The sequence below is a fragment of the Rutidosis leptorrhynchoides genome, chromosome 4 (genome assembly GCF_046630445.1).
Source record: "Rutidosis leptorrhynchoides isolate AG116_Rl617_1_P2 chromosome 4, CSIRO_AGI_Rlap_v1, whole genome shotgun sequence".
Lineage (NCBI taxonomy): Eukaryota > Viridiplantae > Streptophyta > Magnoliopsida > Asterales > Asteraceae > Rutidosis > Rutidosis leptorrhynchoides.
This window is the reverse complement of record NC_092336.1, coordinates 76545626-76617714: the sequence shown is the minus strand read 5'-3', so window position 1 is coordinate 76617714 and position 72089 is coordinate 76545626. Positions and strand designations below refer to the sequence as shown.

Genomic DNA, 72089 nt, shown 5'->3' with positions numbered 1-72089 from the left:
AAAGTGAAAGTAAAATTTCATATGTATTTGTCAAAAAGAAGTAATTATTTACTTTATTTTATATAACGTATACGATTTCAAAAATTTGCACGAATGGCAAATAAAATAAATTTATTTTTATTAAGTTTTGAGAGGATCGCACAGTAAAATAGTGTAAGTAAAATTTTGGCAAACAAAATTTTCATATTTCGGAGGTTACAAGTTGAAAAAAGATTGATGAGAATCGAGTAAAAGACTTTTGAAAATCTCGGGTGATATTTGAGCAAAAATGTTACGAGGTAATGAAAACTGTTGAATTTAAATGTGGTTGATGACTATTAGTAGGGCATAAGTCCTTCGACCAAAAATGCTTAAGTATAAAGTTGTTGCTTATAAGTGAGACACGAAAGGGAGAGTATGAGGACGGGGATTAACTACCCATTGATTTTGGAAATTCCGAACTGGTATGACTAATATCGAAGTAAGAAGGGTGATGGTGTGATTATTATCGATTAAGATATCTCTCAGAATAAGTTAGGACTTAGAGTCGCGTAAGAATGAGTATCAAATAAGATTCTTGGGTAGTATAGAATTTGAATTTCTAAAGTGACGGGATACAATCTCCTTTATGTATCGTTGTCCATTGTATCGGTTTCTTTCATGGCTAGAAAGTGAGCAGATTTGGTGAGGCGATCAACGATAACCCCGATAGTGTCATAACTGCCTACTGTTTTTGGTAGCTTCGGGATGAAATCCATCGTCATCCCTTCCCATTTCCATTGTGGGATCTCGGGTTATTGAAGTAACCCAGATGGCTTTTGGCTCACCATTCTCGCGAGGTATACGAAAAATCTTCTTACTATACATAACTTTTGCTTTCATCCTTGAAAGCTAGTCCATTCCAACTATTTCATCAAAGCTTCCTAACTCGATGAGTATTAGGTTAACCCTAAAGTTCATTCCAACTTTTATATCAAACTTCCTGATTTGATGAGTATTAGGTTAATCTTAAAGTCCATTCCAACTAAACCTTATTATACTATCAAGAAAAATTCTATCAACTTTCTCAAATAACATCTGCTTGTGCGTAGGTAACTAATCCTTTCCAACTGCTACTATAAAACTTCCAAGTTTTATTGACATGAGGTCATCTCCGAATGACCCACTTGTTAATTTTAAGGTACTACCTTAAATTACTCCTCTATCTCTGTCAGCTTACCATTAGCTTGTCCTATAGAATACTTAACCCTCATGGTTGTTAATGGCTTATTAGTCATAACACTAATGTTCTTAGATATAAGGTTTCTATCACTCTAGTATTAAACATCTCCGAGACAATAAAACGTTGTGACAAAACGTACCCTAACTAAAATCAGGATCCATGCGAGTCTCCATAGCTTGAGATAATGATTGCTCTATCGCAAGTAAGTCCAAAGTTTTCCCTATTTGAGAACTTTTTCCTTAAGTGTCTAGGGTGTCTATATTCATAACAGATTATCGGGTTATCAATTTCGCAATCAAGGCCCTTCTTGTACAGTATCTAGGCTTAGTGGTTATTCCTACCTCTAACAGACCATAATGCGTACACTCGAGTGGTTCCTACCAAGATTTCCCTTGAATCGCTTCATATTCCTTATATAGTAACATTGGGACTTTTGCATGATTTACTTCAATATAATTACGCTGGCCTGGCGTCATTATATTGTACTAAATCGTACGTTCATTCCAACATCACTCTATATGGTCAATGTAACGTGTTCACTTCAAGTTCTACTCAATTTCATCTAACAGTGCTTTATCTATGCTATCTCAAAACAAAATCTACATAATTAATCTCAAGGTTTCTCGGTGTGGGTGCGTAGATTCCGTAGGTCATGCCTCAATGTCTAAATGTCCCGAAATTTCTTCAAAATGTTCGGGTTCAAGTAACGTCGTTAGGTTCCTTTCTAGAAATTCAAGCTGGGTCTCGTGTTGAGTTGTACGTGTAGCAAGTAGTAATATGATATGTCTTGAGGTGACTCCCAAGTCTTTGGGTATGGCTAAGCATCAGTGGAAGGCACTCTGACCTTGTGAAAGGAGATGTCCTCCCGAATTCTCCAATGCCTAAGAGTGTTAGGGACCTAAGTCCAGAAGTGTCGTTAGATCGTCGAGTAGTGGTGGAGAATGGAAGAGATAGGTGACGGTCACGAAAGTGTACAGGATACGGGTCATCTTGCAGAAACTGAACATCATTCTAATGTTCATACGTTGTACGTGGCTAATTAGGGTGAGCTCGGGGTGCGGTTACTCCGACAAATCCTCGCATATCTCCTCCTTCGAGGATCAACTTTAGTGGGCGTGTAATCTGAAGGGTACTCCTCCTAGATTGCGTGAAGTAATGCTTCGATCTCTGGAACGGTGGAACAGTAGTAACAGGTGGATTACAATACTAATCCTTAGGGTTAGACGTGTGAGAAATGGGTTCAGAAGAACATCTGAACTAGGAAATGTAAGTTTTTCCAAGTCGGTGCAGCGAATAGCAGGCATGAAGCAAGCACGTAATCAGGCACTACAGCAACCTAGCATGGCAGTAATAATAACAGTGCTAAACAGAAATAACATGTGAAAGCAGATAATAATCATGCAATAGCGGAAATAAGCATACAACAAGTTCGCATGGCAGTGAAGATAAGCAATAGCATGCAGTAAGATCATACAGCTGAAAAAGTAGACAAAAGCATGCAGTAAGTTTCGCAGAAACAAGTAAACCAGCAAGTTGTAGATTAGTACTATTAGTGAATCCTACTTAGGTCCGGTCTAGACTCACTAATGCAACCTAATTCCCTACAACCAATGCTCTGATACCAACTGTGACACCCCGTACAAAACCATCGTGTACGATTCGTCAACAACAGGATCTTTACACGGTTAAGTACTACATGCTGTTTGAAAACCAGTTTGCATTCATAAACGATAGCATTTTACAAAGGATAACGTGACACAGAGGTCATTACAAAGCCATTATTCAAATAACATAAGTTGCGAATGCAAAAGAAAAGTTTCATGCTTGTGACATCTCTAGTAATGCAGCGGATAACTAATACAGTAGGTCCTTAATAGCAATTCAATAACAGCATGACATCAAGTCTAACAGCGAAAGCAATAAACCTCTAGGCACCTGAGAAATACACGCTTAAAAGTCAACACGAATGTTGGTGAGCTATAGTTTAAGTTGTAATAGTAACGTAAGATAGGCCACGAGATTTCAGTGCTGCAAACAGCGTATCAAAACAGTATGAAAAGTATATGTATAACCGTGGGCACCCAGTAACTAGACTTAACGTTTATAACCCCCTGAAAGTACACTTGGCGAGTGCGTATGTTCACGAAGTATTAAACACCCGTTAAATGCTAGCGCGACTAGCCCGAGTGGGGATGTCAAACCCTGTGGATCCATATCTAAGATTCGCGTTCACCGGTTCAAAGACCAATGACTAAACGTTACCGTGCTAAAGGGAATGTTTATGTCGTTGTATAACCCACACACATATAAAGTTTAAGTACTCGTGCCTAGTATGTAAAATGTAAAAAGCGCATGTATTCTCAGTTCCAAAATAGTTAAAGTAAAAAGGGATGCTATAACTCACAGTGAATAAGCAATACAAGTTGATACGAAAGTGTGCAAGTAGAAAGTCGGTCCGAAAGGTCGTCAACCTAAATCAAAGATTACTAGGTCAGTAGGTTGTCTTTACAAGTTCTAATAGTGCATAAGTTTAAGTATCATCATCATCATCATTCATCATCATAAAAGCTAAGTAAGTTAATCAAGTATAGAGGTCAAAACAATAGGCTGAATTGGATCAGCTGATAAGACCTCTACGTAAATCGAAAAGACAAAATCAGTGGCCATGGATCCGTATGGGAGTTCTCTAGTTTCTGACCAATTTCTAGACTCAAACTCGTCTTAGTTTGACCGTGGCGACGGTCTAAGTGCGAGTAGGTCCGAATTTTCAGCACAACGTTACAAAGGAGCATGGACTTTCGGAAGGCCATAGATCCTAAACCGTAACTCGGATTAAGACGAGGTCTAAACGGAAAATCATCTACTCGAAATGAACTAACTGAAAATCAACTTTCCGGTAGCCCAGGTGGTCTGATCAGATACGAAAAACAGTAGGTTAGGTGCTCCGGTGGGGTTCTTAGTACTTGATGCTCATCACGGTTCTCATCCTTGATGCTTGTAGCTTCAAGTGTACAACTCGTTGATGGTTTAGCATCACCTTGACTAAGATTCCACCATCAATACACAATATGTTAAGACCAAGTAAGAATACAACTCAATCAAGAGTCTTAGATGGATGATGAACCAAGGTTACATCATATCCTTAGTCTTAACACAAATTTAAGTCACATTTACAACTAAAGCTACAAACTTTACATCAATCAAATAAGTATGAACACAATCTAAGTCAAATGAGGTGATAGAACCCTAAGCTAGAGAGCTTGGATCCATTTCACACAAGTTACAAGGTTGCAAAGCTAGAAAGCTTGCACCTTTGATGTTCTTGAAGATCTTGGAGCATAAAGCTTGGATCTTGAAGCTACATGAAGATTACAAATACAAGTTTGAATCTTTTCAACAAAATAACAAGATCATAAGTTAGAAAACTTAAATACAACAAAAAGATATGAAGATTCAAGCTAGAAAGCTTGAATCTTGATTGTTCTTGAAGATCTTGAAGCATAAAGCTTGGATCTTGAAGATACATGAAGATTACAAACAAAAGTTTGAATCTTTATCACAAAATAACAAGATTAAAGCATAAAATAAGTAGATCTACAAAGTTGGTGAAGATTCAAAGCTAGAAAGCTTGAATCATCCATGTTCTTGAAGGATTCATACTTGAATCAACAAGATAAAATCAAGATCAAAGTTAAAGGAACTTGATCTCCATATAATGATGATGATGAGCCACGAATTTGAAAAGAAAAAGAGGAAGAAAAGAAAACTTACAAGAATACTAGAAAGGAAGGAAAGAAAAGAGCAAGTGTGTGTGAAAATCAAAATGAGAGCAAGTGTAAAATGGGAGAAGTATGGCTAGTATTTTTAGGCAAAATAAATGACAAGGATTGATGACATGGAGGTCTCCTTGGCTGTGATTTTCATGGAGGGGAAGGGGAGACACCATTTTGCTTTTTGGGTAGTGGTTGTCTAAAGCATCTACTTATGCTAGAATCTCATGTAACCATATGGATAATCCTTATCCAAATACTTGTATGACTCATTAATTAATTTATTTTATTTATTTTATTTATTATGGGTCACTAGTAAATAATACTTGGGCTATTTAATTGGGTCACTAGCTAGAGTAGGGTGGGCTTAAGTCCAACAAGGTAGAAAGTCCAACAAGACTAACTATTGTGCATAATTAAATTACTACGCGTAATTAAGCATCCAAAAACCCAGGTAATTATTATTATAAAATAATAATTAATATTTCGCAGTCATAATATTCCGATTACGACAAAAGTCAAACGTGCGCGCAGTTCGCGGTTTATTCGAAACGTCAAATAACACTAACGGTTATAAAGGCTTCCAATGATCAAGTTATGTATCCTACGTACTCTAAGGCACGTTTTAACATATAAATAGAAGTAAACCATGTATATCAAGTTTCCAGAGTATAAAGTAACACAGTACGCACAAATACGCAGTTTTGCTAAAATACAAAGCATAAAAGCTAGTCGAAAAAGCCGGGTCGTTACATAATTCATAAGTCCAGAAACAAGTCATGCATCCTGGTTTTACTAAGACGACTTCCCATCCTTGGTCTTGTGGAAAATAACCGTTATGACCATTGGCTAGGCAGCATGTTGTAATGTCGTCAAAAGGACGAGGGTTTCGTAATGTCCAACAGCCCCGTAATAATCTAAAAACCTTGTTTCTCACCCCAACTACTGAATCCGTCACTTGTGGGAAAGTTTTATTTAAAAGCTGCAATCCGATGTTCTTTTTCTCAGTTTGGTAAGAAGCGAACATCACTAACCCGTAAGCATAACATGCTTCTTTATGTTGCATGTTAGAAGCTCTTTCTAATTCACAAAATCCTATGTTGGGATATGTTGAGTCAAAATAGGTTCTTAACCCGTAGCGTAAAATTGCATTTGGGTTCCCCGCATTTAATGCTTTAAAGAAAACACGGCGTAACTTACGGTCTCCCCAATGTGATATACCCCACCTATCAAAGGAAAGCCTTTTATAAACTAAGGCATTTCCGGAAAGTCTTTCAAATGTTTGACAAGTTAATTTCGCCATAACTAAATGTGCTGATGAATTCTGACCGACTCTACACAAGATTTCCTCAATCATATCCTCTGGTAGGTCTTCTAAAATATTTGGTCGTCTACCCTTAACGTCCATTTTGTTTTTATACTGTAAAATAGACAAGGATTAGATTCGTAAAAGATAATTAACAAACAATACAAGTAATTTTTACATAGAACATAAAAGTACAAGCACAGTACAATACATATAATACACAATATGATTACAACCCTCTAATCTGAATCACTGGTTTCTTCTTCTTCGGACTTGGTTCGTTTTCCTATTTTTCTAGGAATATATGATGTTCCTCTAATACGAGCCGTCGTTTTCCATAATGGTTTAGAAAAACCTGGTGGTTTAGAGGTTCTCGGGTCATTGTTACATTTTAGGAAATACGGATGTTGTCGATACATATAAAGTTCATCGGGGTTGGAATCGGGTTTCTCTATTTTTATACCTTTTTCCCTTATTATTTTCTTTCGCTTTATTAAATTGGGCCGAGGTAATTTCTATAACATCATCGGAATCCTCATCGGGGTTCAATTCATCAAAAAATTGGTAATCCTCCCAATATTTTACTTCCTCGGCGGAAACACCATTGACCATTATTAACTTTGGTCCGTTGGTTGAAGATTTTATTTTATTTAATCGATTTACTATAGGTATCAATATTTCTTCCTCCGGAACCTCTTCTTCTTCCGATTCCTCCTCTTCTGGTTCCTCTTCTTCCGGTTCCTCCTCTTCCGGTTCCTCTTCGGGAATTTGTGAATCTTCCCAAAATATATTTGATTCTTCATTATTATTAGGTAAATCAATGAGATTTGTACTAGAGGTAGAGATCTATCACACAATATCAAACACGTTAAGAGATTAATATATCACATAATATTTACATGTTAATAATATATAGTTTCCAACAACAAAAATGTTAAGCAATCATTTTTGAAGAAAAATACAGTCGAAGTCCAGACTCACTAATGCATCCTAACAAACTCGGTAAGACACACTAATGCAATTTTCTGGTTCTCTAAGACCAACGCTCGGATACCAACTGAAATGTCCCATTCATATTGATTATAAACGTTCCATATTAATTGATTTCGTCGCGAGGTTTTGACCTCTATATGAGACGTTTTTCAAAGACTGCATTCATTTTTAAAACAACCATAACCTTTATTTTATCTATAAAGGTTTAAAAAGCATTACGTAGATTATCAAATAATGATAATCTAAAATATACCGTTTATACACGACCATTACATAATGGTTTACAATAAGAATATATTACATCAAAATAAGTTTCTTGAATGCAGTTTTTACATAATATCATACAAGCATGGACTCCAAATCTTGTCCTTATTTTAGTATGCAACAGCGGAAGCTCTTAATAATCACCTGAGAATAAACATGCTTACAACGTCAACAAAAATGTTGGTGAGTTATAGGTTTAACCTATATATTATCAAATCATAATAACAGACCACAAGATTTCATATTTCAATATATATCCCATACATAGAGATAAAATTCATTCATATGGTGAACACCTGGTAACCGACATTAACTAGATGCATATAAGAATATCCCCTATCATTCCGGGAAACCCTTCGGACATGATATAAAACAACATCGAAGTACTAAAGCATCCGGTACGTTGGATGGGGTTCGTCGGGCCCATAGATCTATCTTTTGCATTCACGTCAATTAGTAGATCGGTTTACTAATTCTTAGGTTACCAAGCAAAAAGGGGCATATTCGGATTCGATCATTCAACCATATAATGTAGTTTCGATTACTTGTGTCTATTTCGTAAATCATTTATAAAAATTGCGCATGTATTCTCAGCCCAAAAATATAAAGGGTAAAAAGGCAAATGAAACTCACTTTCACAGATTTTTACTTCGTCGGGAAGTAAGACTTGGCCACTGGTCGATTCACGAACCTATAACAAATATGTACATATATATCAAAGTATGTTCAAAATATATTTACAACACTTTTAATACATTTTGATGTTTTAAGTTTATTAAGTCAGCTGTCCTCGTTAGTAACCTACAACTAGTTGTCCAAAGTTAGATGTACAGAAAAAATTGATATATATTATCTTGAATCAATCCACGACCCAGTGTATACACGTCTCAGGCTAGATCACAACTCAAAGTATATATATTTTTGGAATCAACCTCAACCCTGTATAGCTAACTCCCACATTACTGCATATAGAGTGTCTATGGTTGTTCCAAATAATATATACACATGGGTCGATATGATATGTCAAAACATTTGCATACGTGTCTATGGTATCCCAAGATTACATAATATATTAGAATACATGTATAATACAATATAAGTTAGCTAGGATATGATTAATATAGATTTGTTACCAATTTTCACGTAGCTACAACAAGAAAAAATATCCAATCTTGTTTTACCCATAACTTATTCGTTTTAAATCCGTTTTGAGTGAATAAAATTGCTATGGTTTCATATTGAACTCTATTTTATGAATCTATACAGAAAAAGTATAGGTTTATAGCCAGAAATATAAGTTACAAGTCATTTTTGTAAAGGTAGTCATTTCAGTCGAAAGAACGACGTCTAGATGACCATTTTGGAAAACATACTTCCACTTTGAGTTTAACCATAATTTTTGGATATAGTTTCATGTTCATAATAAAAATAATTTTTCCAGAATAACAACTTTTAAATCAAAGTTTATCATAGTTTTTAATTAACTAACCCAAAACAGCCCGCGGTGTTACTACGACGGCGTATATCCGGTTTTACGGTGTTTTTTGTGTTTTCAGGTTTTAAATCATTAAGTTAGCATATCATATAGATATAGAACATGTGTTAAGTTGATTTTAAAAGTCTAGTTAGAAGGATTAACTTTTGTTTACGAACAAGTTTAGAATTAACTAAACTATGTTCTAGTGATTACATGTTCAAATCTTCGAATAAGATAGTTTTATATGTATGAATCGAATGATGTTACGAACATCATTACTACCTCAAGTTTAGTAAAATAGTTGGTAAACCTACTGGAAGTGACAAGAAATGATCTAGCTTCAAAGGATCTTGGATGGCTTGAAAGTTCTTGAAGTAGAATCATGACACGAAAACAAGTTCAAGTAAGATTTCCACTCGAAATAAGATTGTTATAGTTATAGAAATTGAATTAAAGTTTGAATATGAGTATTACCTTGTATTAGAAATATATCTTACTGTAAATAAAAAAGATTTCTTGAGGTTGGATGACCACTCTACAAGATTGGAAGTAAGCTAGCAAACTTGGAAGTATTCTTGATTTTATGAAACTAGAACTTGTAGAGAACACTTAGAACTTGAAGATAGAACTTGAGAGAGATTAATTAGATGAATAAAATTGAAGAATGAAAGTGTTTGTAGGTGTTTTTGGTCGTTGGTATATGGATTAGATATAAAGGATGTGTAATTTTGTTTATATGTAAATAAGTCATGAATGATTACTCATATTTTTGTAATTTTATGAGATATTTCATGCTAGTTGCCAAATGATGGTTCCCATATGTGTTAGGTGACTCACATGGGCTGCTAAGAGCTGATCATTGGAGTGTATATACCAATAGTACATACATCTAAAACCTGGGTATTGTACGAGTACGAATATGGGTGTATACGAGTAGAATTGTTGATGAAACTGAACGAGGATGTAATTGTAAGCATTTTTGTTAAGTAGAAGTATTTTGATAAGTGTCTTGAAGTCTTTCAAAAGTGTATAAATACATATTAAAACACTACATGTATATACATTTTAACTGAGTCGTTAAGTCATCGTTAGTCGTTACATGTAAATGTTGATTTGAAACCTTTAAGTTAACGATCTTGTTAAATGTTGTTAACCCATTGTTTATTAAATCAATTGAGATGTTAAATTATTACATTATCATGATATCATGATGTATTAATATATCTTAATATGATATATATACATTAAATGTCGTTACAACGATAATCGTTACATATATGTCTCGTTTCAAAATCATTAAGTTAGTAGTCTTGTTTTTACATATGTAGTTCATTGTTAATATACTTAATGATATGTTTACTTATCATAATATCATATTAACTATATATATATATATATATATATATATATATATATATATATATATATATATATATATATATATATATATATATATGTCATCATATAGTTTTTACAGGTTTTAACGTTCGTGAATCACCGGTCAACTTGGATGGTCAAATGTCTATATGAAACCTATTTCAATTAATCAAGTCTTAACAAGTTTGATTGCTTAACATGTTGAAAACACTTAATCATGTAAATAACAATTTCATTTAATATATTTAAACATGGAAAAGTTCAGGTCACTACAATACAGATCGCGTTGAATTCACCAGGTACTTATTCGGCTGTCTAAGTACTTATTAATTACACAGTTTGCTTTGAGTGGCTATTTGAACATCGTGCTTAGGCTGTCTGAACATTGAAACCTGTTTGTTACGCTTTGACCACTACTTCGTCATCTAAAACTTTGTTGTGTGCATTTTTTAGGCTCAAGTGTGTCTTATTATAACCACGGACCGCCAACGCATAGATGTCGCAACTGTGATGCTACAATGTGGTATGAAGAATGGAACAACAAACCCAAGAACACAAGAAACCCCTCCTTCTCGATGTGCTACCAAAATGGCAAAGTCTTGCTTCCGAAATTGAAGGAGCCTCCTGCACTGTTAAAAACACTGCTTGACTACAATGAACCCGCGGGCGCAAAATTCCGAGAACAAATACGGATTTATAATAGCATGTTTTCTTTCACGTCATTCGGTGCCAAAATCAACCACTCTGTCAACCGGGGCCGGGGTCCTTATACATTTAGAATCAGTGGTCAGACATACCATAAAATAGGCTCGCTATTACCAGAAGAAGGAGGTCGACCAAAATACGCACAACTTTATTTTCATGACACCCAAAATGAGGTGAAAAACCGCATGTCCGCCTTTGTGGAAGCTGATTCAAGAACCTCGCTTGACGAAGCACTTACGAATAACCTGATTATCATGCTTGATGAATCAAGTGCCGTTGCACAAGCCTTTCGTATGGCACGCGATTAGTCAAGTAACAATGCAATGCCAGATTGTGGTCTCCGTCTACTCGCGAAGGTAACGACCTCACGGAAATATAATACACCTAATGTCGCTAAAGTTTCTGCGTTAATTACCGGGAACTTTGGCCACTGTAACTCAACACGGGATATCATTGTTCAAAAAAAAAAAATTGCGCCCCACATCGCATATCTGAACTTCACCAGTTATATATGGCATTGCAATACCCATTGCTATTTCCATATGGGGAAATCGGTTACCATGAGGAGATACCATATCACACGAATAGTGGCAAAAGGCAAACAACCCGCAGTCACGTCACCATGAGAGAATACTACTGTTACAGAGTTCAGCAACGGGAAAGTGAGGCGACAACGATTCTTAGAGGTGGTCGACTATTCCAGCAATACTTGGTTGACGCTTATACAGCTGTTGAAGAACAAAGGCTGAAGTGGCTCAGACACAACCAAAATGATCTACGCCTATAACTTTACAACAACGTTTGTGACGCTGTTACACGGGGAGATACATCAGCCACTTCAATTGGGAAACGAATTATTCTACCGTCTTCGCACACAGGCAGCCCACGCTACATGGTTCAAAACTACCAGGATGCAATGGCTTTATGCCGGGAATATGATAACCCCGATTTGTTTATCACTTTCACTTCCAACCCTCGATGTGATGGAATTCAATGAGTTCATAAAACATGTCAATAAGTTTAACATAGTTACAAAACCAACTTGTAATTGTTAAGAAAGCGGAAGCAAGATTATCAATAAAACAAGTTTATATGATTAACCATTTATAATGAATTCCATATAGTCATCAAGCCATGAATGTATGCTTACATAAAATAGCAAGGAAGTAAGATTATACCTCCTATATGATGAGTTAAGAGCTGAATTTGGACAGCTAGAAGATGAAGAAGATGATGGAGAATATAGCTTCTAACTTGAAGCCTCAAGTGTGTAATACCCCAAACTTGTGCACCAACACCTTGCCCTTTTGTTAGGATTTAATAGACACTTAATATAAACTTGCAAAAACAAGTGAAGAACCTATTTTGCTCCCTCTATAGTCACGGCATACAGCAGCAGCAGAATAGAGTTTATGCAGTTTTTATTTTTTGTATCTCTTGAAATGTATGTGCATACTTGTCTTGAAAGAGCACTAGATGTATATATCTATGTACATGGGAACTAACCATGCTTTTGACCATCAAAGAGCATGCTTACACCCACTTCCAAGTCCATTAGCAATGTTATAATATAGTTTATAAAAAGAAAAACTAATTTTATAAAATCAGTTTTTATAAAACTTGATTTTATAAAACACATTTTATAAAACACATTTTATAAACTTGTATATTATTAGTTATGTATATTTTATAAAACCAATTTTATAAAATGTAACATAACTTAATCAATTATTTAACCTATAAATAATTAAATCTTTGTTATATAAATTATTCCATAACTTATATTACACATATCAAGTAATATCATTTAAGAAACCTTTTCCTTAAAATTCAAGTGTCGCTTATTTAATCAACGATCCATTCGCTAGGATTAAATACGAATAAGGTATCGGTAAGCTTGTTATTGGGTATGACCCAACTTGGATCATAACATGTTAGCCACATTAATTTAATATGTCTCTCGGGCACACGAAATACTTTCAATCTCCCACTTGCACGAGAAACATAAGAAATTAATGCAAGTGATGGATACCACCTAACGACCGTCCATCACCCCCAATATGTTATGACTTTGTGCCATTCAATAACATCATCCCTTTCGAGGTCCCAACTCGAATATGAATAGGTGAATATTTCATTTATCCTTTTATCCTAGATGTCATGTTAAATCCAAGAGATACAGAGTGATCACTCTCTTTTAGATTTAACTTTATCATGCCTTAGACATCTGACTCTCAACGAATAAGAGGGACAAATTCTATCTTGACTACATACGTCCTAAATATATACCTTGCATTGTACCTGAGCTCTTCCTTATGAGCTACCATATTTCAGAATAGCGAAGGAAAGAATCAAGGCACAGTACTTGGTAAATATCCGAACCCAATATGTATCTCAGGTCGGAGGATACAATGATATTCGCCTTTACTCAAGATTACATGTGATCAACCACAAAGGCTCTATTTAGTAAGTCTTGAGAGCAGGTCTTCCAATATTTGTGTCCCACAAATATCTATGAACCTTGGTTGCAACCTTGCCCCACATTCATACTGTGAATGTATACCAATCCAAGTTCATAATAGTCTAAACCTCACACTTGTTCCCACGAATGTGATCGACTACGGAATTTTAGAATAATTACTTATTCATGGATAAAATATGCAAAATAGGAACATGACTCAAAATAAATTAATACCATAATTATATTAATGAGTTTGAACAATTTCGTTCCGTTACAATACTTAAAACAGATCATGACCAATCACTAGAATATCGAAGCCCTAATGCACAAACATGTCATGTATGTTTTGATCCATGTAAGAGCTTTGTGAGAGGATCCGCTATATTAAGATATGTGTGAACTTTGCGAATACATATCTTTCCCTTTTCAACTTCATCCCTTATATAGTTGAATCTCCGCTCAATGTGACGGGTCTTTTGGTGAGCACGAGGTTCTTTGATTTGAGCAATCGCACCCTCGTTGTCACAAAAGATCTCAAGAGGGTCCTGAATGGAAGGGACTACTCCTAAGTCGTCGATGAATTTCTTTATCCATGCAGCTTCCTGAGCTTCCAATGAGGCGGCAATGTACTCCGACTCTGTAGTGGATAATGCAACAACATCCTGTTTTAAACTCTTCCAAGAGACCGCACCTCCATTTAACGTGAAGACATAACCGGACTGTGATCGAGAATCATCTCGATCAGTTTGGAAACTCGCTTCCACGTAACCCTTTACAGCAAGTTCCTCCTCACCAGATCCATATATTAGAAACATATCCTTAGTCCTCCTAAGGTATTTCAATATACTTTTAACCGCAATCCAATGACTGTTTCCTGGGTTATTCTGGTATCTACTTGTCAAGCTTAGGGCACATGACACATCCGGTCTAGTGCATATCATTGCATACATGATTGACCCAATAGCAGATGCATAAGGGACTCTCTTCATTCTCTCTTGTTCATCTTTCGTGGTAGGGCACTGAGATGAACTGAGAGGTGTTCCTCTTTGAATAGGTACCAAACCACTCTTAGAGTTCTCCATCTTGAACCTTTTCAAGACCTTTTCAATGTATGCACTTTGATTCAAACCTATCAGTTTCTTGGATCTATTCCTGTAGATCCCAATCCCCAAAACGTATTGTGCTTCTCCAAGATCCTTAATGGAGAAGCATTTACTTAGCCAAGTTTTAACTCCTTGCATTACCGGAATATCATTTCCAAATAACAAGATATCATCCACATACAGTACAAGGAACATGATAGTGCTCCCACTAGCTTTCTTATATACACAAGCTTCATCACCATTTTTAATGAAGCTAAATTTCTCGGCTTCCTCATTAAAACGATGATTCCACATTCTAGATGCTTGTTTCAATCCGTAGATTGACTTCTTTAACTTGCATACCTTTTTAGGATATTTCGGATTAACAAAACCTTCAGGCTGAACCATATAGACATCTTCCACAAGATATCCATTTAGGAAAGCGGTCTTGACATCCATTTGCCATATTTCATAATCATAATGAGCAGCAATGGCAAATAATATCCTAATAGACTTTAGCATTGCCACAGGCAAAAAAGTTTCATCATAGTCAACCCCTTGAGTTTGAGTGAAACCTTTTGCTACAAGTCTAGCTTTATATGTATCCAAGTTTCCATGTATGTCGGTTTTCATTTTGAAAAGCCATTTACAATCAACTAGCCTAGAGCCAGCAGGTTGTGCAACAAGTTCCCAAACTTGGTTGTCATACATGGATTGCATCTCAGCGTTCATGGCTTCCTGCCATTTATCCTTATCAATCCTTGATAAAGCATCTTGGTAATTTGCTGGTTCATCCAAATCAACCACATAGCAACCATCCATGAGAAACCCATATCTCTCAGGAGGATTACTAATCCTACCAGATCTGCTAACGTCTTGTGTATTTTGATCATCCATTTGATCATTCTCAACATTTTCATGTTGAGTGCTAGTGTCAACCAATTGTGTATCATCTACTTGATCTTGAACCTCCTCAAGATCTATCTTCCTTTCACTATCACCTTCCATTAGGAACTTAGTTTCAAGGAATTCAGCCTTCCGAGCAACAAATACATTCTGTTCGGAAGGATCATAGAAATAATATCCCATATCATCCTTGGGATATCCTATGAAGATACACTTCGTGGATCGAACATTCAATTTATTAGGGACATAACGCTTAGGGTAAGCTTCACATCCCCATACCTTTAAGTATGATAGAGATGGAAGTTTTCCAAACCACATCTCATGAGGTGTTCGTTCCACTTTCTTGGTTGGGGCCATATTTAAAATACGAGCCGCGGAGCATAGACAATAACCCCAAAATGATAGAGGTAACGAGCTTCTAGCCATCATAGATCAAACCATATCCATTAGGGTTCGGTTCCTCCTTTTGGAAACTCCATTCAGTTGGGGTGTTCCAGGAGGAGTGAGTTGCGAGATAATCCCACAACTTCTAAGATGATCTTGGAAGGCATCGCTTAGGTATTCACCTCCTCTATCGGTACGAAGTACCTTGATTGTCTTATTGAGTTGATTTTGTACTTCTTTTTGATACTCTTTGAATGCTTCAAAAGTTTCGTCCTTATTTCTTAACAAGTAGACATATCCGAAACGACTGAAGTCATCAATGAAAGTAACGAAGTATCTTTCACCATTCCTAGTTATGGGCTTAAAGGGTCCACATACATCCGAATGTATTAATCCCAAAAAGTCTTTAGCCCTTTCATAGGTCCCTTTGAAAGGCGCTTTAGTCATTTTGCCTTGTAAACAAGACTCACATACATCAAACGAGTCTAGTTCATTTGATTTCAAAAGTCCATTCTTTTGAAGTGTATGCATTCGGTTCTTGTTTATGTGACCAAGGCGACAATGCCATAAGTAGGAATCACTCAAATCCCTTTTGAGTTTCTTGGTGTTTGCATGGTATATTGAGCTATTGTATGCTGTGTCATCATGAACCAATTCATAAATACCATTCGAAGGCGAAGCCTTAAAATAGAACACATTGTTTAAAGAAACATGGATATCATCATTAATGAAATTAAGATTAAAACCACATTGTTTCAAACGGGATACGGAAATAATGTTTCGTGACAAATCGGGTGCATACAAAACATTTTTCAAAATAAGCTCCAAACCACTTGGTAGCTTTAAAACAAAGTCTCCTTGAGCTTTCACTTGCACTCTTGCTCTATTTCCCATGAAGAGACTTGTTGTTCCCGCTTCTTGATCACTTCTTTTGAACCCCTGCAAAGAATTGCAAATATGAGTTCCACATCCTGTGTCTAATACCCATGTATTAGAGGAAGTAATACTAAGCTCAATGTATACCATATATACATTACATGAGGTTTGCCCTGCATCCCTCTTTTCCTTCAACTCCTTAAGGTAGACCGGGCAGTTGCGTTTCCAGTGACCCATTTCACCACAACCAAAGCACGGATCTTCCTTGGGGTTAGCCTTTCCGGCAACCTTTTGCTTCTTGTTGTTGTTGGTTGGGGTAACCATCTTCCCCTTTCCCTTGCCCTTGCTTTGGTAGGCGAGTCCTTTCCTCTTAGCTGCCTTCGGCTTAGAAGTGTTATTGCCTTTGGACCCGCCTTCATTGATCATAAACATGGGTGAAGCCCTTTTACCCATGCTCGCTTCGGCCGTCTTAAGCATGGCGTGTAATTCGCCAATGCTCTTATCCCATCCATTCATATTGTAATTCATTACAAATGTGTCAAACCTCTTTGACAAGGAGTTAAGGATAAGGTCCGTGGCTAATTCATTAGACACGTTGCAATTTATATGGTTCGCTCGATCAATTAGGCTTTTCATCTTAAGGACATAAGATGAAACGGATTGGGAGTCGTCCATCCGACATGCATGAAGCGCTCGAACCGTTTCAAAGCGCTCGACACGAGCTTGTTGAAGGAACATCTCCTTTAACTGTGTGATCATGTCATATGCACTATGATGCTCAAAATCCTTTTGGAGTTCGGGTATCATAGTCCCAAGCATGAGGCAAGAAACTTGCACCGAATCGGTGCAATATTTCTCCCAATAAGCCATGCCTTCCGTATCATCCTCGTCCGGTTGATCGGGAATGGGGTCTTCCAACACATACGCCCTATCCTCTAATTTGAGAACAATTCTTAGATTGCGGAACCAATCCATGAAGTTTGTATGGTTGAGTTTTTCCTTTTCGAGGATTGACCTCAACGATAGGTTGTTAAAGTTTATTGGTGCGTTTGGAATGTTGTTGTTATTGGCGGCCATCTACAAAATTTAACAAAGTTGTTTAAGTATCAATTTTAATTTAACAATCAATACCCTTTATATCCAATTGATATTTATTAAATTTTAGAATCCAACGGTAAACCAAATTTCGGTTAGGTGACCTTTATCCTGTCATTTGATTTAGTTAGGTAGTCATTATATGACAATTGCAATCCTTTTGCAATTTCTAAGTTATGGGATCATGCAATCCTTTTGCATGGCATATTATCCCATCAACGCCTATTTGTTCATCATGCTTCAGTGACCCTAAGTTCATGATTTTCAAATCAAGTGGTCCTACTTGTGTAAATGTGTAAACTTAATATACAAGTGGTTAGGTGACCTTTATCCCACAAGCATGCGAATTTCACCTTAATCATATTAGTTTGTTCATGATGGTTAGGTGACCTTTATCCCATCATGAGTTCCCTAATATGTCTAAGTGTCACACAAAAGGATGGCGTTTAACTTGTTTACCTTGTTGTTAAAGGGATTTTAAGTTTTCATTATTTCTAGTTTAAGAAAACTTTTATGCCATACACCAACATGCATTTAGTGTATGGTTCATTTGAAATCCATTTTCATGTCTTGTAATTTTAGCCAATTACATGATATAAACCATTTTATATATATGATCCTTATCATGTTCTTAATGTCCTTATAGCCATCTCAATTTAACCGATTAAATTGTGGTTTGGTAAATTTCATGTTGTTAATAATTTAACCAATTAAATTTTAGTTTTGCTTGTTGTTAACTTGTGTGATAACTTGTTGTAGTAACATACACAATCCACAATCATACAAGAAATTAAAATAACCACGCATGCAAAACAAATGTTCACAATCAAGCCTTTTGGTAGACACTTTGTTTAGCCGAAAATAAAATGCCACCGGTCAATGGGTAAAACACAAAGTAAGAGGTTTTAACCTCCCACTTAACCTTGCATCCACATGCATCTTGTGTTCTTCCTTGTGATCTTCATGCATCTTCATCTTGTTACAAAATATATCCTAATACATTTTGTCTAAAAAATGAAAATACAACCTAATCTATTTTACATGCCAAATATAAAATAAATTACATAACCAAATGAATGAATATTACAACCAAATGAATAAACTAATTATTACATACCAAATGAATAATACATATCATTCAAACACACATGCATTCAAACATAAGGTCAAGGCATTGATTGTGAACTACAACATATGAACAAACATGACCAATTTGCAAGTTCCGAACCCTCTTGGAACCTCCAAGAATTCGGCCAACCTTACAAACCCACCCAAACCCAAACATTTTTACATTCCATATTCATGCATGTGCATGGAATGCAAATATAGTGGGTTTAAAGACCATAAAAGAAGCATAATCCATAGACTTCGGCTCTAGATACCATTGATGGAATTCAATGAGTTCATAAAACATGTCAATAAGTTTAACATAGTTACAAAACCAACTTGTAATTGTTAAGAAAGCGGAAGCAAGATTATCAATAAAACAAGTTTATATGATTAACCATTTATAATGAATTCCATACAGTCATCAAGCCATGAATGTATGCTTACATAAATAGCAAGGAAGTAAGATTATACCTCCTATATGATGAGTTAAGAGCTGAATTTGGACAGCTAGAAGATAAAGAAGATGATGGAGAATATAGCTTCTAACTTAAAGCCTCAAGTGTGTAATACCCCAAACTTGTGCACCAACACCTTGCCCTTTTGTTAGGATTTAATAGACACTTAATATAAACTTGCAAAAACAAATGAAGAACCTATTTTGCTCCCTCTATAGTCACGGCATACAGCAGCAGCAGAATAGAGTTTATACAGTTTTTATTTTTTGTATCTCTTGAAATGTATGTGCATACTTGTCTTGAAAGAGCACTAGATGTATATATATATGTACATGGGAACTAACCATGCTTTTGACCATCAAAGAGCATGCTTACACCCACTTCCAAGGCCATTAGCAATGTTATAATATAGTTTATAAAAAGAAAAACCGATTTTATAAAATCAGTTTTTATAAAACTTGATTTTATAAAACACATTTTATAAACTTGTATATTATTAGTTATGTATATTTTATAAAACCAATTTTATAAAATGTAACATAACTTAATCAATTATTTAACCTATAAATAATTAAATCTTTGTTATATAAATTATTCCATAACTTATATTACACATATCAAGTAATATCATTTAAGAAACCTTTTCCTTAAAATTCAAGTGTCGCTTATTTAATCAACGATCCATTCGCTAGGATTAAATACGAATAAGGTGTCGGTAAGCTTGTTATTGGGTATGACCCGACTTGGATCATAACATGTTAGCCACATTAATTTAATATGTCTCTCGGGCACACGAAATACTTTCACGATGGCCCGAGATTGATATGATGATCTCCTATATCGCTGGTCAAAAATCAACCGACCGACCTGACATTGTTTCTCGAGTATTTAAACAGAAACTTGACGGGCTGATGACTGACATAATGAAAACAAAAAAATTTGGAACATGCCAAGCCGGTACTTTTTCCACCTGCTTTCATCTATTATATTATACTTATTCCCGATATGGTTATGAAAATGTGCACAGACATAACACTATACCAACCCAGTTTCTATTATATTAGTAACATCCTAACATTTTTTAAACGCAATTCTATTGTTACAGGTATATATATCATTGAATTCCAGAAATGGGGCCTGCCACATGTACATATGCTAATATGGTTGATCACTGCTCACAAATGCAAGACACCGGCTGCCATTGATGACATCATCACAGCTGAGATCCCATCTGAAAAAGACGATCCGGAGGGGTTTCGGGCTGTTACTGAGTACATGCTACACGGCCCTTGCGGTGGCCTCCACATGAACGCTCCGTGCATTGTTGATAGGCAATGTTCCAAGCATTTCCCCAAACCCTATTATGCAGAAACCACAATTGACGAGGACGGATATGCTAACTATAGGAGACGAAACAATGGTGTCAGGTTTACTAAAAACAACACCTCACTTGACAACGACTCCGTTGTCCCCTACAACAGGTACCTGTTACTAAAATACAACGCCCATATCAACGTTGAGTGGTGTAATCGATCTCGGGCAATCAAATATTTATTCAAGTATTTAAACAAGGGCCCTGATCGAGCAACAATAGTCATCCAAGAAAATATGATTCCCGGTGATGATGCCAGTGGAGACAAGGTTATTGACGTTAACGAGATAAGGAATTATTTAGATTGTCGTTATTTATCTCCATGCGAGGCTGTTTGGAGGCTATTTTTCTTTGACATCCACTATTCTAAACCATCAGTCATTAAGTTGTCTTATCACCTCCCAAACCAGCAATCGATAACTCTCCATAACTCACAAAAGCTACATGCACTTTTACGAAGGGAAAGTATTAAAGAAACGATGTTCACACAATGGTTTGAACTAAACAAGGAAGATGACTTTGCACGTACACTGACTTATGCAAAAATCCCTACACATTATGTATGGAATCAAGATGCTAAAATGTGGAGCCCGAGAAAACTTCGAACCTGCATCGGTCGCATTGTCTACTCAAATCCTGCATCGGGGGAATGTTACTACCTTCGTATGTTACTAAACATAGTTAAGGGCCCCCGCTCTTTTGAAGACCTACGTACTGTGAACGGTGTTTTACACCCAACGTTTAAAGACGCTTGCTTTGCCTATGGGTTAGTGAATGACGACAAGGAATGGACTGAGGCTATCTCAGAAGCAAAAATATGGGCTACGGGTTCACAGCTTCGCGAGTTATTCGTTACTATGTTACTCTTTTGCAACGTAAGTAAACCACTACAACTATGGGAATCAAGTTGGGAGGCTTTATCGGACGACATCTTGCGTAAAAGAAGGAAATTATTTAACTTTCCTGATCTAATCCTAACCGAGGCACAAATTAAAAATTATTGTTTGTTGGAATTACAAGGCTTATTAAATAGAAATGAAAAGTCCCTGGATGATTACCCCGACCTACCACAACCCAACCCATCTATTCTAACACAAATGGACAACCGCCTAATTTGAGAGAGCTAAACCACAATATAAAAGAAATGCATTTACTCCATGAGAACCTCTTCAGCTCACTCAACCCAGAACAACTATCAATATACCAAAGGGTTATACATGCAGTTACCGAAAAAAAAGGAGGACTTTTTTTCTTATACGGTCCCGGAGGTACGGGGAAAACATTCCTATACAACACCATTCTCGCAAAATTGAGATCAGAAAGATTAATTGTTATTGCAGTTGCATCATTAGGTACGTGTATTATTCATCCATTTATTAATCTTCACAATATTATTCAGATTTTACACAAACAGGCCCTTTCATTTCATGCACAAGTTACATCACATCTGACCTATAAACCACAGGTATTGCGTCACTGCTATTACCCAGCGGGCGGACTGCTCATAGCCGATTTGTGATCCCCCTGGAACTAATGGAGAATAGTACATGTGGCATTAAACAAAAGACGCACCTTGCAGCACTTATCCAAGAGGCCAGATTAATTATTTGGGATGAGGCTCCAATGACCCAACGATTCGCTTTCAAAGCGTTAGACAAAACTTTAAGAGATATTTTGGGTGCTAAAGATGATGCAAACAGATTAAAGTTATTTGGTGGTATGCCTATTTTATTGGGCGGTGACTTCAGACAAATACTCCCCGTAGTAACGAAAGGCAAGAGACAAGAAGTAGTTCATGCGTGTATTAATAGGTCAGATTTATGGAAACATTGTGAATTGCATACGCTTTCACGTATTATGAGGGTCAACGAATACACAGCCGATGGTCACGTTGATGCCCGCAAACACGAATTCAATAAATGGGTCCTCAATGTAGGTGAAGGTAAGGTCCCCGCATTGTGTAAAGACTGTGAGGATGAACCAACATGGATACAGATACCCGATGAATTCATTATAAAATCTGACAGACCCCCAATTGAAGCAATCGTGGACACCATATTTCCAAATTTCATCAACAAGCAAGAAAATGAAGACTATTTGCATGAAAGAGCTATTTTGACACCTCGGAATGATGATGCTGATGAAATCAACAAGAATATGTTCAAGAAATTGCAGGGTGCAAAGATGACATTCAAAAGCTCGGATGAAATTTGCAAGGGCTCAACTGACAACATCGACCAACACTGTTCATATCCGGTTGAATTCTTAAACAAGCTAAATTTCTCGGGCGTTCCTCCTCACAAACTGAAACTAAAACTAGGCCAGCCAATAATGCTTTTACGAAATCTCAGTCCTAGTACAGGCATGTGTAATGGAACACGCCTCATCATAACCGACTTTAACAAGTTCGTACTTCAAGCTAGAATCATCACTGGATCACATGTAGGGAAAATGGTAATAATCCCTAGAATTGTCCTTACTTCAACAGAAAAAATGGCCCTTTGTAATGCAACAAATACAATTCCCAGTGCGGCCATGTTATGTGATGACGATAAACAAAAGTCAAGGGCAATCGTTGAAATTGGTCGGCCTATATCTCCCTAAACCTGTATTCAGCCATGGTCAATTATACGTAGCTCTCTCGCGAGTAACCGATCCTGATGGCCTGAAAATCGTGCTGGTCAATGATAGCGCTGACTGTTTTAAGAATCACACTAGAAATGTCGTGTACAAGGAAACCTTCGTCAACTTACACCACAATATATAGCGGTAATACTAAACCCTTATTATCATCCAACTGTTATCTCAGTTTATCATCATCTTATATTTCTTTATTATTATTATTATTATTAGTATTAATAAATTTTCTAATCATTTAATTATTTAGTAATTATTATATAATAGATAAGGAGAAATAATTTTTTTAACTTTTAAAACATTAAATTATAAGGTATTAAATTATAAGGTTTTAGTAATTATTATAGAATCCCGTGATTTTCTGAAAGGCTTTAGCTACATATGAGGTAAATTCGTCTTCTAAAAGGCTTTAGTTGCATCATGGAATCATTCAACAAAGTCGTTTCATAAAAATCACTTCTAAAAAAGTTTTACGTAAATTCTGAATACATTCAGAAATTTGTCGAACCATTTGACCTGTTTAATATTTGTTAGTTGCTAAAACTATTCATAAAAACTCTTTATGTGTGATTTTGATGTCTGGAAGTATACTCCTAGATCACTGGTGTTGTAATCAGTCTGGTGTATAGCAGGTGTTGGAGTTACTTTTGGCCTTTTCTGTTTTTGTATTTAAATTTTGGATGTGATCATGAAATTCTATGTCAAGATGCAAGGAACTTTGTCAATAGCAGTATAGAATATTAAGGAAGGTGTACCAAATATAAAGAATGGAGGAGTAATTTCAAAATTGTTCAGTAGCAGGTTAAAGAAAGATGCGTCTTGCATCATGTTGAAATTGTAATGCATTGATGTAATCTAAGGTGTCAATATGGGTTCAGTGCTGGTGGGCCTTTTGGTTAAATAATTGTAAGGCTTCATGCCTTTATTAACAACCTATAATTCATATAATTGTGAAGCTGCCTCATTATAGAATGCCAGTTGAGAAAACAACTGTTTGTTTAAATTTTCATGTTTCAGATTCTCACTAAATTTACTTACTTTCGTCTCTTGGTTATATTCGTTATGCAGGAAACTGTTACCTTCAACCTATCGTGGCCAATAATAGTGATTTTGGGAGCGTGCCTATCTCTTAAAAAGGTATGAAGTCACCAGTAATGGGTGGTTCAGTGACTACATTCATACTCTCTAGACCCATCCAAAAAACTATTAAAAAAGGTTGATAAAATCATGTTTCTATGCTGACCAAACTTTCGACCCAACCACTGATCCATGACCTGGTATGTGCTGGTTATTTTGGGATACACATGAGGATGTAACCACTACATTGCTGCATCCACTTTGTCAGACAACTATGCCCATACATTTGAGAGCAGAAAATGTTAACTGTAATGTACTTTCATTTGAGCTTAAAAAAATTAATGAAACCTCCCATTAACTGCAGGTTGTGGCGTTTATTACCATTGCAGCTTCCTAACCATGTCTCTCCTCTATCAGGTTTATTCAAACACACAGGTTTTGTTACAGTTGTAATGTTTCAAATGTGGTGTATATTCCATCCCAACTGTATAAGCAGGCCAGGGGGGAAAAAAACAAACCCCTCGAACCCTGATTTTTATTGCTTTCCATGTTCACATAATATTTCGCTGTCTTCGATCCATTGTAGTTTTAACAACTAACTCACCGCAGTTCGGCTCCTTTAGAACAGGAAGAATCGAGCCCTCCACAAGATCGTTAGAGCCACGTACTGAAGCCTACAACATTGGTTCAACATAATAATCACTCAATTGATTCCACATTTATAGCACGTTCCTTCCAAATGTTCATTACACACTTATGTTTAGTCATGTGTATTCGTATTTCCTTAACAATTAGTACATTAGCATTGCCCTCTCTAAACTATATTTTCGGGTAATTAGGACTTTAGCACAGGGTTCAGAGTTAACCCACTTTTGGGCGTAACATACGCTTCTTAAAATGATGCCAAACATGTATCGAACCCCAATTCAAACAATGCCGCATTCAAGCACCATACAACGATTATTACCATCTTCGTGCAACGCACGAGCAATACACCTAGTATGTATGTGTATATATATATATATATATATATATATATATATATATATATATATATATATATATATATATATATATATATATATATATATATATCCGTACATACATTACGCATTAATTAACACTCATTTCATTTCATCACATAACGAACGAGTTATAAGCGTACTAACGATTAAATATGTACCTTTAGACATGTACGGGAAAACGGGATGTTACAAGTTGTTCGTTTTCTAGGTACGAGTCTTTACGGGTTTATTTTGTATCCCTTGGTTGATTTTCAAGAACGTGATCGTTGTCAACGTGAGTTATCGTTATTTTAAATAAAAAAAAATAGATAAATAAAAGAATATGTTTTGCCGTAGTAAACATAAACATAATAGCAAAGTCTGACTTGATGGGTTTATTGAAATTATAAGTTGAAAGTGACCCATAAATTATTTTTACAAAAGCATGATATATTGAATCATATGAGTACCAAATGGATGATAAAAGGGGTTTCTTTACAATAATGTATTAATGGATATTGTTATGTTATGTTATTATTGTTCTGTTATTACATTAATAAAATACTCCGTACATCACAAGATTTGTGGTCCTGATACATTAATATTTGGTTTCAAGTGAAAAGTCCACTAGTAGTACATTGATGAAAAAAAGGGACTGGTTAGACTGCATATAGATGTATAAAAAACTTAAATCTTTCAGAGTGATCTCTCTCCAAGTAATTGAACAGAAAAAACTCAAATCTATTTCTTAGTGATCTATTTTTAGTGACATGTTATAACATAACTTGTGACATCTTATAACATGACTTATTCATTTGTGAAAGTATATATATATTATATGGTGATGAATAGATGAACATATACTACAACAAAGTCTCTAACATTTTATCAAAAATGTATCAAAGAATACTTGAATATCTAAAGGATTGAAGGATTGGGACGAATATTTACTGGTGGTCAGGGAAGGGTTGGAAACAGCCAGAGAATAATCCTGATAGGCTGCGTACATCAGAGTATGGAGTCGGATTACTCACCCTCCCGAGTAACCCAAACAGGGAAAACCTTCTGCCTTTTTATCTAAAGGATTGAAGGATCTTTGTATCTTTTGAAAATAGTTTCGATATCCGCCATCACATCGGGTGGTAAGGGTCTCTCTGTCATCAAGAAAGCATCAAGATCCTCTTTTAGTTGTTCTAAAGATGTTGCACCGATAATTGTGCTCGTCATAAATGGGCGGTCTCTAACAAATCCTAGTGCTAGTTCAACCGGGGTGAGTCCATGTTTCTTTGCCATTTCAATGTACTCTACCGTTGCTTCCTGTAATACAAGATACATATTTTAAAGATACCGATTTAGTTGAGTTTTTCATGAAAAGCAAGGGCATAAGCTACACTAGAAAAACTAGCATATACATGTCAGATAATGCCTGCCACATTGTTAAAAACTGAATCTCATGGACCCGAATCAGTATCACCGATTTTGTTGGTAATACGGAGTATTAATATTAGTAAGTGGCAAAATGGCCAGGGCGGGTAATGGGTCAAGACCAGTAACTTTTTTAGTACAGGTTGAAACGGGTCAGGTCAGTCAGGTTAGAAACGAGTTGACTCGCAAACACATTTTTTTTCTTGATTTTCTCTGAATATCTTATTCATAATTCATGTGTTAACTATGATAACAAAGAGAGATTACTAGAACAAAAATCCAAATGTCTAAATAATATACACCTAGCATCTGTTTGACCCATTTTACATGTTACCTTTTCATCTATCATATCATAACCCAAAATAACCCATTTTGAAGTAAATGACTTGAATGTGTCCCCCTAATTATAATGAGCAATCATATAATTTTAACTCAGAGAACTTTCCCACATAGATGATAGTTAAAATAACGCAGAACAGTAAACAGAGACGAATGAATTACCTTTGATATGGACTTATTGTATCTTTCCATGTATCCGGGAAATAGTTGAAGTCTGCCCTTTTTAGCAGCTTCAGACTCTGGATCCAGATACTTTCCACTTAATGCTCCACCAGCCAATGGAGAATACGAAAGTAACCCGACATTACAGTTTTTTGGATGGCATACTTCAACAAGATCAACTGCCAAAACCAAAATAACACATGGCTGAAGAAACAGGTATTTGAAGTCAAACTTAGAAAAGTTAGCAATCATGACCCACCAAAAGAACAATGAAACGACAACTTACCTTCAAACTTGCATCTTGCTAGCAGGCTGTAACTGTTTTGAATGCTGACGATTTTAGGAAGTCCTTCAGCTTTTGCAGCATTAACGAATTCCATGACTCCATATGAAGTTTCATTTGAAACGCCAATGTAGCGTACCTACTCATACACAAAACTGTTAATATGACTTTATGGTCACACATTCAAATGTTAACACCTTAACAGAATATAAAAGGATATATCATGTAGTTTTCGGTCCAAAGATGACATACAAGTTATTGATTATTTCATTAATAGTTGTAGAAATATAATATCACAACTCTAACTGGTAAAATAAAGGAATATATTATATACATGAAACACATCATTACTTTTCCTTCTTCAATAAGTTCTTGAAAGGCCCTGAGCTGTTCAACAAATGGCACGCTTTGCCTCCATTTCAAAGGATCGTAAAAGAATTCACCAAACAAAGCCACATAGCGATCTGGCCTGGAGAGTAATTAATGAAAAACTTGTTATAAATAAAAGGCATTTTTGTTTTAACACATGCAAGTGATCCCATGTGTAAGTATGTATAAATGACGCTCACCAATGAATTTGTAATAAATCGATGTAATCCGTGTTAAGACGTTTTAAGCTTTTCTCCACACTTTCTTTGATGTTGGCAGCATCAACCCTGACAACTTCCGCATTATCTCGTAGATAAGTGGATCTCTCTGAGTAACCACTCACTTTAGTAGCCAATATAATCTTCAACATGACAATGTACCAAATATGAAGCAATCAAATCAAGCATAAAGTTATGTAATCAACACATATATAATGGATATTCGTTCCTTCGTTTTCCAATTTGAATATTTAAAGCTAATGATGCAAAAAGATCGTGACTATATTATAGATAAAGAGAAATATACCTGGTCACGAGGCCGAGATTTCAGCCAGTTTCCAATATAAATATCTGTTAATCCTTGTGTCTCCTTCTTCACTGGAACCGGATACTTAAGAAAAAAAGAAGAAGATTGGTTTTAAAGCAAACAATAGCTGATTGTTAGATAATTGTAATTGTAATTGTAATTGTAATTTGTAATGTAACAAAAAGTAAACACATAATTTCATGCTATAGAAAATATTGGGAACGATAAGTTCTTACCATTTCTGCAGTGTCTAAAGTATTAATGCCATTCTCGCATGCATACGAAAGCATTTCATGAGCCTCCTTCTCTGTGTTCTGTTCCCCAAAAGTCATCTGGTATTCAACATGAAATAACAATTATCAGAACATCATAAATTTGCTTGTTGAAAAGAATCTCTTCCAATATATATATATAAATATATATATATATATATATATATATATATATATATATATATATATATATATATATATATATACATACATATATAACGAAAATTTATCTGAGAATAAACTAAAAAACGAACCGATGTATTAATACTAACGCACACGTGTTCTTATTTTATAAAAATGGGACAAGACCGAAAGAGGATTGAGAAAATAGGCTTCCATAGTACTAAACCAATAACAAACATCGTTTTATCAAGGATATTAACTAAAACACGAGGTTGCATTACATATAGTACACACATGGATTCCTATAAAATTGGCAATGTCACAAGGGAGGTGATACTCACACATCAGTTTTTGATCTAGACACACTTTTTACCATAAAGCTTACAATTATAACCTTAAATTTATCTAGGGAGTCGAACCACTATTATTGTAAGAAAGGACATATTAGTAAATTAAGTGTGTATAGATTAAAAATTGGTGTGTGAGTATCACCTCCCATGTCATAAACATCAATCATAATTGAAATGTGGCCTAGAGATCCTGCAAAGTAGCATCTAATGTCGTTTGTTTTAACAGGGTCGTGTATTCAGTATGGGTGTTGATTCGTACACCACTTGTTTTTAGCCGTACACCACCAAAGGTGTTTTACAGTGTTGTACAGTACAACACTGTAAAGCACTTTTGGTGGTGTACGGCTAAAAACAGGTGGTGTACCAATCACTCCCCATTCAGATGCATCTGCTGAGATCATGTTATTGTCATTCATGACCAAATTCAATCAGAACCTTACTATAAAGTTGTATCTGGACTAATAAACATATCTTAAAAGTTAAAGAGTAGCAATAGCTAATTAAAATTCGATACTGCAAATATTAGGGCATACATACATACACATGTAATTAAATTTCATGAAATAGATAGTAAGATGATGAAAAGAATAAGTACTGACAGTGCCAAAAGTGATTTCACTAACAACGAGGTTTGAATCCCCAAGCTGATTATATTGCATTGGGCTTCTTTGAGGTTGTGCTGCCATGGCCCTAATGCTATTGGATGCCGCTTTATTTTTATTGAAGAAATTGCAGGTTGAAACATGACTGAAAATAATTCGATTATTGTTGTTGTGGGAGAGAAGGGGGTGAGTTATGGGACACGTAGATGAATAAGAAGAAGCCATTGATAAACACATCTGTTTATCTTGTAGCTTGTTTTATAGAGTGGTGATTTATGATTTATAGGGTCAGGACTCAGGAGATCGGAAAAAAAAAATGAAAAGCAAAAAAAAATACGATTTAAAAAATATAATTTTGTGTTTATTCAGCAGTATGTAAAAATAATAAAGGGGAGGGGGTTTTTACCGTTCATGTTTCGTATGAGATTTGTGTGGTTTTTTTCTGGGCACGCAGTTGGAGGCGTGTATAAATGTGTAGGAGATGAATGCGTGGATGGTTAAGTCCTCCTAGATGATCCTAACAGCTTTCTAAAAAAATATATGAATTTGGGTGACCTTAAAATTCGTTTTTAAATATGAGTGACTTAAAAACATAAAATGGTAAACTTTTTTTTTAGAACGTCAATTTCGGCATCAAATCCTCTCATTTGTCACCTACGCACCCGTTAGGAAGAAACTCCTCGCATCCATCGCGCAAAGCCTACCCGGAATGCTTTAGGTTAACTGCCTGACACGCACATATTGAAGGATACCAGAGATACAACCTTGAAGAAAACTTCCCTCCATGATTTGAATATGCGCCTATTTTTTCAAGGATACATACCCACAACCAACTGATTCTTTTTACCATTCAACCAATAGTTAGGTGGTCACAATTTGGTAAACTTGAGTGACCTCTTAATTTATAATCCCTAAATAAATATATGTATAATATAATGCTTTAGGTTTTATATCTGTTCAGACGGACATAGATCAATTGGTGATAGGTAATGAAAATTATGGAAAGGTTATTTGATGCGGTAAGGTTCTGAGAATTTTATAAGAAGAAGGTTACCGTGTTAAAGGTTGTGGGAAGATTGTGGACGATTTGGTTAAATATGGTTGAATATTGGTTGAATCTTTGTACAAAATTTAATGCGAGACCCACAAGTTTTTGTCGTTGAAGGGTGATGAAATCACGACAACTTAGTTAGAACACATTCGATATAAAGATTTTGTGGAGCGTTCAGGTTGAAATAGAAAAAATACACGGGAGTTAGTAACTAAATGAGGACCCGACGAGTGCTGAGCCGGATTTGGGACAGATTATTTTAATTGGGTTAGGGTATAGGATTACCTAAACCCGACCGAAACCCGATCCGATGTCATCTCTAAATACACCATGTAAATAGTAAAAATATCAAAAATAGTAAAAATATCCTTGTGAATAGTTTTAAGGATACTTCAAAGCACGAAAATGTACGATCTAAACTACCTAAATGACAATCAAATATACATCCATTAGTCCATTAGTATGTATGATAATGAAATGGCACCATAGCTATATAGGCCAATATTTGTGGCAATAGTCATAGAAAGAGATACACGACATCACCATCATCGTATCATCATATCAAATGAAGGAAAGAATAACACATGCCTTTCCAAATACAAGCAGCTTGGTTACAATATCCAATGTTCAATTCGAGTGACTGGCATTTTTTCCTTAAACGGACATGTATACATATTAATGATACCGCAACCCGCATGCGCACCTCATATGCATGCGGGCGCTTAATAGTGTGCGTATGCGTGTGCTTGTGTGCGCTATGCGGTATGCGGATTGTATCTGATTCCTTTGTTCTCGGTACAGCGGTTGCTTAGCTGTCAAGTAAATATCTTTTCCATAATTATATCCGTGATTCGGGGGAGTCAGTTATGGATGAGGTTATTATGATCTGGGACGGTTCTAGAATTAGGGTTTGCCTATAAATACAAACCCTAATCATCACCTACGAGACACAGCATATTACGTAACCATCACCTACGATACAAAAGCATCATTCGGCATCTTTTCAAGGTTAACAGGTTAGTCTTTCGTAAGCTAGTACCTACGACCTTATTTGGGGCCTCTTGATCGACGACCGTTATCGGAGGTGGACTTAATCACTTGGCCACCCCGCCGACATCATCATGTCGACCAGGGTTATTCACGGTAGCCGGACCGGAGAGCCACGTTCTAAGATCCTTAAACCCCTCTACGTATTGAGCAGGCATATTTAACCCTATGGTAAAAATATACATGATCAAGTGGTGCTTTCATTGAGAGTCGAATTAATTCAAGACTGTTTAATTGCTTTTTCTTTTAAGGTTTTGAATTGTATGACTCGTTATTTACAAAAAAAATTTATTTTTTTCTTTAACAGTGTCATGACTTCCGAGGAATCATCGGAACATACCCAAACAGATATTCAAAACGCACCGTCTGGTAGTCAACAGACACCGGTTATGACTACGGAGGCGGCTATTCAGGCGGGGTACACGATGTACCCTCCACCTATATCCGGCGAACCCTTTCAGAGGTATAAGCCGATATATTCAGACGGGATTACACCGCCAAGAGCAAACTCACCAGTCACAACCACGCGGCTGGACTTTTCGTCAGTGGATCCAAGGGTCATCTTGGCAGGCACTAGCGGTGGAACAACGGGGCCGCATGTGGTTTGCTGCGCCAGGTACCTATTTACAGTACCACTGTTTCAATACCTCTGCATACGCAGAGCATTCAGCAGAATTCGTCATTTACACCGTTGCAACCTTGGCAACCACCCCGCCCAGTTTCACAATTTTTAACTCCTGCGGATGCGCAGGCGTTACTTAATAGTTGGGGGTTTGGTGTCATCCCAGATGCAAACTCTCATTGGGCGCCGATAACAGCACAGCAGCAAAGCACAGCGCATACAGTTGGGCTTTTAAGTTATATCCTCAGGTTTCGCAGATATCCGCACCACAGGTTTCGCTTCCTTTAACCAACTGTGTACTCTGCGTCTTCAAGTTATCCCTCTTTTCCAACGCAGCAGCCTTGGTTATATCCGCAGACGCAGGGTCAACCTTGGCAAAATGTTCAAGGGCAGGCAAATCTTGCAAGTCAATTCATGCAGGCCGCACCTCCTGATATGGTTCACTTATTTTCACAACCTGACTTTGTTCAGGACATGATGAAGCGTTTCTTTGCAAACTTGAAAGGGGATCCTGTTAAACCACCCTTCGAGCTACCGACTACCTTTGACAAGTTTCCTCCGCATATATCCGCATACCCGTTTCCATCAGCACCAAAGATACCTAGCACGTTGGGTACTTACAATGGCCTGACCGATCCAGATGATTTTTTACAGCGTTTCGAAGGCGCAATGCGCACTCAAGGCTGGGTGGATCCGGTTGCGTGTCAGATATTTCCTATGACACTACAGGGTATTGCTCGTGAGTGGTTTAATAAGTTTCCGGCAGGTAGTATTGCCGGGTTTATGGATCTGCGGACAAAGTTTTTACTGCAATATCAGAATCAGAGACCACGCAAGCGCACTCACATTGAATGCCATGACATCGTGCAGAAATCCAAGGAATCTTTGGGTGAATTTCTCACAAGATATACTAACGAGTGTCTGCGCATACCAGATCTCAAACCAGAGCAACAGATTTTCGGACTCATACATGGTATAAACTCAGAACGTCATCCAACACTGGTAAGGCGTCTGCGCCATACAGTCCCAACAACTTATGCTGAGGCGCTTAATGAATGCCACGACTATATGCGGAGTGGCGAAGATAATGACATCCCAACAGCTAGCTCACGCAACGAGAGGAAGGACGACGATGATCGTTCGCGCGATCAAAATCGCGGTAACAACTCTCGCGGAAGGTATCCTAGCGGTGGTCCTATCAGGAATGATAAAGGGAAATCAAATGGCAATTATCGAAACAATAATCAGCGCGGCATCAATAATCAGAACTATGCGCTACTCAAAAGTTTGTCTAAAACGCCAAAAGAAATTTTGGCAACCGAACCGGTATGCGCATCCTTTGCGGTTCCAACTCCGCTTACAGAATTTGGTAAGCGGGATAAAACAAAGTATTGTGAATTTCATGACGATTATGGTCACGACACCAATCGGTGTAAAAACTTGATGGAACGGGTTCTGGAAGCGCTTCGCGCGGGCAAATTGGATCATCTAAAACCACCTAAAAAGGACAAGGGAAAGGCCGCAGAAGAGGCTTCGAAGTCTAAGACTTTCGCGTGGCAGAAAGTTGACAAAGCGAAAAATGCCGACTTAACCATTAACATGGTTGACGCAGAGAAAATCAGCCAGCGGAGAAAGTACAATGATCACCAGGATTGGGAGCTTCTCCCAATCACTTTCCCTCCTGTAATGTCAATTGATTCTATTAATGAGCCCATTATCATCAAGTATCGCATCCCTGATTGCGGAATCCAGATTAAGCGCATGCATGTTGACACTGGCAGCGGTGTCGATATTATGTATGAGTATTGTTATCGTTTCCTTCCGGCAGAAGTCAAAGTGCAGTTACGCCAGCCTGATATTACGCTATCAGGGTTTTCCGGAGAAAACTCGTGGCCGCTAGGCCGGATAGAATTAATGATAGAGCTTGGGAATGACAGGAACCCACAGATGATCAGGCATGAATTGGTCGATTTTTATGTGGTTCGTTCAACTTCACGATATAACGCACTGCTAGGGAGAAACTTCATACGGCGTTTCAACATCATCCCATCGGTAGTGCATGGTTTGATTAAGTTTCCCACAGTAGGAGGCATTGCCACAGTTGCGTCACATCAAGCAACCGATCTGTGTGGCTCTGTCGCGTCTGTAAGCGCTCCTAGCGTAGGAAAGCAACTTGCAAACTGTGCAGTAATAGCAAATCGCTTGCATCCGGATAAGCGAATTAAAATCGGCGCAGGCTTGTCAGCCGAAACGAAGGCAAGTTGCATGGAATACTGTCAGGTAACGCAGATATTTTCGCATGGCGCGAGTCAGACAAGATCGGGGTTCCGCGGGATATTGCGGAGCATGAGTTAAACGTTAATCCATCATTGACACCCGTTAGGCAAAAGAAGCGGCATATGGCCCTAGACCGCAGTGATTGGTTGTGCGCAGAGGTGGACAACCTTGTCAAAGCAAACATTCTGCGGGAAGTGCGTTATCAGACGTGGGTTGCAAATCCTGTGTTGGTAAAAAAGGCTGACGGTAACTGGCGAATGTACGTTGATTTCAAGGACATTAATAAGGCATGTCCTAAGGACAACTACCCTCTCCCGGAGATAGACTGGAAGGTAGAATCACTATCGGGATTTAGGTACATGTGTTTTCTGGACGCATACAAGGGTTATCACCAAATCTTAATGGCTGCGGAAGATGAGGACAAGACTGCTTTTCATACGCCGCAGGGTATTTATTGTTACACGAAGACGCCTTTCGGTTTAAAGAATGCTGGCGCGACCTATCAGCGTGTAATTGACGCAGCATTCAAGCACCAAATCGGTAGAAATCTTGAAGCGTAGGTCGACGACTTGGTAATTAAAAGTAACACCGAAGAAGACATGCTCGCGGACATCCTGGAAACGTTTGCATCTCTGCGCAGGATCAACATGAAGCTTAACCCGCTTAAATGTAGTTTTGGGGAAGAGGAAGGCAAGTTTTTAGGTCATGTGGTGACAGCGCAGGGTATCAAGGCCAATCCCAAAAAGATTGAAGCCATTGATAATTTGCCATCTCCGAAGACAAAGAAAGATGTGCAGAGTCTAACTGGGAAGCTTGCGGCTATCACACGGTTTTTGTCGAAAGCCGCAGAGCGACAATTACCATTCTTCAACACTTTGAAAAATTGTTTGAAGAAAAAAGACTTCGTATGGACTCAGGAAGCAGAATCAGCCTTTCAGGAGATGAAAAAGGTGCTTGCGGAATTACCAACACTTACTGCGCCAGTATCAGGAGAAACGCTAACGTTGTACCTCGCGGCATCGAAGGAAGCTGTCAGTTCAGTTCTCATCGCGGATCGCGAAAAGGTAATCCATTAATTTACATGCTTTATTTATTTCGCAGAAACTTAATGACTGAGGTTTTTCTCAGACGCAAATGCCGGTCTACTTCGTAAGCAAGACGCTGACATCAAGCGAAGTAAACTACTCACCGATAGAAAAACTTGTATATGCGCTGGTCCATACGACGCGGCGTTTGCGCCGATATTTTCAAGCACATCCAATTGTGGTCCTAACTGATCAATCAATCAAACAGGTTGGTAAACGCCTGCTTTGCGGCAATGACCGGGGTTACCGCATTGACTAACGCAATCATTTTTCTTTCAGGTGTTATATAAGCCGGAGATTTCTGGCTGAATGGCTAAGTGGGCAGTTAAATTAGGAGAACATGAAATAAATTTTTCTTCGCGCAGTGCGGTTAAGGGTCAAATACTTGCTGATTACCTAGCAGAATTACCTGTGGATGTCGAGGCATCAGCAGAACATCAGGATGTACCTGCACCTTGTCACCATGGGAATTGTACACCGATGGTGCGTGCAGCACATCTGGTGCAGGTGCGGGTGTAATTTTAACAGGCCCGGATGGCGAAGAGCATACATACGCACTGCGGTTTAATTTTGCTGTTACGAACAACGAAGCAGAATATGAGGCTCTGTTAGCAGGTATGCGCATTGCGCATAAGTTAAATGTTAAAATTTTGCACGCATATGTGGATTCAAAGCTAGTATGCAGTCAAGTCAGCGGAGATTTCGAAGCGCATGACATAGCCATGCATCAATATCTATCGCTTGTTCACAACCTCGCTGACCAGTTTGAAGCTTTTCAAATCTCCCACGTAATGCGGGGGCAAAATAAGAAAGCGGATGCGCTAAGCAAACTGGCTGCCTTGGCTTTTGATCATATGGGGAAGAAAGTTCTAATAGAAGAACTCAATGCGAAATCCATTGTTATGATGCCTTTAGTGGCACCAGTTGAGGAATCAAGCTCAACATGGATGACGCCCATCGTGGCTTTTCTGCGGGATGGCACTTCCCCTGCGGATTCCGCTGATGCAAAGAAAGTCCGCGTTAAGGCACTGCTGTATGCCCTTGAGGGTGACGTCCAATATCGAAAGAATTATTTGGGACCACACTTAAGGTGCATTGGCCCGAAAGAGGCGGAGGAAGTTGTACGCGAGGTGCATGAGGGTGCATGCGCACTCCATTCGGGGCACAGGTCCATTGTGTCAAAAATAATGCGGCTAGGGTATTATTGGCCCACCATGTACGCGGATACTGCGCGCATAGTTAAGCAATGTGAATCATGCCAAATACATGCACCTATTAGCAGAGCACCTGCGCATCCAATGATACCAGTCTCCTCACCGTGGCCATTCTGCAAATGGGCAATCGACATAGTCGGACCATTCCCAAAAGGCCGAGGTAATTTTATCATTTATTTTCTAAACATGCTACTCACATCAGTACCTTACGCACATTCTGCACACGCAGGAAACATCAAATTCTTGATTGTTGCAATCGACTATTTCACAAAGTGGGTCGAAGCGAGACCGCTGGCAGCAATCTCAGGAAAAAGGGTGCGAAATTTTGTATGGGAAGACATCGTCTGTCAATTTGGTATACCAAACGGAATTGTTAGTGATAACAGTACGCAGTTCGCGGGTGACCCTTTTCGCAGCTGGTGCGCGGAGCTTAATATTAAGCAAACTTTTACATCTGTTGCGCATCTGCAGGCGAATGGCCAGTACGAAGTCACCAACCAGGATATAGTAGCTGGAATCAAAGCTAGGTTGGGCCATGGTCGCGTTAGTTGGGTGGATGAACTACCGAAGGTTTTATGGGCGCATAGAACAACACCCAAAGCAAGCACTGGTGAGACCCCGTTCAGTTTGGTCTATGGATCAGAAGCTGTTGTACCAGCAGAAATTGGGGTACCAACGTTCCGCATACAAAATTTTGATGAGCAAAATAACTCTGAAGCTTTGCGGGAAAATCTTAATTTGCTGGAAGAGCGCAGACTCTCTGCGGCTGTCAACGAAGCAAATAACAAGCAAAAAATTGCAAAGTACTATAATCAGCATGTGCGTTCGCGCTCTTACAAGTGCGGTGACTTGGTTTAGCGTCAGAACGACGCAAGTCATGCGGAGGATACTGGGAAACTGGGCCCCCGTTGGGAAGGTCCATACAGGGTAGTGAAGGCAAACAATACCGGGGCGTACCATCTCAAGACATTAGATGGAAAACCTGTGAAACGCACTTGGCATGCGACGTTATTGAAAAAATGTTATATGTAGCTAGGTGGACCTGATCACTCCAGTTTATTGTAGCACATTATTTTTTCTATGTAATTTCCGTCCGTTTGGATGTGTCGCGGTTGTAATTGTGATTAATGCCAATTAAATATTTACTCGCGCATACTTTTGTTGTTTAAATCTTTTTTGTATGCGGTTCCTGCCTACTTAAGGGGTGTCCTCTAGCCCCCGTGCGGCAGAAGCCTGTTTGGTTACAAGGCTAGACGCTAACGGCAGGCAAAGGGAATTGGTTTTCCCCTAGCCAAGCGCCACGCAGACTAGATGGCTGCATAGTCGACTTAAAAAATTACAAGCATTGGTTTGCTTGTGTGTAATTACTCTCGCATTGGTTTGCTTGAGAAACTCTTAAGCATAAAGACATTGGCTTGTTTTTAGTTGCGTTGCTTACCATACAGCTACCGTGCACCTCTAGTACATGACAAAGCAAAAACGCAGTAGCTTCTGAGTCTAAATTGTTAAAGGTAAATTGTTAAAGTATTGGTTTATTTTACGCAGTACCATCCACATACGCATGAGTTTTGGTTAACTATGCGCATGGGCATGCGGTTCACCTTTTGTTTTGATTTGCTATATATAAACAAATAAACACACTACGCATGCATAACAGAAATATATATACATCAAATTAAGTTGTTACACAAATGGTAATTGTTTTAAACGCCTGCCCATCACTGGACTTATGGCTCAAAAATTGTATTTACAATTACCTGCCTAAGCATAGGACTTACGGCGCAAACTATTACAACAAACTAAAACTCCTCCTTGAGGAACCCATCAATCGACATATTAGGGTCCGTGGCAAACGCATTAATTAGGGGGATCGGGATGGCAGTGATGGCTTCTTCTGCTTCCATGAGCACCGCAGCTGTACCCTCCTTCAATTTTTTCTGCACGACGTCGGGGTACGGCGGTGTGAGCCCGCAGGCTTGGATCACCTCTAGCACTGCCTTGTTGAATTCGTGGTCTTTAACTGCGTCAACATAGGCGTTGAACTTGTCGGACACAGGCTCGGAATCCATTACCTTCTGCGCAATGGTAGGAAGAGCGGTGCGGAGTTTTGTCAAGTCCGCCTCCGCTAGCTCGCGACCTGTAATCGCGTCATCCTTTTCCCTCGTCACCCTTTCCAGCTCCATCCGCAGGCGCTCCGCCTCCCCCTTGGACTGGTCAACCGCCCCAACCAGCTCGCGGTTTTTCTTTCTCTCTTCAATCAGTGCAGTTTTGGTTTCCGCCGCGGTTAACTCCACCGCCTTGCGCGCTTCTTCTGCGGCGTCCCTGTCTTTCTTCACCTGATCAACCCCCGCTTGCAGCAGCCCTAGCTCTGTTTCTTTCCGCACGACCACTTGATACAAGTTAGTGGAACGGCGGGCTTGATCCGCAACCATGCCAAAAAAGACGAGGTCGTTTTGGACGAAGGCGTTGAGCGCCTGATTAAAAGGCAGTGTGGCTAGTTGGTTGCGGAACTCAGCAGGGAAGATTTGTTGAAGGAAGGCGGATTGCTCTGCGGCGTTTTTCGCAGATGACTGGGTGAGCTGCGCCAGGTTCGCCAATCGAAAGCTACCGTGTGGCGGGGTTGGTGTAGACTCGGAGTCCAGGTGTATCGTCTTGTCCTTTGACTCGACGGTAGCTTCGAGGTCCGGATTGACCCGCGGTGGGGTGTGATGAGTCTCTTCAGCATGCCCTGCGTATTCATAAATGGTTAAATAAATGCAAACTTAAATGTGCGGTATGCGCGTAAGCAGAACTCTTACCAGAAGATGGGGGAGGTAGATCCGCAGAATGGGGTTCGAAGGGAATGAAGTTGTCGTTCCTCTTGTCCTCCCTCTGTTTGGGAGTGAGTTTCTTCTTCTTCTGTTGGGATTGGGAGGCTTCGGTGGCCTTGCGCTTATTGCCGGAGGTGGCAGGTGCATTCTCGCCAGTCTTCTCCTGCTCTAACGGCTGGTTCACATTCTGTTTGCGGAAGGCGATGCCCGCAATCTCCTCCGCAGTCAGTACTCTCTTCATCTTCATCTCTGCAAACATGCACGCATGCGTTAGAACACATAAATAGCAAACTGTTGTTAGTACGTGATTATACTATTCCTACCCTTTCCATCCGGTCCGACTATGGCTGGACACACATCCTCCCATGGCCAGTGTGCGGATATCTTCCCTAGCCGCAACATCACGTTCCCGTATGACCGGTGCACCAGTTGTGCCTTAGCGCACTCCGCTAACAGCTTTGTTTCCTCGTCATCAAGGACCGGGGTTTTTGATAATGCTAAAAACGAACATATATTTCATAGCATTATTCCTCAAGAAAGACAAGCTTTTAGTTGCAATTGTTCTATTTAAAAGTGATATTCGTTTAAATAATAAAAGGTGAAGACAAAAGACAGATTCGACGAATTGAAGACGCAAACGACCAAAAAGCTCAAAAGTACAAAATACAATCAAAGAGGTTCCAATTATTGATAAGAAACGTCTCGAAATTACAAGAGTACAAGATTCAAAACGCAAAGTACAAGATATTAAATTGTACGCAAGGACGTTCGAAAATCCGGAACCGGGACCAGAGTCAACTCTCAACGCTCGACGCAACGGACTAAAAATTACAAGTCAACTATGCACATAAATATAATATAATATTTAAATAATTATTATAATTATTTATATATTATATAAATAAATAAAAAAATCCGTCGGCAAGAAAGACTCCAAAGTTGGTGAGCTGGAATTTCAAACTCCGCGACTCGCGGAGTTTGAAGGCAAAAGTTGCCGCGAGTCGCGGAGACCCAAATTCTGAAACTCCCTATAAAAGCAAACGAATTCTGATCGCAAAAACATATAATATATATCCATCTCTCTATCTATATACGTAATATTTATATTTATAATTTATATTTTAATTTTAATTTTAATTTTAATTCTAATAATAAGGGTATGTTAGCGAATGTTGTAAGGGTGTAAGTCGAAATTCTGTCCGTATAACGCTACGCTATTTTTAATCATTGTAAGTTATGTTCAACCTTTTTAATTTAATGTCTCGTAGCTAAGTTATTATTATGCTTATTTATACCGAAGTAATCATGATGTTGGGCTAATTACTAAAATTGGGTAATTGGGCTTTGTACCATAATTGGGGTTTGGACAAAAGAACGACACTTGTGGAAATTAGACTATGGGCTATTAATGGGCTTTATATTTGTTTAACTAAATGATAGTTTGTTAATGTTAATATAAAGATTTACAATTGGGCGTCCCTATAAATTATCATATACACTTGATCGGACACGATGAGCGGGGTATTTATATGTACGAATAATCGTTCATTTAACCGGATACGGGAATGGATTAATAGCCACTAGAATTGTTGAAACAGGGGTGAATTACATTCAAGAGTAATTGGTGTAATTGTTAACAAAGTAGTAAAACCTTGGTTTACACGCAGTCGATAACCTGGTGTATTCATTAAACAAAGTATTAAAACCTTGTTACAATTCGAATCCCCAATTAGTTGGAATATTTAACTTCGGGTATAAGGATAATTTGACGAGGACACTCGCACTTTATATTTATGACTGATGGACTGTTATGGACAAAACCAGACGGACATATTAAATAATCCAGGACAAAGGACAATTAACCCATGAGCATAAAACTAAAATCAACACGTCAAACATCATGGTTACGGAAGTTTAAATAAGCATAATTTTTTTATTTCATATTTAATTTTCTTTATTTTATATTTAATTGCACTTCTAATTATCGCATTTTTTAATTATCGCAAGTTTATTTTATCGCACTTTTATTATTCGCAATTTCATTATCGTTATTTACTTTACGCTTTAAATTAAGTCTTGTATTTATTTATTATTTTACATTTAGTTTTAACTGCGACTAAAGTTTTAAAATCGACAAACCGGTCATTAAACGGTAAAAACCCCCCTTTATAATAATAATATTACTTATATATATATTTGTATGTTTATAAAAGTAAACTAATATAACGTTAAGCTTTGTTTAAAGATTTTCCCTGTGGAATGAACCGGACTTACTAAAAACTACACTACTGTACGATTAGGTACACTGCCTATAAGTGTTGTAGCAAGGTTTAAGTATATCTATTCTCTAAATAAATAAATATCTTGTGTAAAATTGTATCGTATTTAATAGTATTTTCTACTAAAATTTAATAGTATTTTATACCCCTTAGCTTTAAACATCAAGTATTTTTTGGCGCCGCTGCCGGGGAACTCGCTTAAAAGCCGGAAGCGCAACGCTAATATAAAAAAAAAAGATTTTTATTTTTAGTTTACTTTTATAAAAATACGTTTTTGTAAAAAAAAAAAAAAATACGTTTTTAATTATTCGAAAATATAAAAAGAAAACAAAAATATAAGTATTTTTAAGATTTTGTTAAATATTTAAGTTTTATAAAGTTTCTGTATTTTTATATAAGTTTTATTTAAGTATTTTGTTTTTATTTAAAACATAAAAAAAAACCGAAAAAAATATATATATATAAATCTAGTTTTAAGATTTTTATTTATAAAATTATAAAGTAGTTTTATTTTTATTCTAGTTTTTAAAATATAAGTTTTTATTATATAAATATTTTAGATTTTAAAACAAAAAAATATAAAACAGAAAATATAAAATAAAATAAAAAAAATAAAAAAGAAAAATGCGTCAAATTTTAAACTGTACCTGAGTTGAATTTTGAAACCCCGCGACTCGCGGAGTTTGCTGCTTAGAATATCGCAACTCGCGGAGACACTCTGACACCGACAGGACCCTAATTTAGCATTTATTACGGGTAATTATTAATTATTATTATTATTAACCCTAATTAATTATTATTATTATAATTAGTTTTACTTTTTATTTAATTTATATTTTAGTTAAATTAGTTTAATTAAATTGTAAAATTAATAGTTTTAATAAATAAATAATATAAAATAATATTTTTATAAAAATTGTACTTTTTACAACTTTTTGTATATTTTTATATTTTGTCCCTTTTTAATCGTTTTAGCGTAATATTTGTATTTTTAGCTCATATTTAGTTTTAAACTTAGTTTTTGCCATAGTTATTTTTACTTCTAGATTTTTAGGCTTTGCCGTAGAATTTCTTAAGTGCTTTTTCTTTAGACTAAGATTTAGGTACTTTAGAATTTTGCGACGCCTTTTTTAAGTTTTAGTTTCTTTTTAAGTTATTTCCATTTGGGATTTAGTTTTTCCTGTAAGCTTTAATATTTTTAGACGACTTTTACCTATGTATCAATTATCATTCCAATTAGTAATCTCAATTTGCGATTATAATTTTAAGTTAGTTGTAGTAATAAGGTTAGGATAGTCAAGTGTTTTTAAGTTTTATAAGTTTCTTTTATTTTTCCGTCACCTTTTATTTTTCAACCATTTTTCTTTTTCGACCTTTTTCGACACGCTCTTTTTCTTTTTTATTTCTCGCTATTCTAGTTTTTAGGACATAGATTTTTATTCTACTTCTTATCTAAATTTCTTAAAATTACGAAAATTTATTTTAAGTGGTTAAATTGATAGACATCAAAATTTTCTGGTTCGTAGTAATAGTTGGATTTGTACGTGGACCGGGTTATTGGAGCCAAACAGTCCTCAATTATATTGAGACCAAACGAATCCTGACCCTCTGCTGCATCTTTTGGCTATTCGAAACGTGGGAAAAATCAGAAAAGTTTATTGATTGGATAACTTATTATAATTTTTCTTTCCTTTTAAAAACTAATAGGATATTCAGTGAATGCACCGAGCAAGGCGTTCACCACCTTTTGTACGTTCACCACCTGTAACTAGATCAAGACATTTAGCAAATATTACCGCCGTTGATTTTTCTTTAGAATCGTCATCCAGTCGACCAAGTACTCCAGTTCAAATTTCCGATAATCCATTTTTTGAACCCGACCTCACAATTGAGAATCCGGAGAATATTCAGGAACGATTCATAGATCCTGAACCACTAAATTTTCATCCGGAACCACCAATCATTCAAACAGAGATTGTTAAGGAACGAACCATTAAATCAGAATCCTCTAGTGATTCCGATTCAACAAATTCAATTATGGAGAATCTGGAACCTTTAAGTATGGAAGACCGAAAGAGAGCTAAACGCACTGGCCAAGGTCACGCAATTACTCATCCAGACATTAATGCGCCAGATTATGAAATCAAAGGACAAATTCTACACATGGTGACTAATCAATGCCAATTTAGTGGTGCGCCGAAGGAAGATCCAAATGAACATCTTCGTACCTTTAATAGGATCTGCACACTATTTAAAATCCGAGAAGTAGAGGATGAACAGATATATCTCATGTTATTTCCCTGGACTTTAAAGGGAGAAGCCAAAGATTGGTTGGAATCGTTACCTGAAGGGGCGATCGATACATGGGATGTTTTAGTTGAAAAATTTCTTAAACAATTCTTTCCTGCATCTAAAGCCGTAAGACTTCAAGGAGAAATTGTTACATTCACACAGAAGCCAAATGAAACTCTATATGAGGAGTGGACAAGATTTGGAAAGTTATTAAGAGAATGTCCGCAACATGGTTTAGACACCTGTCAAATAGTACAAATATTCTACCAAGGATGCGACATCACTACAAGAAAAGACATAGATATAGCAGCTGGTGGTTCTATTATGAAGAAAACCGAAACTGATGCTTACAAAATTATTAATAACACTGCTTCCCACTCACATGAGTGGCACCAAGAAAAAGATATCGTTAGATCATCTAAAGCAGCTAGAGCCGATTCTAGCCATGACTTAGATTCCATTTCCGCAAAAATAGATGCTGTCGAGAGACGAATGGAAAAGATGACTAAGGAGATTCACTCAATACGAATTAGTTGTGAGCAGTGTGGAGGACCACATTTGACAAAAGATTGTCTCAGTATTGAATTAACAATGGAACAAAGAGAGAACATTTCATACATAAACCAAAGGCCTGGAAATAATTATCAGAATAATTATCAACCGCCAAGACCGATTTACAATCAAAACCAGAATTATAACAGAAATATTCCATACAACAACCAACAAGGTCCTAGCAATCAACAAGTATCCAATAATAATTACAATCAACAAAGACCTAATTTTCAAAACAAACCACCACAACAAACCGATGATAAAAAGCCAAATTTAGAAGATATGATGACGAAGCTAGTTGAAACTCAAACGCAGTTTTTCACATCTCAGAAACAAACTAATGAACAAAATGCTCAAGCATTTAGAAATCAACAAGCTTCTATTCAAAACTTGGAACAAGAAGTAAGTAACCTAGCATGATTAATAGGTGAAAGAAAACCGGGAAGTCTACCTAGTGATACAAATACTAACTCCCGGAATGAAACAGCTGAAGCCATTATCACAAGAAGTGGTACAACACTTAAACCACCTGAAATACCTGTAACTTCTGATGAAGCTATTACTACTCCACAAGAACCACAACCTAATCAAGATAAGGAAAAAGAACCGGTAGTTGAAAAGGTTAATGAAGATAACACAGTTAAGGCTAAACCTTATGTTAAACTATACCAACCACCACTTCCTTACCCGAGTAAAATGAAGAAAGAGAAACTTGAAGCCGAGCAATCCAAATTCTTGGATATGTTTAAACAGATAAATGTAAATCTTCCTTTCATTGATGTGATTTCAGGAATGCCTAGATATGCTAAATTCTTGAAAGATCTAATCTCAAATAGAAAGAAAATGAAAGAACTCTCGGCTGTTACCATGAATGCTAATTGTTCAGCAGTGCTGCTGAATAAGATACCAGAAAAACTATCTGATCCAGGAAGTTTCACAATTCCATGTTTTCTGGGTAGTCTTAGTTCAATAGAAGCATTGGCAGACTTAGGTGCTAGTATAAATCTAATGCCGTATTCACTATACACTAAACTAGACCTTGGAGAATTGAAACCAACCAGAATAAGCATACAACTAGCCGATCGATCAATAAAATATCCTAGAGGGATAATGGAGAACATGCTAGTTAAAGTTGGTACTTTAGTATTTCCAGTAGATTTTGTTGTTCTGGACATGGAAGAAGATTCTCAAGTTCCTCTCATATTAGGAAGACCATTCTTAAACACGGCTAAAGCAATGATAGACGTGTTCGGTAAGAAATTGACCCTAAGTATAGAGGATGAGAGTGTTACCTTTTCAGTTGATAGAACAATGCAACAACCGCAATCTGCAGATGATACATGTTATTATATTCAAACTATAGATGCACATGCAGAATTATTAGAAGAATTTCCAGAACTACAAGGAACAGGAGAATGTTCTTTAGGAGAAGGTAATGAACCAATTGATGAAGCTGAAATGTTAGCTACACTTATAGCTAATGGATATGAACCAACAATAGAAGAAATTCAAATGCTAAAAGAAGAAGACAGATATCGATACAAATCATCGATAGAAGAACCTCCAAAATTAGAGTTAAAGCCACTTCCAAACCATTTGGAATACGCTTATTTACATGGTGAATCTGAATTACCTGTAATAATATCGTCTTCTCTTACTGAAAATGAGAAATCACAACTCATTTCTGTGTTGAAAGCTCATAAACCAGCCATTGCATGGAAGATTCATGATATTAAAGGAATAAGTCCTTCGTATTGCACACATAAAATCCTTATGGAAGAAGGTCATAAAACGTATGTGCAACGCCAATGAAGACTAAATCCTAATGTAGTGACCCGAACTTTTCCATGTTTATATATATTAATTGAGATTGATATTTACATGATTAAATGTTTCCAACATGTTAAGCAATCAAACTTGTTAAGACTTGATTAATTGAAATATGTTTCATATAGACAATTGACCACCCAAGTTGACCGGTGATTCACGAACGTTAAAACTTGTAAAAACTATACAATGACATATATATGGTTATATATATAGTTAACATGTTTTTATTATAAGTATGTATCTCATTAGGTATTTTAACAATGAGTTATATACATAAAAATGAGACTATTAATTTAAGAAACTCGAAAACGATATATATAACGATTATCGTTATAACAACGTCTTACTAGGTACATATGAATCATATTAAGATATTGATACACTTGGTTAATTATGTTAAATGATAAGTAAATATATTATTAAGTGTATTAACAATGAAATACATATGTAAAAATAAGACTACTAACTTAATGATTTCGAAACGAGACAAATATGTAACGATTATCGTTGTAACGACATTTAACTGTATATACATCATACTAAGATATATTATATATCATAATATAATGATAATATAATAATTTAACATCTCATTTGTTATAATAAACAATGGGTTAACAACATTCAACAAGATCGTTAACCTAAAGGTTTCAAAACAACATTTACATGTAACGACTAACGATGACTTAACGACTCAGTTAAAATGTATATACATGTAGTGTTTTAATATGTATTCATACACTTTTGAAAGACTTCAAGACACTTATCAAAATACTTCTACTTAACAAAAATGCTTACAATTACATCCTCGTTCAGTTTCATCAACAATTTTACTCGTATGCACCCGTATTCGTACTCGTACAATACACAGCTTTTAGATGTATGTACTATTGGTATATACACTCCAATGATCAGCTCTTAGTAGCCCATGTGAGTCACCTAACACATGTGGGAACCATCATTTGGCAACTAGCATGAAATATCTCATAAAATTACAAAAATATGAGTAATCATTCATGACTTATTTACATGAAAACAAAATTACATATCCTTTATATCTAATCCATACACCAACGACCAAAAACACCTACAAACACTTTCATTCTTCAATTTTCTTCATCTAATTGATCTCTCTCAAGTTCTATCTTCACGTTCTAAGTGTTCTTCATATATTTTACAAGTTCTAGTTACATAAAATCAAGAATACTTTCAAGTTTGCTAGCTCACTTCCAATCTTGTAAGGTGATCATCCAACCTCAAGAAATCTTTGTTTCTTACAGTAGGTTATCATTCTAATACAAGGTAATAATCATATTCAAACTTTGGTTCAATTTCTATAACTATAACAATCTTATTTCAAGTGATGATCTTACTTGAACTTGTTTTCGTGTCATGATTCTGCTTCAAGAACTTCGAGCCATCCAAGGATCCGTTGAAGCTAGATCCATTTTTCTCTTTTCCAGTAGGTTTATCCAAGGAACTTAAGGTAGTAATGATGTTCATAACATCATTCGATTCATACATATAAAGCTATCTTATTCGAAGGTTTAAACTTGTAATCACTAGAACATAGTTTAGTTAATTCTAAACTTGTTCGCAAACAAAAGTTAATCCTTCTAACTTGACTTTTAAAATCAATTAAACACATGTTCTATATCTATATGATATGCTAACTTAATGATTTAAAACCTGGAAACACGAAAAACACCGTAAAACCGGATTTACGCCGTCGTAGTAACACCGCGGGCTGTTTTGGGTTAGTTAATTAAAAACTATGATAAACTTTGATTTAAAAGTTGTTATTCTGAGAAGATGATTTTTATTATGAACATGAAACTATATCCAAAAATTATGGTTAAACTCAAAGTGGAAGTATGTTTTCTAAAATGGTCATCTAGACGTCGTTCTTTCGACTGAAATGACTACCTTTACAAAAATGACTTGTAACTTATTTTTCCGACTATAAACCTATACTTTTTCTGTTTAGATTCATAAAATAGAGTTCAATATGAAACCATAGCAATTTGATTCACTCAAAACGGATTTAAAATGAAGAAGTTATGGGTAAAACAAGATTGGATAATTTTTCTCATTTTAGCTACGTGAAAATTGGTAACAAATCTATTCCAACCATAACTTAATCAACTTGTATTGTATATTATGTAATCTTGAGATACCATAGACACGTATACAATGTTTCGACCTATCATGTCGACACATCTATATATATTTCGGAACAACCATAGACACTCTATATGTGAATGTTGGAGTTAGCTATACAGGGTTGAGGTTGATTCCAAAATATATATAGTTTGAGTTGTGATCAATACTGAGATACGTATACACTGGGTCGTGGATTGATTCAAGATAATATTTATCGATTTATTTCTGTACATCTAATTGTGGACAACTAGTTGTAGGTTACTAACGAGGACAGCTGACTTAATAAACTTAAAACATCAAAATATATTAAAAGTGTTGTAAATATATTTTGAACATACTTTGATATATATGTATATATTGTTATAGGTTCGTGAATCAACCAGTGGCCAAGTCTTACTTTCCGATGAAGTAAAAATCTGTGAAGGTGAGTTATAGTCCCACTTTTAAAATCTAATATTTTGGGATGAGAATACATGCAGGTTTTATAAATGATTTACAAAATAGACACAAGTACGTGAAACTACATTCTATGGTTGAATTATCGAAATCGAATATGCTCCTTTTTATTAAGTCTGGTAATCTAAGAATTAGGGAACAGACACCCTAATTGACGCGAATCCTAAAGATAGATCTATTGGGCCTAACAAACCCCATCCAAAGTACCGGATGCTTTAGTACTTCGAAATTTATATCATATCCGAAGGGTGTCCCGGAATGATGAGGATATTCTTATATATGCATCTTGTTAATGTCGGTTACCAGGTGTTCACCATATGAATGATTTTTATCTCTATGTATGGGATGTGTATTAAAATATGAAATCTTGTGGTCTATTGTTACGATTTGATATATATAGGTTAAACCTATAACTCACCAACATTTTTTTTGACGTTTAAAGCATGTTTATTCTCAGGTGAATATTAAGAGCTTCCGCTATTGCATACTAAAATAAGGACAAGATTTGGAGTTCATGTTTGTATGATATTGTGTAAAAACTGCATTCAAGAAACTGATTTTGATGTAACATATTTGTATTGTAAACCATTATGTAATGGTCGTGTGTAAACAGGATATTTTAGATTATCATTATTTGATAATCTACGTAAAGATTTTTAAACCTTTATTTATGAAATAAAGGTTATGGTTTGTTTTAAAAATGAATGCAGTCTTTGAAAAACGTCTCATATAGAGGTCAAAACCTCGCAACGAAATCAATTAATATGGAACGTTTTTAATCAATAAGAACGGGACATTTTAGTTGGTATCCGAGCGTTGGTCTTAGAGAACCAGAAAATTTGCATTAGTGTGTCTTATCGAGTCTGTTAGGATGCATTAGTGAGTCTGGACTTCGACCGTGTTTTCTTTAAAAATGATTGCTTAACATTTTTGTTGGAAACTATATATTTTTAACATATGAATATTATGTGATATATTAATCTCTTAACGTGTTTGATATTATGTGATAGATGTCTACCTCTAGAACAAGTCCCATTGACTCACCTAATAATAATGAAGAGTCAAATGTAAATTGGAATGATTCGTGGACTGATTCACAAGTTCCCGAAGAGGAACCGGAAGAAGAGTCGGAACCGGAAGAAGAATCGGAACCGGAAGAAGAATCGGAACCGGATGAAGAAATAGAACTGGTGGGGGAAATAATAAAACGGTTAAGTAAAAGAAAATCCTCAACCAACCGACCAAGGTTAATTATGGTCAATGGTGTTTCCGCCAAGGAAGCAAAATATTGGGAGGATTACCAATTCTCCGATGAATCGGATTCCGACGAGAATTCCGATGATGTTATAGAAATTACCTCAACTGAATTTAAAAAGGCAAAAGAAAATAATAAGGGAAAGGGCATAAAAATAGAGAAATCTAATTCCAACCCCGATGAACTTTATATGTATCGTCAACCCCCGAAGTCCTTAAGTTGTAACAATGACCCGGGAACCTCTAAACCACCAGGTTTTTCTAAACCAATGTGGACAACGACAGTTAGTATTAGGGGAACATCATATATCCCTAGAAACTTGGCAAAACGAACCAAAACCGAAGAAGAAGAAACGAGCGAGTCGGAATAAGATAGTTGTATTCGTGTGGTGTAATATATGTAATATAGTGTGCTTATGCTTTATGATATATGTAAAAATTGCTTGTATTAATAAGTATTTTTTTATGAATCTAACTCTTGTCTATTTTACAGTTTAAAAACACAAAATGGATAGACAACCCAATATTTTAAGAGACCTACCCGGAGACATGATTGATGAAATCTTGTCTAGAGTCGGTCAGAATTCCTCGGCACAACTATTTAAGGCGAGATCAGTTTGTAAGACATTCGAAGAACGTTCCAAGAATGTCTTGGTTTATAAGAGACTTTCGTTTGAAAGATGGGGGATATCACATTGGGAAACCCATAAGTTACGATGTGTTTACTTTGACGCATATATTGCGGGGAACCCAAATACTATTTTACGCAACGGGTTAAGAAATTATTTTGACTCAATATATCCAAATATTGGACTTCGTGATTTAGAAAAAGCGGCTAACATGCAACATAAAGAAGCATGTTATGCTTACGGATTAGTAATGTTCGCTTCTCACCAAAGTGAGAACAAGAACATCGGGCTACAACTATTAAACAAAACGTTTCCACAAGTGACGGAGTCGGTAATTGGGGTAAGAAATGAGGTTTTTAGATTGTTACGGGACTGTTGGACATTACGTAACCCTCGTCCTTTTGACGACGTTACAACACGCTGTCTTATCAATGGCCATAACGGTTATGTTCCACAAGACCAAGGATGGGAAGTAATCCTAGTAAAACCAGAATGCATGACTTGTTTCTGGACGTATGAATTACGTGTCTTTATTGCCTTTGCTGAATGACTTGTGTACTAGCTAGAATTATCTTCACAACTATCTTGTATCAAAGTTATTGCGTGCTATATTTCATGCTTTATGTAAAATAAGCGGTATTGTAAGTTTGTAAAATATTGTATAAAAGTTTGAACGCGAAATATTATTATAATCAGTTTTTCATATAGAATTGTAGTAGTTGAATTGTATATTAGCTACTAAGTATGAACTTAACGGGTAGGTACTACCCGAATTTAAACTTATAAAACGCTAATATGAAGAAAAAGCTTTTATAAATGAGTTCATATTATGCTACGAAATACTATTAACTACTCTTAATATTCTGTATGATTAACTTGTTCCATTTGAATATTTTGAAGGAAATGGCACCGACTACTCGACACACCGTGAATATGAATGAAGAGGAATTCCGTACTTTTCTAGCTTCAAACATAGCCGCAGTACAGGCTGCGCTACATACCAACAATAACCTTGGATCTAGCAGTACAGGAAATCGTGTAGGATGCACCTACAAAGAATTCACTGCCTGCAAACCTTTGGAATTTGATGGAACCGAAGGACCGATCGGATTGAAACGGTGGACCGAGAAGGTCGAATCGGTGTTTGCCATAAGTAAGTGTACTGAAGAGGACAAAGTGAAGTACGCTACGCATACCTTCACAGGTTCTGCGTTAACATGGTGGAATACCTATCTAGAGCAAGTGGGACAAGACGATGCGTACGCACTACCGTGGTCAGCATTCAAGCACTTGATGAACGAGAAGTACCGTCCCAGAACCGAGGTCAATAAGCTCAAGACAGAACTTAGAGGGTTACGAACCCAAGGATTTGATATTACCACGTACGAAAGACGATTCACAGAATTGTGCCTATTGTGTCCGGGAGCATTCGAAGATGAGGAAAAGAAGATCGACGCGTTTGTGAAAGGATTACCGGAAAGAATCCAAGAAGATATAAGTTCACACGAGCCCGCCTCTATACAACAGGCATGTAGAATGGCTCACAAACTAGTGAACCAGATTGAAGAAAGAATTAAAGAACAGACTGCTGAAGAGGCCAATGTGAAGCAAGTCAAAAGAAAGTGGGAGGAAAACGGTGATAAGAATCACCAATACAACAACAACAGCAATTACAACAATAATCGCAACAATTATCCCAACAATCGCAACATCAATCGCAACTACAACAAACGACCCAACAACAACAACAACAACACCAACAGCAACTACAACAATCATCCCAACAACAATAATAACCGCAACAACAACAACAATCAGAAGCAGTTATGCCAAAGGTGTGAAAAGTATCACTCGGGGTTCTGCACCAAATTTTGCAACAAGTGTAAAAGAAATGGTCATAGCGCGGCGAAATGTGAGGTCTACGGACCAGGGGTTAATAGAACGAAAGGAACAAATGGTGTCGGAACGAGTAATGGCGGAGCAAGTAGTGTCGGAGCAAGTTATGCCAATGTAGTTTGTTATAAATGTGGAAAACCTGGCCACATTATTAGAAATTGCCCGAACCAGGAGAACACGAATGGACAAGGCCGCGGAAGAGTTTTCAATATTAATGTGGCAGAGGCACAGGAAGACCCGGAGCTTGTTACGGGTACGTTTCTTATTGACAATAAATCTGCTTACGTTTTATTTGATTCGGGTGCGGATAGAAGCTATATGAGTAGAGATTTTTGTGCTAAATTAAGTTGTCCATTGACGCCTTTGGATAGTAAATTTTTACTCGAATTAGCAAATGGTAAATTAATTTTAGCAGATAATATATGTCGGAATCGAGAAATTAAACTGGTTAGCGAAACATTTAAGATTGATTTGATACCAGTAGAGTTAGGGAGTTTTGATGTGATAATCGGTTTGGACTGGTTGAAAGAAGTGAAAGCAGAGATCGTTTGTTACAAAAATGCAATTCGCATTATACGAGAAAAAGGAAAACCCTTAATGGTGTACGGAGAAAAGGGCAACACGAAGCTACATCTTATTAGTAATTTGATGGCACAAAAACTAATAAGAAAAGGTTGCTATGCTATTCTAGCACACGTCGAGAAAGTACAAACTGAAGAAAAGAGCATCAATGATGTTCCCATTGCAAAAGAATTTCCCGATGTATTTCCGAAAGAATTACCGGGATTACCCCCACATCGATCCGTTGAATTTCAAATAGATCTTGTACCAGGAGCTGCACCAATAGCTCGTGCTCCTTACAGACTCACACCCAGCGAGATGAAAGAACTGCAAAGCCAATTACAAGAACTTTTAGAGCGTGGTTTCATTCGACCAAGCACATCACCGTGGGGAGCTCCTGTTTTGTTTGTCAAGAAGAAAGATGGTACATTCAGGTTGTGTATCGACTACCGAGAGTTGAACAAACTTACCATCAAGAACCGCTACCCACTACCGAGAATCGACGACTTATTTGATCAACTACAAGGCTCGTCTGTTTATTCAAAGATTGACTTACATTCCGGGTATCATCAAATGCGGGTGAAAGAAGATGATATTCCAAAGACTGCTTTCAGAACACGTTACGGTCATTACGAGTTTATGGTCATGCCGTTTGGTTTAACTAATGCACCAGCTGTGTTCATGGACCTTATGAACCGAGTGTGTGGACCATACCTTGACAAGTTTGTCATTGTTTTCATTGATGACATACTTATTTACTCAAAGAATGACCAAGAACAAGGTGAACATTTGAGAAAGGTGTTAGAAGTATTGAGGAAGGAAGAATTGTACGCTAAGTTTTCAAAGTGTGCATTTTGGTTGGAAGAAGTTCAATTCCTCGGTCACATAGTGAACAAAGAAGGTATTAAGGTGGATCCGGCAAAGATAGAAACTGTTGAAAAGTGGGAAACCCCGAAACCTCCGAAACACATACGCCAGTTTTTAGGACTAGCTGGTTACTACAGAAGGTTCATCCAAGACTTTTCCAGAATAGCAAAACCCTTGACTGCATTAACGCATAAAGGGAAGAAATTTGAATGGAACGATGAACAAGAGAAAGCGTTTCAGTCATTGAAGAAAAAGCTAACTACGGCACCTATATTGTCATTGCCTGAAGGGAATGATGATTTTGTGATTTATTGTGACGCATCAAAGCAAGGTCTTGGTTGTGTATTAATGCAACGAACGAAGGTGATTGCTTATGCGTCTAGACAATTGAAGATTCACGAACAAAATTATACGACGCATGATTTGGAATTAGGCGCGGTTGTTTTTGCATTAAAGACTTGGAGGCACTACTTATATGGGGTCAAAAGTATTATATATACCGACCACAAAAGTCTTCAACACATATTTAATCAGAAACAACTGAATATGAGGCAGCGTAGGTGGATTGAATTGTTGAATGATTACGACTTTGAGATTCGTTACCACCCGGGGAAGGCAAATGTGGTAGCCGATGCCTTGAGCAGGAAGGACAGAGAACCCATTCGAGTAAAATCTATGAATATAATGATTCATAATAACCTTACTACTCAAATAAAGGAGGCGCAACACGGAGTGTTAAAAGAGGGAAATTTAAAGGATGAAATACCCAAAGGATCGGAGAAGCATCTTCATATTCAGGAAGACGGAACCCGGTATAGGGCTGAAAGGATTTGGGTACCAAAATTTGGAGATATGAGAGAAATGGTACTTAGAGAAGCTCATAAAACTAGATACTCAATACATCCTGGAACGGGGAAGATGTACAAGGATCTCAAGAAATATTTTTGGTGGCCGGGTATGAAAGCCGATGTTGCTAAATACGTAGGAGAATGTTTGACGTGTTCTAAGGTCAAAGCTGAGCATCAGAAACCATCAGGTCTACTTCAACAACCCGAAATCCCGGAATGGAAATGGGAAAACATTACCATGGATTTCATCACTAAATTGCCAAGGACTGCAAGTGGTTTTGATACTATTTGGGTAATAGTTGATCGTCTCACCAAATCAGCACACTTCCTGCCAATAAGAGAAGATGACAAGATGGAGAAGTTAGCATGACTGTATTTGAAGGAAGTCGTCTCCAGACATGGAATACCAATCTCTATCATCTCTGATAGGGATGGCAGATTTATTTCAAGATTCTGGCAAACATTACAGCAAGCATTAGGAACTCGTCTAGACATGAGTACTGCCTATCATCCACAAACTGATGGGCAGAGCGAAAGGACGATACAAACGCTTGAAGACATGCTACGAGCATGTGTTATTGATTTCGGAAACAGTTGGGATCGACATCTACCGTTAGCAGAATTTTCCTACAACAACAGCTACCATTCAAGCATTGAGATGGCGCCGTTTGAAGCACTTTATGGTAGAAAGTGCAGGTCTCCGATTTGTTGGAGTGAAGTGGGGGATAGACAGATTACGGGTCCGGAGATTATACAAGAAACTACCGAGAAGATCATCCAAATTCAACAACGGTTGAAAACCGCCCAAAGTCGACAAAAGAGCTACGCTGACATTAAAAGAAAAGATATAGAATTTGAAATTGGTGAGATGGTCATGCTTAAAGTTGCACCTTGGAAAGGCGTTGTTCGATTTGGTAAACGAGGGAAATTAAATCCAAGGTATATTGGACCATTCAAGATTATTGATCGTGTCGGACCAGTAGCTTACCGACTTGAGTTACCTCAACAACTCGCGGCTGTACATAACACTTTCCACGTCTCGAATTTGAAGAAATGTTTTGCTAAAGAAGATCTCACTATACCGTTAGATGAAATCCAAATCAACGAAAAACTTCAATTCATCGAAGAACCCGTCGAAATAATGGATCGTGAGGTTAAAAGACTTAAGCAAAACAAGATACCAATTGTTAAGGTTCGATGGAATGCTCGTAGAGGACCCGAGTTCACCTGGGAGTGTGAAGATCAGATGAAGAAGAAATACCCGCATCTATTTCCAGAATATTCGTCAACACCTTCAACAGCTTAAAATTTCGGGACGAAATTTATTTAACGGGTAGGTACTGTAGTGACCTGAACTTTTCCATGTTTATATATATTAATTGAGATTGATATTTACATGATTAAATATTTCCAACATGTTAAGCAATCAAACTTGTTAAGACTTGATTAATTGAAATATGTTTCATATAGACAATTGACCACCCAAGTTGACCGGTGATTCACGAACGTTAAAACTTGTAAAAACTATACAATGACATATATATGGTTATATATATAGTTAACATGTTTTTATTATAAGTATGTATCTCATTAGGTATTTTAACAATGAGTTATATACATAAAAATGAGACTATTAATTTAAGAAACTCGAAAACGATATATATAACGATTATCGTTATAACTACGTCTTACTAGGTACATATTAATCATATTAAGATATTGATACACTTGGTTAATTATGTTAAATGATAAGTAAATATATTATTAAGTGTATTAACAATGAAATACATATGTAAAAATAAGACTACTAACTTAATGATTTCGAAACGAGACATATATGTAACGATTATCGTTGTAACGACATTTAACTGTATATACATCATACTAAGATATATTATATATCATAATATCATGATAATATAATAATTTAATATCTCATTTGTTATAATAAACAATGGGTTAACAACATTCAAGAAGATCGTTAACCTAAAGGTTTCAAAACAACATTTACATGTAACGACTAACGATGACTTAACGACTCAGTTAAAATGTATATACATGTAGTGTTTTAATATGTATTCATACACTTTTGAAAGACTTCAAGACACTTATCAAAATACTTCTACTTAACAAAAATTCTTACAATTACATCCTCGTTCAGTTTCATCAACAATTTTACTCGTATGCACCCGTATTCGTACTCGTACAATACACAGCTTTTAGATGTATGTACTATTGGTATATACACTCCAATGATCAGCTCTTAGCAGCCCATGTGAGTCACTTAACACATGTGGGAACCATCATTTGGCAACTAGCATGAAATATCTCATAAAATTACAAAAATATGAGTAATCATTCATGACTTATTTACATGAAAACAAAATTACATATCCTTTATATCTAATCCATACACCAACGACCAAAAACACCTACAAACACTTTCATTCTTCAATTTTCTTCATCTAATTGATCTCTCTCAATTTCTATCTTCAAGTTCTAAGTGTTCTTCATATATTTTACAAGTTCTAGTTACATAAAATCAAGAATACTTTCAAGTTTGCTAGCTCACTTCCAATCTTGTAAGGTGATCATCCAACCTCAAGAAATCTTTGTTTATTACAGTAGGTTATCATTCTAATACAAGGTAATAATCATATTTAAACTTTGGTTCAATTTCTATAACTATAACAATCTTATTTCAAGTGATGATCTTACTTGAACTTGTTTTCGTGTCATGATTCTGCTTCAAGAACTTCGAGCCATCCATGGATCCGTTGAAGCTAGATCCATTTTTCTCTTTTCCAGTAGGTTTATCCAAGGAACTTAAGGTAGTAATGATGTTCATAACATCATTCGATTCATACATATAAAGCTATCTTATTCGAAGGTTTAAACTTGTAATCACTAGAACATAGTTTAGTTAATTCTAAACTTGTTCGCAAACAAAAGTTAATCCTTCTAACTTGACTTTTAAAATCAATTAAACACATGTTCTATATCTATATGATATGCTAACTTAATTATTTAAAACCTGGAAACACGAAAAACACCGTAAAACCGGATTTACGCCGTCTTAGTAACACCGCGGGCTGTTTTGGGTTAGTTAATTAAAAACTATGATAAACTTTGATTTAAAAGTTGTTATTCTGAGAAGATGATTTTTATTATGAACATGAAACTATATCCAAAAATTATGGTTAAACTCAAAGTGAAAGTATGTTTTCTAAAATGGTCATCTAGACGTCGTTCTTTCGACTGAAATGACTACCTTTACAAAAATGACTTGTAACTTATTTTTCTGACTATAAACCTATACTTTTTCTGTTTGGATTCATAAAATAGAGTTCAATATGAAACCATAGCAATTTGATTCACTCAAAACGGATTTAAAATGAAGAAGTTATGGGTAAAACAAGATTGGATAATTTTTCTCATTTTAGCTACGTGAAAATTGGTAACAAATCTATTCCAACCATAACTTAATCAACTTGTATTGTATATTATGTAATCTTGAGATACCATAGACACGTATACAATGTTTCGACCTATCATTTCGACACATCTATATATATTTCGGAACAACCATAGACACTCTATATGTGAATGTTGGAGTTAGCTATACAGGGTTGAGGTTGATTCCAAAATATATATAGTTTGAGTTGTGATCAATACTGAGATACGTATACACTGGGTCGTGGATTGATTCAAGATAATATTTATCGATTTATTTCTGTACATCTAATTGTGGACAACTAGTTGTAGGTTACTAACGAGGACAGCTGACTTAATAAACTTAAAACATCAAAATATATTAAAAGTGTTGTAAATATATTTTGAACATACTTTGATATATATGTATATATTGTTATAGGTTCGTGAATCAACCAGTGGCCAAGTCTTACTTCCCGACGAAGTAAAAATCTGTGAAGGTGAGTTATAGTCCCACTTTTAAAATCTAATATTTTGGGATGAGAATACATGCAGGTTTTATAAATGATTTACAAAATAGACACAAGTACGTGAAACTACATTCTATGGTTGAATTATCGAAATCGAATATGCTCCTTTTTATTAAGTCTGGTAATCTAAGAATTAGGGAACAGACACCCTAATTGACGCGAATCCTAAAGATAGATCTATTGGGCCTAACAAACCCCATCCAAAGTACCGGATGCTTTAGTACTTCGAAATTTATATCATATCCGAAGGGTGTCCCGGAATGATGGGGATATTCTTATATATGCATCTTGTTAATGTCGGTTACCAGGTGTTCACCATATGAATGATTTTTATCTCTATGTATGGGATGTGTATTGAAATATGAAATCTTGTGGTCTATTGTTACGATTTGATATATATAGGTTAAACCTATAACTCACCAACATTTTTTTTGACGTTTAAAGCATGTTTATTCTCAGGTGAATATTAAGAGCTTCCGCTGTTGCATACTAAAATAAGGACAAGATTTGGAGTCCATGTTTGTATGATATTGTGTAAAAACTGCATTCAAGAAACTGATTTTGATGTAACATATTTGTATTGTAAACCATTATGTAATGGTCGTGTGTAAACAGGATATTTTAGATTATCATTATTTGATAATCTACGTAAAGCTTTTTAAACCTTTATTTATGAAATAAAGGTTATGGTTTGTTTTAAAAATGAATGCAGTCTTTGAAAAACGTCTCATATAGAGGTCAAAACCTCGCAACGAAATCAATTAATATGGAACGTTTTTAATCAATAAGAATGGGACATTTCACCTAATATGCAAGATGTAGTTAAAAAAGAAATTATTAAACTGTTAGACGCAGGTCTAATATATCCAATTTCTGATAGTCCATGGGTAAGCCCAGTTCAATGCGTGCCTAAGAAGGGTGGCATGACTGTCATTACAAATGAGAAAAATGAGCTTATTCCTACTAGGACTGTAACAGGATGGCGTGTGTGTATTGATTATAGAAAATTAAATGACGCCACCAGAAAAGATCACTTTCCCTTACCTTTTATAGATCAAATGTTGGAAAGATTAGCCAGAAATAGTTACTATTGTTTTCTAGATGGATTTTCCGGATATTTTCAAATTCCAATAGCACCCGAAGATCAAGAGAAAACCACATTCACGTGCCCTTATGGTACTTTTGCTTACAAACGCATGCCATTTGGACTTTGTAACGCCCCTGCAACCTTTCAAAGGTGTATGATGGCGATTTTTCACGACATGATAGAAGAATGCATGGAAGTTTTCATGGATGACTTTTCAGTCTTCGGTGATACATTTGAAACATGTCTAGCTAATCTGGAACGAATGCTTATTAGATGCGAACAATCAAATCTAGTTCTTAATTGGGAGAAATGCCATTTTATGGTTAAAGAAGGCATCGTTCTTGGTCATAAAATTTCAAAAGAAGGAATTGAAGTGGATAGAGCTAAAGTAGATGTAATTGCTAAACTTCCACATCCCACCAATGTTAGAGGAGTTAGGAGTTTTCTAGGGCATGCCGGTTTTTACCGACGTTTCATAAAAGATTTTTCTAAAATTGCCACTCCTATGAATAAACTCCTAGAAAAGGATGCTCCATTCATCTTTTCAGAGGAATGTATCAAATCTTTTAATATTCTTAAAGAAAAACTAACTAATGCGCCGATCATGATAACACCAAATTGGAATCTACCATTTGAACTAATGTGCGATGCAAGTGATTTTGCAATGGGAGCCGTTTTAGGACAAAGGATTGAAAAACGATTTCAACCTATATATTATGCTAGTAAGACATTACAAGGAGCACAAACAAACTATACAACTACTGAAAAAGAACTCCTTGCTATTGTCTTTGCTTTTGACAAATTTCGATCATATCTCGTTCTAGCAAAAACGGTGGTCTATACCGACCATTCTGCTCTTAGATACCTATTTTCAAAACAAGATGCTAAACCAAGATTAATCCGTTGGATCTTACTCTTACAAGAGTTCGATATTGAAATCCGAGATAAAAGAGGAGCAGAAAATCTCGCCGCTGATCATCTTTCTCGTCTTGAAAATCCCGAATTAGAAGTTCTAAATGAATCGGCCATACAAGACAACTTTCCTGATGAATATCTATTGAAGATAGATTATAAAGAAATTCCATGGTTTGCAGACTATGCAAACTATTTAGTATGTGGATTCCTTGAAAAAGGATTATCGTACCAAAAACGAAAGAAATTCTTCAGTGATATAAAACACTATTTCTGGGAAGATCCACATTTGTTTAAAAGTTGTCCCGATGGAATAATATGCCGATGTGTATTTGGAGATGAAGCTAGTAAAATTTTAAACCATTGTCACACAGGACCAACAGGAGGGCATTATGGGCCTCAATTAACAGCAAGAAAAGTTTATGATGCTGGATTCTATTGGCCTACAATTTACAAAGACGCACACCTTCTTTGCAAATCCTGTGATGCTAGTCAAAGGGCCAGAAAAATAAGTCAACGTGATGAAATGCCACAAAATGTCATCCAAGTATGTGAAGTATTTGACATTTGGGGTATTGACTTTATGGGTCCATTTCCAAAATCTCATAATAATCTATATATACTCGTAGCCATTGATTATGTATCTAAATGGGCGGAAGCACAAGCTCTCCCAACTAACGATGCACAAGTTGTAGTCAACTTTTTAAAACGTCTTTTTGCAAGGTTTGGAACACCGAAAGCTTTAATAAGTGATCGGGGTACTCATTTCTGTAATAATCAACTTGAGAAAGTTCTTAAAAGCTATGGAGTAACTCATAAAATCTCCACCGCATATCATCCACAAACAAGTGGACAAGTTGAAAATACCAACCGAGCTTTAAAACGTATTCTAGAGAAAACCGTAGGATCAAATCTGAAGGAATGGTCCATTAAATTGGAGGATGCACTCTGGGCTTTTAGAACAGCCTACAAAACTCCAATTGGAACCACACCTTTTAGACTTGTTTTTGGAAAAGCATGTCATCTTCCAGTAGAAATTGAACACAAAGCATTTTGGGCTTTGAAGACATGTAATCTTGATTTACATGAAGCTGGACGTCTACGATTAAGTCAACTAAACGAATTAGAAGAATTAAGACATGAAGCATATGAAAATTCGTTAATCTATAAAGAAAGAACGAAGAAATGGCATGATAAAAGAATCAGAAGTTCAAAAGAATTTAAAGAAGGAGACAGAGTTCTTATTTTCAATTCACGATTCAAGCTATTTCCTGGAAAATTGAAATCAAGATGGTCTGGACCATTCATAGTCAAAAGAGTTTTCCCATACGGAACGATAGAATTAATAAATTCAAATGGGATTGAATTTAAAGTTAATGGTCACAGAGTTAAACATTACATACATGGTCCAATGGAATTCGATAATGAAGTTAATCACAATTTCGACACCACAGCTAACTAAGTGTGGGGAGAATCAAGTCTTTAAAGGATAATATGTATTTCTGTTAGAGTTAGATTGTCTGTTTTCGTGTAGTTCTCGAAAATGGAACCCGAATGGTCTTTCCCTAGCAGACCCTAAAGAACTAGTCTTCTCCCCCCATTCTGAATTTTTATTTTTTTTAGGAAATGAAGACTGCCTGTGAACTAAACCATGGTCTAATGCTACACGCTTTGATCACTAAACGTAATAATGACACACTTCTGAGTGAAATAGTATCAGTAATCAGAGAAAGATTGGACGGAGTTAGAAAAGAATCCAGATGCGAAGATAATAAGTTACAATTTGGTAAAGGAAAATCAAAATCCGCAGCGAAAAGAAGAGCACGACACCTAGAAAGATGTCACAAATGCGGAAAATGGTCACATGGAGGTAAATGTTCAAATAATCAAACCTATTCAAACACCGAATTTGTTACTTTATGCAGAGACGGACCGTTCATATGTTTAGAAGAAAAAACACTGAATGCTCGAGGTTACGCCTATGTAGCCATGGAAACCCAATTAAACCGACTATCTTATGAATGGGATAGATCATATAACTAAGAAATCTATTTCACAGGTATGTTTGTACATTTTTTATTATTTTTTATTTTTATTTTTAACCTTTTGATAATAAACGCTAATTTGTCTCTATAAAGTATTAAATTGGTATTAAATAAAATTAGGTTTGGCGACCGAAATTGTTGATATCATACAAAAATTTATTACATCACTGCGAAATTTAACGTTTATTCTTAAGGTATAAATATCTTTAATCAATCAACCCAAAATATTTCAAAAATTCGTCATGAGTTAAATTAGGTCTTGGAACCGAAATTACTTTACCGAAAAGAGGGGCGCATATTTTTGATAATATTTGATTGATTAAAGTGGGATAAAAAGCCAAAAGGATTTTTAATTTTATTTTTACCATGTTTTTAAAATTAATATATAAATCTTAAATTAATATTGTAAACTTTGTAAAATCAATATATTTAAAATTGTAAATATTTGGAAAATTAATATAAGTTTGGTGTGAATTTATAATATGAATTTTTAAATTAAGTTTGGTGTGAATTTATAATATGAATTTTTAAATTAAGTTTGGTGTAAATTTTTAATTTTTAAAATATAAATTTTTAATTTTATGCATTTCAAATTTTAAGTTTGGTGTGAATTTTTAATATTAATTTTGAATTTTATATTTAAATTGTGTGAATTTAAAAACAAAAATTTACTTTATCTCATTAAGTTAAAAATATAATTTTTAAAATTCGTCGTAAGTTGAAGACTAGGTCTTTAAACCGAAATTGCTTTACCCAAGGGAGGGACGAGAACTTTTATTATCATTATTTTTAATCTTATTGAATTAAAGTATGCCAAAAACATTAAAAAAAAAAACCCAAAAATCTTAGCTTTTAAAACAATCTCTACAAAAAGACAAATTTTAAAATTTTGTCGAAGGACGGACTAGGACATCGATCCGAAACGACCTCGTCCTAAATAACAAGGGAAACAAAATTTTAAAATTAATTACTTAATTGTTTTAATTAGTATAAGATGTTAATAAAAAAAAAAAAATACAAACTCCGCGACTCGTGGAGTTTGAAGGTTTAAACCCCGCGACTCGCGGGAGGACCAAAATACAGAAAAAAAATAAAATCGAGCTGAACTGATCAGTCCACACACAACTCAAAAATACTGCGAAAATAATACCCGAAAAAACCCGAAAAACACCCCCAAAATCATAATTTTTAACCGTTAATCATCAAATCTTTTACTAAAATCATGTTGAGAAGGATGCTATCAAGGAATTACTCAAGAAAAACGGTAAATTTCTACACCTAAACACCATTTAATCCGAAAATTAGTGTTCTTGAGCAATTTTATACCCAATTTGATTTTGATGCTTTTTAGTGTAATTATGATTAAATTGTTTATGTATTATGCTTGTATAACCTAGATTGATGCTATCTAACATGATTAGAAGCCTTAGACTTCAAATTTTGAGTAATCTAGGGTTTGTGTTCTTGAGCAAATTTGGGGCTTTTTGATATAAACAGGTTATGGCCGATTTTTATCATGAATTGTTGCTAAATTAAGTAGTGTAACATGTTTAGGTAGTTAAATGATCCAAACTTTGAGCCTAAACATGATTTTGAGAATTAAAGTGGACTTTTTCAAGTCTAAAAATTCATAAACTTGATTTTTGAGAGATAATGCCATTTGAAACTTGTTTAATTGCTAGTAATGATTATTTTGACATGTTATTTGAGTTGAATGCTTATGAACTTGACGAACATTTTCGTATATGCTTATTTGAAAAAGTGTAGATTTGATGAAAATATGAAAATGAGCTTAAGTTTAATATAAATTGATCATGTCATTGTAATTATTTTGATTGATGATTTTGCTGACACTAATGCATATTTGGATGCACAAAAATTGTGTTTGATGTGTTTTGCAGACTGAAAGGGGTGAATCTTCATCCCAAGCTCGCAATGCTCCTGCTGAGAATGCGGAACAACAGGAGGTGGATAACTACTACAAACAAGATATACCTCATCCAGTCATGACATTTTCTGATATGCACTTGGAAGATTTGCACCCGAACCTGAGATTTGACAGACTTTGGATAGATTATCCAAAATACCAAAGGGGTTTGCATACTCTACATTCTAAAGTTGTTGAGGTACCTAGGGTCATAGAATGGGGACCATTAGAAGCTGTAGAATTGGCCGGGCCAATTAGGGAATTACTTGCACAGAGGTATGGTAATTCTACTTTTAACGACTGGGTACGTTTATTCACCATGCGTAGACCTGTATATAAAGTATGGTGTGAAGAATTGTTGTGTAGTATAGAATTAAATGATCGGGTAGCTAGTTTAACCGATCGATCTTTTATTAGATTTTTGTTAGGAGGTTCGATGCGCCACATGTCTTTACTAGACATGGATCAGGCTTTACGTATATATACGCCTGAGGAGTTAGCATCTGCCGATTGTAGAGGGTTGATACTAAATGGTAGAAAGATAGATGAAAATTTTGATACACATGGTGTATGGAGTCAAATGACAAGCCATCACCGATTCAAAGGGGGAAATTACTCTTATTTGGATATTGTTAGAGCTGAATTAAGAGTAATTCATAGGTTTTTAGCTAATTCGATTACACAAAGAGGTAAGAACAAGGAAAAGGTAAATGAACAGGATTTGTTTTACCATATGTGTATTCGAGACCCACAAAGCACTGTAAGTATACCTTATTGTGTGGGTTATTATTTATCAGCTATGGTTAGGGGGATGAGACCGCATAGCATAATAGGAGGTGGTATATTTATTACTTTGATTGCTGAATATCTCGGTGTGGATATAAGTCGGGGGGATTATTAGTCGAAGAACCAGAACCCCGCGATACAATAGGTTTAAATGTATACCATGGTGCGAAAGTTTTAAAGAGGCGAAATAACGCCGCAGTACAATACCATGGTAGACATCCACAGGTTGAGAGAAACCAACAGCAAGGTAATGTAGGAGGGGAAAATGAAATGCAAGAAATGCAAAGGTTTATAGCTTCACAGGAGTACGAAAATGCTAGACATAGAGCATTTGAAGTTTGGCAGGTTCATCAAAACCAAATCATAGCTTATTGCCAATATATAGGTAGAAACTATATTCCTACTCCAAAGCCCATATTCCATCCCTGGTCTATAGAGATTCAACCACCGTATCCTACGTATAACCCTGCCGAAGCATTTTATAGCACCTATGGTTATGCATGGAACCCCTATTGGTATCAGTATCATCCCTAGTCTACTTAGTTTTATTTATTTTGTAATTTGTAATGTTGATACGTTTAATACTTATGTTAATATTGTAATAGTTTTTATAATTTTCTAACTTTTATTCTTAGATTTTAATAATTTTTGAATGTGGGGTAATATACCAAACTTCAAAAATATGTATATATGTATGCAGTTTATCTTATGTACACAACAGGGTAAAACAACGCATTTTCAAAGACTGGCATTAAGTTCAGCAAAAGCAACTAATTTTGACGACAAGATGCAAAATATATGTGAAATAACAACAAGACGGAATGAACAAATGATGTGCACCATTTATCATTCAGCAAGCAAACACAAATATGTTTGGAAACTTTGGTAAAATTTAATCATTTTCACACAAATCACCCTCAATAATTTAAATTGTTACTGATTTCTTGCAAATGAGGGCATTGCAAGATCTTAAGTGTGAGAAGGGGTTAAATTCTTTCGGATTTTTAAAATTTTTTATCATAAATACTTGGTTACCATTAAAAATACTAGTAAAGCAGTAGTTGTATTAGAATCTAGTGCTCTCTGATAATAAAGAACAGCCCTAGTCTTATATACTGACTACCCAATTCTAGTAAAATTTTTCAAAATTTTCAATTAAATGAACTCAAAATCATGTTTATACATATTTATGAACGATAAAACTAGGTTTTAACACCGAAATTATTGTTACCTCGAAAAGGACATAAATTGAGAAACAAACCAAAATGTTAAAATTCATTTAAAATGGAATAGAGGACAATAAAAAGGAAAATAAAAGCCAAGTGTGGGAAAATTCTCCAAGTTATTCAAAACATATATCACATATTTTTGTACAAATAACTGAAAATACTTTTGCTTTGGACTAAACTAAAAAGTTTTACCTGATTTACTGTAAGAAAGATGGATCTACACGATGAATCAATTCCATCATTAAAAGGAAGTAAAGTCTTCCGAAAAAGAAACGCGCTTCTTGATTTAGGTCATGAAGTTGTCGTCCAGACCAGCTGTAGGTTGACGAAAAATCTAGAAAAATCATCTCTAAAATCAGCAGGAAATCCACGGACCTCAGCATCAAACAGGGTCACCAAGTGGTCAGATTTATCCTAACCATGAGAAGGATTTATCTCGTACAATGGGGGGCATCGTGCAAATTAGCTTGATAAGACTAATGAATCAGATCCCCAGAAAGGATAATCTCCTTAAAAGATCAAAAATCAGCTTTTAAGCCTGATATTACTCAATCCTAGAGATTGACCTTAAAGATTGAGAATTACAAACTCATGAAATTCAATGATATCTAAACTCGAGCCTGAACGAGAAAATATTTTGATCAAAAATAAAACCGATTTGTTTTCTGAAAACCCTATTTTCAATGCGTTCATTACCATTGAACGTAAAATCCTAGGAATTCACCTGGAATTCATTAGGTCACCTGAACTAAATCGGGTGTCAACCGTAAGAACGGTGGTTGCATAGCATGGTCAAAGACAGGACCTTGTGCCAGACCGAAAAAAATCATAAGGGTGAGCTTTACTATTGCTCCTACCAAGGATAGTAATTGCGTCTGACACGTTATAGACCATAATTAAAAGCATGTCAAGGGACATTGCCTTAACAGTTGCTTGTTCAACGCTTTCCTTTACAACCGGACGGTAGTTTACCGAAAGGTAATATACGGGACAAGTAAACTGGACGTGTTGCTTTCCAAATACAAGGTTAGCAAGTGGGTGACACAAAACCATAAGTTTTGAGCTAAAATTTTCAAATCTGAAATCCACCAAACCCACAAAAATATTTTGCAAACACCGGTGAAGGGTTATTCCGGAAAACTTATCTAGGGTAAAAACTAGATTTAATTTTCAAAAGATCAAATGTTTTCATAAAGATCCAATTTCCTTAATGGATCTAAATTTTTATAGTCATGTGGGACTGTAAACCATATCGTTACTACCATTGTTTATACCGCCATATAGAAATCACTGATGTACAAAGTGTGAAGAATAAAGAAGTGATTCTAGTATTTCAAGACGCTATTGCTTGAGGACAAGCAACGCTCAAGTGTGGGAATATTTGATAATGCTAAAAACGAACATATATTTCATAGCATTATTCCTCAAGAAAGACAAGCTTTTAGTTGCAATTGTTCTATTTAAAAGTGATATTCGTTTAAATAATAAAAGGTGAAGACAAAAGACAGATTCGACGAATTGAAGACGCAAACGACCAAAAAGCTCAAAAGTACAAAATATAATCAAAGAGGTTCCAATTATTGATAAGAAACGTCTCGAAATTACAAGAGTACAAGATTCAAAACGCAAAGTACAAGATATTAAATTGTACGCAAGGACGTTCGAAAATCCGAAACCGGGACCAGAGTCAACTCTCAACGCTCGACGCAACGGACTAAAAATTACAAGTCAACTATGCACATAAATATAATATAATATTTAAATAATTCTTATAATTATTTATATATTATATAAATAAATAAAAAATCCGTCGGCAAGAAAGACTCCAAAGTTGGTGAGCTGGAATTTCAAACTCCGCGACTCGCGGAGTTTGAAGGCAAAAGTTGCCGCGAGTCGCGGAGACCCAAATTCTGAAACTCCCTATAAAAGCAAACGAATTCTGATCGCAAAAACATATAATATATATCCATCTCTATCTATATACGTAATATTTATATTTTTAATTTTAATTTTAATTTTAATTTTAATTTTAATTTTAATTCTAATAATAAGGGTATGTTAGCGAATGTTGTAAGGGTGTAAGTCGAAATTCTGTCCGTGTAACGCTACGCTATTTTTAATCATTGTAAGTTATGCTCAACCTTTTTAATTTAATGTCTCGTAGCTAAGTTATTATTATGCTTATTTATACCGAAGTAATCATGATGTTGGGCTAATTACTAAAATTGGGTAATTGGGCTTTGTACCATAATTGGGGTTTGGACAAAAGAACGACACTTGTGGAAATTAGACTATGGGCTATTAATGGGCTTTATATTTGTTTAACTAAATGATAGTTTGTTAATGTTAATATAAAGATTTACAATTGGGCGTCCCTATAAATTATCATATACACTCGATCGGACACGATGGGCGGGGTATTTATATGTACGAATAATCGTTCATTTAACCGGACACGGGAATAGATTAATAGCCACTAGAATTGTTGAAACAGGGGTGAATTACATTCAAGGGTAATTGGTGTAATTGTTAACAAAGTAGTAAAACCTTGGTTTACACGCAGTCGATAACCTGGTGTATTCATTAAACAAAGTATTAAAACCTTGTTACAATTCGAATCCCCAATTAGTTGGAATATTTAACTTCGGGTATAAGGATAATTTGACGAGGACACTCGCACTTTATATTTATGACTGATGGACTGTTATGGACAAAAACCAGACGGACATATTAAATAATCCAGGACAAAGGACAATTAACCCATGGGTATAAAACTAAAATCAACACGTCAAACATCATGGTTACGGAAGTTTAAATAAGCATAATTCTTTTATTTCATATTTAATTTTATTTATTTTATATTTAATTGCACTTCTAATTATCGCATTTTTTAATTATCGCAAGTTTATTTTATCGCACTTTTATTATTCGCAATTTCATTATCGTTATTTACTTTACGCTTTAAATTAAGTCTTGTATTTATTTATTATTTTACATTTGGTTTTAACTGCGACTAAAGTTTTAAAATCGACAAACCGGTCATTAAACGGTAAAAACCCCCCTTTATAATAATAATATTACTTATATATATATTTGTATGTTTATAAAAGTAAACTAATATAGCGTTAAGCTTTGTTTAAAGATTTTCCCTGTGGAACGAATCGGACTTACTAAAAACTACACTACTGTACGATTAGGTACACTGCCTATAAGTGTTGTAGCAAGGTTTAAGTATATCCATTCTCTAAATAAATAAATATCTTGTGTAAAATTGTATCGTATTTAATAGTATTTCCTGCTAAAATTTAAGAGTATTTTATACCCCTTAGCTTTAAACATCAGTTTTGTTCACATCCTTTTCCACCTTCTCGAACCATATAAGCGTTTGCGGAAAAGCGGTACCAACTACAGTTTGGTCAATGAAAAAAAAAGTTTCTTTCCAGTTACCCGCATTCGACTTTGGGGTTTTGGTGAAATTTTGACGGGCAAAGAAGGTGAACCAGGATTTGTGGTGATTGGCTAAGCGGTACAGATGACAGAAAACTTTAACCAACGGAACCCTATCGAGTGCGGCGCACCACATTTCAAACAGAACTATTTTGCCTATGGCATAAGGGTGTAGTTGTCCTATTCCCACTCTGAAGTGATCTAATACGCCTAGGAAGAAGTCGGATGGGGGAACCCTAAAGTTACCATGCTTGAACGCATGTTCGTAGATGGCCAACTTTTTCTCCGGTGGCTCGTGAGCACGCTGATTGGGCAAGGGTGGCACCGGATTGTATTTTGCTAACGGCGGGTATTGTTTAACTAAGTGGTCAATATGTTTCTGCTCTATAATCGATCTGACACTATCTACATAGATTTCGTTAGCCTTAGTCATTTTCTATAGAATGGTTGGAGAATCACTAACCTTTAGACGGTGGCCGGAGTATTTAGGATTTGATCGGAATTGAATGTAGCAGCGTATTGAGGAAGCTTGGAGCAGAAAAATGGAAATGTGTGTGATTTGGGGCTATTTATAGAGACGATTTGGAGCCATGGGTTGGAATGGGTTTATCGTGGCTGTACACGTGTTTAGCGATCAACGGTTAGCATTTTGAGTGCGCGTGAGGATGTCAGATGGGTATGGTTACCTATGAGCGCGTGGCTGACACGAGCCTGCCAACTTCCACTTTATGTCTTGTCAGCCGAATGGTCTTCTGCGACAGTGACAGGCATTAAATGACCTCGAAACGCACGCGGAACATTGAATGCTAGCCGTTTTCTTGTTTTTTCCGCTTAATAGTTTGATGTCATGTGTCTTGCGTCATATAACATCAAACTGGGGGGACATAATGATACCGCAACCCGCATGCGCACCTCATATGCATGCGGGCGCTTAATAGTGTGCGTATGCGTGTGCTTGT

At 36.2% G+C, this 72089-nt stretch overlaps 3 protein-coding genes across 3 annotated transcripts; 2 read left to right on the top strand and 1 right to left on the bottom strand.

Moving 5' to 3' along the window:
- Window positions 1-20614: 20614 nt before the first annotated feature.
- LOC139840739 (uncharacterized) lies at window positions 20615-21952 on the top strand. The gene has a single exon (XM_071830988.1). The coding sequence runs from the start codon at window positions 20615-20617 to the stop codon at window positions 21950-21952; it is 1338 nt and encodes a 445-aa protein (XP_071687089.1).
- A 26-nt stretch (window positions 21953-21978) lies between these two features.
- Window positions 21979-23438, top strand: LOC139840738 (uncharacterized). The gene is made up of 2 exons (XM_071830987.1): window positions 21979-22186; window positions 22300-23438. Exons 1-2 carry the CDS (start codon window positions 21979-21981, stop codon window positions 23436-23438), a joined length of 1347 nt encoding a protein of 448 aa, XP_071687088.1.
- A 2904-nt stretch (window positions 23439-26342) lies between these two features.
- On the bottom strand, window positions 26343-30245 carry LOC139840298 (uncharacterized). Its single transcript, XM_071830561.1, has 8 exons — window positions 30000-30245; window positions 28892-28987; window positions 28656-28739; window positions 28331-28491; window positions 28113-28230; window positions 27765-27900; window positions 27479-27657; window positions 26343-26869 (listed from the first exon to the last, which is right to left on the bottom strand). Exons 1-8 carry the CDS (start codon window positions 30237-30239, stop codon window positions 26630-26632), a joined length of 1254 nt encoding a protein of 417 aa, XP_071686662.1. The 5' UTR covers window positions 30240-30245; the 3' UTR covers window positions 26343-26629.
- Between the last annotated feature and the right edge of the window lie 41844 nt (window positions 30246-72089).

Bases quoted from the DNA above. Each gene is read 5' to 3' on its own strand.
- LOC139840739 (XM_071830988.1), top strand. From the start codon at position 20,615: ATGCTAATATGGTTGATCACTGCTCACAAATGCAAGACACCGGCTGCC.
- LOC139840738 (XM_071830987.1), top strand. From the start codon at position 21,979: ATGCATTTACTCCATGAGAACCTCTTCAGCTCACTCAACCCAGAACAA. The intron at 22,187-22,299 runs GTACGTGTATTA...TATAAACCACAG, and splicing joins TATTGCAGTTGCATCATTAG to GTATTGCGTCACTGCTATTA.
- LOC139840298 (XM_071830561.1), bottom strand. From the start codon at position 30,239: ATGTGTTTATCAATGGCTTCTTCTTATTCATCTACGTGTCCCATAACT. The intron at 28,988-29,999 runs GTCAGTACTTAT...GTTGAATACCAG, and splicing joins GTGAAATCACTTTTGGCACT to ATGACTTTTGGGGAACAGAA. The intron at 28,231-28,330 runs GTGAGCGTCATT...ATTACTCTCCAG, and splicing joins GATTTATTACAAATTCATTG to GCCAGATCGCTATGTGGCTT.